The sequence below is a fragment of the Canis lupus genome, chromosome 2, assembly GCF_011100685.1.
Source record: "Canis lupus familiaris isolate Mischka breed German Shepherd chromosome 2, alternate assembly UU_Cfam_GSD_1.0, whole genome shotgun sequence".
NCBI classification, from domain to species: domain Eukaryota; kingdom Metazoa; phylum Chordata; class Mammalia; order Carnivora; family Canidae; genus Canis; species Canis lupus.
The window spans coordinates 16,657,178-16,729,266 of record NC_049223.1 but is presented as its reverse complement, the minus strand read 5'-3'; the positions used below and the strand labels follow the sequence as shown (position 1 = coordinate 16,729,266).

The window sequence follows — 72,089 nt, the reverse complement described above, 5'->3', positions numbered from 1 at the left end:
TCTGCAGCCCTGGATTCAGCCCCCGCAGTAGCTCTTGAGTTCTCCGTCTGCAGGGCCTGGAGGCTCCCGGGCGGGGCCGCTGATCTGCTCAGCTGGGGCAGGAGCGTCCTCGCTGTCCTGGGCCCTCCCGGCCTCTGCCTGTCCCGGGGGGAGGCCAGATCCTGGGCTGTGTCCCCGGCGCCCTGTGCCTCCAGGCCTGCGCTGTTGGATTCGTGCTCCCGCCTGGCAGCCCCCTCCGCGGAGCCGCTGCCCGAGCCCCCCCGAGCTGCTCCGGGTCCCGCCGTGCGCGCTGCAGCCCTTAGGGAGCTCGGCGCACTCTCCCGGGGCGCAGGTGTCTGTTAGTGTCCCCGGGAGCCCGAGGGCATCCCCGCCCTCCTGGGTCCTGCTCCAACTCCCCGCGAGCCCCTTTCCGCCCGGGAAGGTCGGTGCAGCTCCTGCTCCTCCGGGACGGGGCTCTCCTGTCCTGGGGACACTCGCCCCAGCCTCAGCCCGGCTCCTCGCGGGGCCCCTCCCCCTTGGAGGCCTTTGTTTCTTTATTTCTTTTTTCCCGTCTTCCTACCTTGATAGAAGCGCGAACTCTTCTCACTGTAGCATTCCAGCTGTTCTCTCTTTAAATCTCAGGCCGAATTCATAGATTTTCAGGATGATTTGAAGGTTATCTAGGTAATTTGGTGGGGACAGGTGACTTGGGGACCCTACTCTTCTGCCATCTTGCCCCTCCTCCTACTCAGCCATTAGAAATGACAAATACCCACCATTTGCTTCCACGTGGATGGACCTGGAGGGTATTATGCTGAGTGAAATAAGTCAATCGGAGAAGACAAACATTATATGGTCTCATTCATTTGGGGAATATAAAAATTAGTGAAAGAGAATAAAGGGAAAGGAGAGAAAATGAGTGAAAATATCAGTGAAGGGTGACAAAACATGACAGACTCCTAACTGGGAAATGAACAAGAGGTAGTGGAAGGGGAGGTGGGCAGGGGGTTGGGGTGACTGAGTGATGAGCACTGAGGGGGGCACTTGATGGGATGAGCACTGGGTGTTATGCTATATGTTGGCAAATTGAACTCCAATAAAAAAAAATTAAAAAAGAAAGAAAAAGAAAAAAAAAAGATAAAGGAACTTGTGGGTGGATGTGATAGTCTGGCAAGTTTTATATACAATAAGCTCGCTACAGACAACAAGATGATTGCAGATTGTAATAACTGCTATGACAAATAAGAAAACAATGTAATACAACAGAGAGTAATTAATATGTGTATACATGCTACTTTCATTAGGAAAGACCTGATGGAGGAGAAGAAGCCAGCCAGAGTAAATGCCAAAGAGTCTGAGAAATAAATTTCAAAGTAATAGAGGAAAGTGCAAAGATCTGAGATAAGAAATAGAAAAAAAATCAAATATGGCTATATATATAGTAGAAGATGAAATTGGAAACTAGATCGTACAGGGTGCTATGTAGACTATCTTTAAAAATTTGTATTTTAAATACAATAGGACGTCATTGAAAGATTTCAAGCAGTAGAGTGACATTATCTGAATTTATGTTTTCAAACTCTGCCTATTGGAACATAAGGAGACTAGAATGTAAATTAAAAGGCCACTTAGAAGGCAATTACAACTTTCCAGGGAAGGTATGTTGAAAGCTTGAACTAGAGTGGAAATAAGATATTTTTTGAGGCCTGAGTCAACTAGTCAGTACTAGGTTAGACTGGGAGGCCCAGGAGAGTGGGAATCAAGATGACTTACAGGGTTTGGCTTGAACAGCTGAGTATGTAATGGTATCGTTTGCTAAGATGGTGGCGAAGAGAAAGGAACATATTGGGATGGTGGGGGGAAGGAATGCTCCATTAAGGACATAATAATTTTGAAATGCTCGATAGACATCCAGGGGGAGGTGTTGAGTAGACAGTTTGGTTAATGAGACTGGAACCTGGATGAAAGTCTGACCTGGAAATATAAATCACTGTAAGTATATGGTCTTTAAACTATGTAGCTGGATGAAGTCACTCCCAGAGAGTTTATATAGGGAGGAGGACCAGAACTCAGCCCTGAGGCACTGCAACATTCATCATTTCAGCAATGGGGGAAGCCAGCCAGGGAGCCAGGGAGAAATTGTTGGAGAGGGAGGAGGAAACCAGGACTATGTGACAGCAGAAAGAAAGTGGAGCCAGTGTCAAATATGGCTGAGGGCCAGAAAGTACCCATTGGGACTGGTAACCAGGAGGGTAAAAGCAGTGGCTTGGTGAGAAAAGTTGAGGAAGGACGGGGAGAGGAGAGACAATATGGCCCAAAGCAGGCCCCTGACACTCTCTTCTCTTTCAAGATCCTTGCAGAAAAGGAAGTGCTGATTTACCCATACAGTGGAGGGAAGGGAATTTCAAATGATCACACCTCAACTGCTTTTCTTACTAGGTGATGGGAAGATGGCTCAGTTTTGTTATTTTGTTTTTTAATCCGTACAGTGATAAACATTGCCAAGTGTTGGTTCCAGGGATGGGGGCTGTGTCCTTGCATGTACTGGCATGTTTTTCATCATGTTAGGAGTTGATTTAGTTTGGTCAAATATTCTTTCAACTTTAAAATGTATTTTTTACAGACCTCACCATGACATGAAACATGTTTAATGCCCTGCTCAGATTTCTTCTAGTACAACCGATGTTCTAAATTGAAAATGGTCACAGCCCCATCTTGTGGACTTGTTTAGCTAAGTGTGGCATAGTCTCTATTCTCTACGACTCTCTGGAAGGCAGTCAAGGCTTTTCTGAACTTACAAGCTATCTGGTACATGGAGATAAAAACCAAATGTTTGGCCACTTTGCTTTATTTCTGTTTTGCTTCTAATTTAAGAGATTCTATGTTAAAGCCCATAACTTTATGGGAAGAATAGAGGCTGGTAGGCTAGCGGTGATACAACTGTGAGATCCAGACTCATTCCAAGGTCAGGAGGCTACAGCACTTTCTAGAAAGTGTCAGAATTATAACCATCCTGTGGCTTCTAGAGGTGAGAGCAGGAAGCGCGGCTCTTCCCTGATGTAGAGGCAGTCAGGCAGTTTTCTGATTGTAGAGATAACTGTAATTTTTAGAGAAAAAATTTGGACATTAAAATTAGAAAATAAAAGTCATTCATCGTCCCATCGCTTAAGGATAGTCATTATTACCATTTTTGTATATTCTGTTTCATATATCCTGTATATTCTGAGCTTCTTCTCAGAGCCTGTTTTGAAGTGTAGGATTTTTTTACCCTCCAAAAAAGCCATTGAGATCATTATGTAGAGAGAGCTTTGTATTTGGTTAAGGTTTGAGGGCTTTGGGATTATGTAGGAAGTTACAGCTAATCTATCCATTTCTGTTTATCAGAAACAAACTGATATTCAGTCTGTGGCTTTTATAGAGTCAGGCCACAAGGATTCATGTCCTTAGAAGTTTGCAGTGGCCTAATTTGTGCAGTATGATCATGGTAATTTTTTTTTTCTTTCTAACTTCTCACGACCCTTGGCAAACACAGTCTTAGGCAATGTGAGATTTTGACATTGATGAGTCACTGAAATTTATGGCCACTTTGACCACAGCGAAGTGTTTGTTTTTATGTAGCCAGTGTTACAGATGCTGGTCTTAAACTAATGTGGGATGGTCATGGTGCCTGGAAAGGGCTGGCTTTAGATTTTGGATTGCTACAGTTTTATTTTGAACGACACCTGTGTTTAATAGCCTTGCAGGGTCTCTACAGACAGTGGGCCATGGGGCCTCAGTAACAAGTACATCTGAGGCAAAGATTCACTCAAAAGGACAAGAGCATCTTGATTGAGGTTAATTATTTGCACTTTTGCTAATTTGATTTTTCAACCAGGTCTTCAGGCCAATAATTTAACGCAACTAAATTATATGTGTGAGTTTAAGAACTAGCAAGTAAGTGAACTTTAAGTTGAGAGCAGGTATGGGTTGGCTACTTCCTTTTTATGATGTTTTGAACTGAATTCAGAGCCAAGGGAGGAATCTATGGACACACACAGTTTATAAAGAGCATTTAAGAATCATTCCCCACTTTGGTATGCAGAGCCTGTAATATCCCAAACCCGAAGATGCAGTGTCTCTTGAGTAGAAATGATGCAGGGATTTGTTCCACGAGGACTCTAGAGGCACACTTCATCAAAAGTTTCTTTTAATTTCAGGAACTTGCTGAAAGTGATTCTCCAGCTGAAGCAGTTCTGGGGATGAACATTCCCTGGGAAGCTGGGTTCACAGCCCTAAGAAATTCCACAGCAAGTGGCAGCCGCCATTGTGGCTCAAGATAAAAAATAATAGTTTATGAGAGAGAGTGCAGGCCCTGGCGCCAAGTTGGAGCCTACAGCAATGCAGAAAGATGTGACTCAAGGGGAAATCCAAACTTGAGTGAAAATACTGAACGGGAAAAGCTTCTTTTCAGGATCTGATGCCTGGGACTGCTTCCATTGCAAATTTTAAGGGGAAAAAAAAGACAGGAATATCTCAAATGACAATCTCTGAGAAAGAAAATGAGTGAATCCCAGCTCCTACCACACCCTGGTCCCACAAAAGTGGTAAACCTCCTAGAGTCAAATTTAACCTCTTTTGAGAGGTTCTCCAGAGTGTTCTAAAAACTGAGAATGCTACGAACATTCTTGTGCAATCCTAACTGTTTTTTAGGGTCACAATCATGGGCCCCTGACAAGCATCATGAGCTGACTAGTAAAGTTGAAGCAAATATTTTTTTAGATACTTTTGAGTTTCTATGATGGCTTTTGACAACACTAAGTACTGGGATTTGGAACATAATTATGTTTGGGATAACTATACTAGGAGTTAGAGATCGCTTTATTTTTTAAAATGTGTAGGTGTGAAAAACAATTGCTATGTTAATTTTCTAAGCTTTGGATCCTTCAGAGTGAGGCTCCTGAGTGGTGCAGTAGTGAACAAACACAAGTTGAGGTCCTGAAATGCAGCCACTCTAAAGAAAGAGAGTCCAGGCTGCAGCTGCTTAAAGAATGCAGATATGGAAAATTCATCTAACTGAAATTGAGCAGAATGAGAAATTGGGGAGAATGATTTTAGACTTTAAACTGGGATTTGGGACTTTAATTTCTCAGATTTGTAATGCACATGGACAGCAGGATTTTTTTCACACATTAGCTCTTTAGGACTTTAACTAAAAGATTTTGGATTTTAATTTTTTAAGATTTAAATCTTTTAGTGTTATCCCTGGGAAATTAATAATGGAAGGGAGTTTTATTTAATTTTGGAGTATCACAATATGTGGACACACGATTTTTGGAATATTTTATTTAATTTTAATATTTCAATGTCTTTTTTTAAATCTCATTGCATAAACTCTAGAGGGTGTGTTGGGCAATATAGCTGGACAAAATTTGGAATGTGAAATAGAACAGAAGTGAATGTTCATCTATAAATTCAGAATGGCCATTGAGGTCATTCAATTAATACACCATTCTGTCCCATTTCAGAGCCTAGAGCAAAATCTAATTCTCTTAGCAGTAAGAAAAGTCTCAGAAAGTCCCAGAAAGATCCACAATAGAGTATGGAAGGGCAGTTATTTTCTTATAGCAAATATTTTCTTCACTATGGTAAATGTATTATTAGTTCTAAGCTAATAATCCCTCATGGAGTAATTTTTAGAAGCTGTCTTAAAAAATAATCAGAAACACACATTTAGAATAATTTTTTTTAAAAAAATGCAGCACAAGATAACTCTTCTATTCAAAGGCAAAGGAAAAGTACAGGGAAGGATAATTATATTCTCACTTACTCTTCCATCTGAGAGATGGAAAGTTTCTTTTGCTGTAGATTTTTTAAGCAGCTAGATTACAGAGACATTCAAATGTGAAAAAAATAGCTCTGGATTTTCCTCTCTTAGCTGAATCACTGCTACTGCTACTGCCAGGAAGTGTAAAAATGATGATTGGACTTTGGCTCTTCAGTGTTTTCTCCTTGAGCCAAAGTGAAAGATAAATTTGGTGGCTCTTCCAGTGTAGTTCTCAACTCTTTCCTGCCAGCATAGGAAAGAGGCTGGAAACCCGTTATGTTCCTCCTGCCCCTCAACTGTGGCATTGTGGGGTTTCCCAGAATTTCCCCACTTGCTGCTACTTTGCATACTCTTCTCTGGAAAGTGAGTCACTTTCCCATTCCTGGTGTTATATCTTAATTAGATAAGATTGGACGTTTGTTTCTTTGTTTGTTTCATCATGGAAGTTTCATCATGAAAGACCTGTTCCTCATTGTTTTTACTTGTTAAGTTCATGTCATTCACTTTGAAGACTGATTTCAAAAGCAATTTCAAGGAGAGTGCCTGGGTGACTCAATCGTTTTAAGCATCTGACTCTTGATTTTGGCTCAGGTTGTGAATCAAGCCCCATGTCAGGTCCATGCTTAGCACAGGAATCTGCTTGAGATTCTCTTTCTTCTCTCCCTCTCCCTCTGGCCCTCCTCTTGCTTGAATGCTTGTTCTCTCTCTCTAAAATAAATAAATAAATCTTAAAAAAAAGAAAGAGATTTCAAGAATTTGTGCTTATATGGCCATTTTATCCTGACTCTAGAACAGTTAAAAATGTTTCAGCCTCTTCTTTAAAAACAAGTCTGGCATATTTGTTTTGTTAATGCATGGTCACCGTGCTAGGTTCTGATGGAAAAAGTCATCTCTGGAATTTTGAACTTAGAGAAAAATTCTGCAAGAAATCCCATCCAGCCATCTAATTCTAGCAGTGTTAGGAAGCTCACCTATTTTTTTTCAAAGATGATTAAATAAAATATTGCATAGTCAGAGCTTCACATTCTACCTGACATATGGTGAGTGTTCAACAAATAAATGTTGGCTTTTATTGTTATTATTCTTTAATATACTCAGCCAACATAGATCATCACACATGATTTTGCCCTATGCTTATGCATTACCCTCTTGCTCTCCCCTCTCCCATCCCTGGCTCTTTATTAGCTTTTTTCTTTCTCTCCTTGCTGTGGCCAAATCCACAATCATCCTATAAGTCTGCTCCTGTTTCTATTCTCACTGTTTCTATCAATAATTCCACCAGGCAAATAGTGCAAATTTATATATTTACTTTCTTTTTTAAATTAATTATTTATTTATTTATGAGAGAGAGAGCACATAGGTGGTGAGTGAGGAGGGGGGCAGAGGGAGAGGGAGAAGCAGGCTTCTGGCTGAGCAGGGAGCCAGATGCAGGACTAGATCCCATGACCCTGAGATCATGACCTGAGCTGAAGTCAGATGCTTAACTGACTGAGCCACCCAGGCACCCTGTATATTTACTTTCTAGTCGTATAAAGCACAAATGTATTTCTTATTGAGGTATACTATTACATTGAAACATAAACTATTATAGATTACTGTAAACATAAGCTAAGCTAACTTACACTAGGAGGTCCTTTATGGTAGTATAAATGCATACCATCCAAATAGTATCACTTATGGGGAGATCCCTTTAGTCTCATGGACTGATGCACCCATGGACATACCAGATTGCATTTATAATACAGAGAAAGGCCTGCTTCTGCTTTCCATGGCACCATTTTGTATTCATAGTAAAGGATGCATGTGAATCAGCTCATGGCATTTTCTTTCAGTCTAGTCTATAAGATGTGAGGCATTTGGAATGACATTTTGGCTCATGCTCATCTTATTTCTTTGGTCAATCCAGACATTTCTGGGGAAAAAGTATTTTAACACTTCTTCTTATAATACTGTTTTCTGGAAGTCAATCTGTACTTTCATGGACTCTTAAAAATCAAGTCACATGCTATTTCTAGTGCTTGGAACCATCTCTCAAAGACATTTGCTGATTACCACGTTAATGTCTAAAAAATGTCTTAAAGCTTTTTTCCATGAATGCTTTACCTTAGCATTCAGAATTAAGATCTGTCTCTGATTCAAAAATCAAAGTATAATCATGGAAACTATTTTTTCAGGAAATTAGATTTTCCTGGCTGAGATAACAGTGAGTTAGATTGTCAAGGAAAACTCTGCACATTAACAGTATTCTAAAGAAGGGATAAAGAGGCTTTATCTGGGAATTTCAGAACACTGAGGGAAATGATTGTTTACGGTGGGACCTGGTTTTGACAATGATTCATATTGGAAAAAGTGAGATAAAATGCTTATTTTTACTTCCTTATAACCACAAGATGGCACTAGTTTTCCATTTTTAAAAATTTGACACTGCTGCTTTTCTTTCTTTTTTTTTTTTCAAGACTACACAAGCTGTCGGGTAACATTTGGTTATAACTTTCCCTCACATACAGGCTCACAGACTATAAGAGTAGAGTTACTGCATTAAATAAGGATTTGTAGGTGGAATAAGATTTATAATATGCATTGCTTATACTAAAGCTTCAATGTGGAGGAAGTAACTAATGAATAAGGTGGGATACTGTGGTAGCTTTGTTCACAAATGTTGAACTATAGAGTTTCAAACTCAAAGCCTCATATTGGCAGTTGTATGAGCATTTGCTGATACAAACTCATATATATGGGTACCAACCAGCAGTGAGTACTAGAAATCTATTTACATGTTTTAGGATCTGGCTATATGTATGTCTTGCTTTCGGGACCAGAATTCTAATGCATTTATGAGCTTGGATGACCAAGACCAATAATCAAAACTGATTGTATCTAATTGCTTCCTGCTTCTAGATTATCCTATAAACAGAATTTAGATTTCTCAAAATGACTACAAAATAGATTTTGCCTATACTTTCCATGATCACATTTTTTGTGATGTTGCCTTTAAAGCACCTCAGAGCTGTGACATACTTATGAGACTCTAAGCCCTTGCAACTTTGGGATAGGGCCCCAAAACGATGAGATGTCATTAATGTCTCTTATGAGTATTTTCCACATTAGTTTACAAGTGTTAGAACTGTTCCAAAGGACTTAAGGCAGAGGTGAAATTTTCTCATTGAGCTGAAAAGTCCACAGACAGCCTGGCTTCCAGAACAGTTGGATTCTGGCCTCAAAAATATCATTAGGGCTTGATATCTGCCTGACCACCACCCCCCCCACCCCCCCCACCCCCATTTCTCTTCTCTTCTCTTCTTGCACTGGGCTGGCTTTATATGCAAGCTTCCTGTCATAGCCCCTGGAACTTCCAGGCTCTCTCCTTGTGGCAAGATGACTGAAGCAGTTCTAGACTCAGATGAGTTCAAGATTCAAGTCTAGTGGCAACACAAGCCCCTTAACTGGGAAGTACTCACATGTCCACCCACAAACCAAACTCTGTGGATGGGGGATGTGATGTGCTGATTGGCGTGGGCCTGAGATACCGGTTCAACACTGGAGCAGTGGTAGAGCCCACCCAGCATATGTAGACTAGATTGAGGACAGAGTAACCTCCAGGTTACTCATAGGGGACTGCTATGAGAATGGTGTGGTGACAGGATCTTACTCTAGAAGACTCTTACACAGTTCCATGCCTAAGGAAAAACAGTACTGGGTGTAGTGGAGATCTCTATGCTTCTGAAAATATTTTTTGAATGAGTATTTTTGAAGCTTTGGGAAAAGCCAAAGCTAAAAAATATGTGGCTCATACACTTTGCATTCTTGGATTCTTAGTGCATGCATTGATAAAAATATCAAGACCCTGTAGGCAGGGTCTTCTTTGGTGCCCCTCACATATCTTTTTCTTATCTGCTCTCACTGTGAAGGTCTCAGTTCTGTAAGATTTCTGCATACCTGTATGTTCCAAAACTTTCTTACTTCCTGCCCAAAAAACTTACCTTTCCAGAATACCATTATGTGTTTGATATAAACTAAGGGCTAGATATTGCCTCTTGAACTTTTAGTGCTTTAATTAAAAGAATGACCAATAATATTAATTCTGTGACTTACTATGTTGTGAACTTTTAAATATGTGGAACGTGTTTTGTTCATCTTGGTGACTTATGCTTAGCTTTCAAAATACCTTGGTAAAATGAATGAAAGGATAATAAGGATTTGAAACTAAGGCATGGGATCCCTGGGTGGCGCAGCAGTTTAGCGCCTGCCTTTGGCTCAGGGCGCGATCCTGGAGACCCGGGATTGAATCCCACGTCGGGCTCCCGGTGCATGGAGCTTGCTTCTCCCTCTGCCTATGTCTCTGCCTCTCTCTCTCTCTCTCTCTCTCTGTGACTATCGTAAATAATAAATAAAAAAAAAAAAAAAAAGAAAAAGAAACTTAAGGCAGATGGCTAGCAGCAATCTGTGCCTCTCAGAGCTTGTAAACATGTGCCTCTTCTGACAAAGAATCCCTAACCTGCCTAATTAGCCTAATTATAGATTTTTTGTTTGTTTGTTTATGATAGTCACACACACAGAGAGAGAGAGAGAGGCAGAGACACAGGAGGAGGGAGAAGCAGGCTCCATGCACCGGCAGCCCGACGTGGGATTCGATCCGGGGTCTCCCGACGTGGGATTCGATCCGGGGTCTCCAGGATCGCGTCCTGGGCCAAAGGCAGGCGCTAAACCGCTGCGCCACCCAGGGTTCCCATAATTATAGATCTTCAAATGTGGTGAGTAAGGCTAATAAAAGTCACTGCTGAACTATTGCTTTGGTGGTGCTTATTAAGTTATACTTCCTGGGATCCCTGGATGGCGCAGCGGTTTGGCGCCTGCCTTTGGCCCAGGGCGCGATCCTGGAGACCCGGGATCGAATCCCACGTCAGGCTCCCTGCATGGAGCCTGCTTCTCCCTCTGCCTGTGTCTCTGCCTCTCTCTCTCTCTGTGACTATCATAAATAAATAAATAAATAAATACCTAAAAAAAAATTTAAAAAAAAATTATACTTCCTTATCTGACTCATGTTTTGCCTTCTTTAATTATTTTGTTCATTTTTTAGAGATGGGAACAATATTAACTGTTTACTACATTTTCAAAATAATTTGGCACAGAACAGTATGTGATCTCTGTTTGTTTGTTTGTTTGTTTGTTTGTTTCCGGATTAGAGTACTAACTAATAGCTCCTGCCAGAGAAAAAGAAATGTAATTAACTGGGATTACTATTAAATGTAATTAACTGGGATTTAGTGGTTCAGTCCTGGTAAAGACGGTAGAGGGCTACTCCAGTGAAGTTTGGTTGGTTCTAAAGTAAGTAGAATTGGATTAATGAGAAGGTATCTGAACATGTCCAATTGAGAATAATAAGTAATATAAGATATTGTCTATAATTTACTCCAAGGGTTTGGAGAGGGGAAATATTGCCCAAATAAACACAAGGGCCATATGATTTTTATTTTACATCAATTAATTGATTTTTTAAAAGATTTTATTTATTTATTCATAAGAGGCACACAAAGAAAGGCAGATACATAGGTAGAGGGAGAAGCAGGCTCCTTGTGGGACTTGATCATCAGGCAGCCTGATGTGGGACTTGATCCTGGAACTCTGGGATCAGGCGCTGAGCTGAAAGCAGACCCTCAACTACTGAGCCACCCAGGCATCCCCATATCATTTTTAAATTATATTTTCCTTAGCATGCAAATGTTTTGATCCACTTGAGTGTGTATGTAATGAGAATAAACAAATGCTGTAAAGCCAAATGCTACAGCATATGGAAGCCTCTTTGATACAGGGGCAGGATTTAAATAGTTGGAATCTGAAGGGGAGGGAAAGGAGTGTCTCTAGGGGTTTTGCAAGTGAAAAAAGCATTGGACAACCTAAATTGGGTTACACAAAGAGAAGTCAGATGTAAAGTGGTCTTGGCCGGGAGTTCCCTGTCTGCTCCAAAGCAACAAATTGGCAGAGAATTCATACAGGATATGAAGGATGATAAGAATGTCAGTTGTGCTGAGAGTGGAGAGCTCTCCTAGAAATGATATTTTGATGCGGGGGGACTACTGAGGGTATTTGAGGAAGGAGAAGGATGACATCAGAAGAGGAAAGCATACCTAAGGCAGAAGCAAAAAAGTAGAAGGCAGCTCTACCCACTTCTCAGCTCTGACCTAACTCTGTTAACATATTCTGGTTTAGCATACTGTCCTGAGCCTACAAAAGACAAAAGAAGGGAACCGATGGGGAACCAGCTATCTTCCTGTTATAAATGGTGTTGTAAGGTTGTCTTCTAGCTATAGTCATGAGACCTTCCTCTCCACACCCTCTCTTCGTCATGTTTTCCCTGTCTTCATAAGTCCAGTTTCTTTTGGTTGTAAGTAACATAACCCAGTGCAAACTAACTTAAGCAAAAGTTTTATCGACACATGAGACTTCGAAGTTCAGGGTTTGAATGATTTCAAACAGTGGCATATAGATGCTCCACTGTTGGCTCTGTTTTTTTTTTTTTTTTTCTGTGTTGTCTTCATTCACCCTCCCATCTGCATCCAGGATGCAGCACTAGACTTTCATGGTTTGCATAGCCATCCATCTCAGAAGCCATTATTCTCTCCCCCAGTATTCCTGTGAAGGACCCTCATTGATTGGTCTGGTTATGTGCCCACGTGACTGACAGCTGCATAAGAATCACATGGACCACTCAAGGTGCAATACTCAAAAAAAAAAAAAAAAAGGGTTTGTAGACAGATTTTAAATGTAACCTATGTCCATTATATCTTCCTAGGAAAGTGTCAGGACTGTAACATGGCTCCAGGCCAATGTTCCCAATGCAGTAAGAGCTACTCTACTAAATGCAGTGAAAATGCACAGCTTATAATTATGGATAAGGACTAGATCTAAGTTTGGAGATCTTCTAGTTAGGAGGAAAGTCCCATGGAAAGAATTACAGGCTTGACCTGTCGTTACCCTCCTATTATCTGTTCCTTTTAGCCATTTACTTTTATGGGTAAGCATAATGGTGGGCAGGTTGACTTAAGAAGAATTTCTGATCTCAGAGTCTCCGGTCCTAAGATTAATCACTCTCCTTCTCCCGTCTTCATCCTTCCCTCTGCACCTCCCCTACCTCATCACCAAATGTGACTGGATTTCCCTTGGCCCATCAAATGCAGGACTTGCTCAGAAGGCTGAAATGGGGACATTCAGCAGAAATCTTAGAACTAAAGTCTTTGTGTTCAAAGAGGAGGCTGAGGATGCTTCCTTATGCTGACATGTGGTTATATAACTGTGCCAGTAATGAAAGCTCTAGATGTAGCTACTTTCATTAACTTCCACCTCACAAAGGTAACGAGTGTTCTGTAGTGTATGCCTGGGAAGATGGCTCTCCTCAAATCTGGAGAAGAATATATGAAGAGTAGAGTTTTTTTGGGTAAAACATTCCTGGTGCCAGGTGTTGGAAGCTTCTGTAGAGCTCAACAGCATACTTCAAAGTTTAATTATACACTCATGTATTTTAGACTAAGTTTATTTGATAAATACTCAACCCATTATATTAACAAAATGACTATGCTTTTCCTCTGGAAAACTTGGAAACTAATAATAAATTTTCCCCTCTACTATGAAAACTAGATCTCTTTAGCTTCAGAAAATTGAATCTGGTTTATCACAGTCTCATACAGACAATTTCTAGACTATTCTGGACAGCACTCTCAGAGTATGTAACATATACTTTGATGGCAAAGCTGTGAAAAGAAAGGTTCTAATTGAGTGGTTATGAACCAAAGGTAAGAAGCCTGGCTTTTAGGCATAATTTCTACCTTGTTAATCCTCCTATGGATCTTAAGGAAATGAGATAGAGAATAATCCATTTTTAGTGGGCTGAAAAGGAGCAATGTCTGAAAAGTTAGCACTTACATTGGAAGTTAAATTTCCATTTCATACAATTAGAAAATAGGACGGACTATTACAAAAACAACTATGGACTTTAGGAAAAGGAATATTCCTTAAAGAATAGGCATCTGTAAATCAGAGATGTTATCCTAACATTATTTGAAGCTTCAACACTTCAACATTGGTACAATTGGTGATTGACACAGTTAGTGATTGGTACAATTAGTGATGGCAGCCCCTCAGGTGCTCCCTCACACAGATGTTCTGCACACCACACCAGTAGTCACTCTCAGGGTCATACCTTGCATCTTGCCATCACCCATCACCTCAACTCCAGAGTCAGAAATGAGAATTTTACCCTCTGAGCACAATCTCCCATTATTCTAGTTCACATGGTCATCACTTTCCACTATTTCAAACCTCCCTGGCACTGACAGATTCTGCATACTCTGCTTCTCCTGGTGCACTGGGCTTTGTTCTTACCACTCCCAGCTTAGATTTCTCTTTTGTCAATGGCTAGTCCTCCCACTTGTATTTCAAATTCCATCATCCTGTTTTTTCTCCAGTTCTTTTCAGTATTAATAACCCCTTCTTTACCTTGTAACTTCAGTTTACTTCTCACTTAATCCTCCTGTTAGCTTTTTAAAATATTAAAGACTCTCCCATTAAAATAACTATCCTTAGGGACACCTGGGTGGCTCAGTGGTTGAACATCTACCTTCAGCTCAGGTTGTGATCCCAGGGTCCTGGGATCAAGTCCTGCATCGGGCTCCATGCAGGGAGCCTGCTTCTCCCTCTGCCTATGTCTCTGCCTCTCTCTCTGTGTCTTTCATGAATAAATAAGTAGAATCTTTAAGAACAGATCAATGAAAACTAAAATAAAATAACTATACCTGGTCTCATTTACTGCTCCAGCTATGCTTCTATATCTCTCTCCTCCACACTCAGCCTCCTTAAGAGAAGATTTGGAGACACAGCATCCATTTCCTCACTTCCCACTAGCTGTCTAATCCATTCCCATTTAACCTCTGGCTCGACAGAGGTATTCTCAACACCTTTCACTGAAGTCACCAGTTTTTAGATTCCACATATAAGTGAGATCATGCAGTATTTGTCTTTCTCTGTCTGGCTTGTTTCACTTAGTACAGTGCCTTCGAGGTCTATCCATGTCATGGCAAGGGGAAAGATTTCCACTCCTTTTTATGGCTGAATAATTTTCCATGTTGTATGTGTGTGTGTGCGTGTGTGTGTGTATGTGTGTGTGTACCAATCACGTCTTCTTTATCCATTCATCCATTAGTGGACACTTAGGCTGAATCCATATCTCAACTACTGTAAATAATGCTTCAGTGAACAAGGCGATGCATCTATCTTTTCAAGTTACTGTTTCTGTTTTCTTTGGATAAGTAACCAGAAATGGAATTACTGGATCATACGGTAGTTCTATTTTTAATTTTTTGATGAAGCTGCATACTTTTTTCATAGTGGCTACACCAATGTACATTCCCACCAACAGTGCACGAGGATTCCCTTTTTTTCCATATCTTCACCAACACTTGTTGTCTCTTGTCTTCTTATTAATAGCCGTTCTAACAGATGTGAGGTGGTATCTCATTGTGGCTTTGATTTGCATTTCCCTGATGATTAGTGATGTCAAACATCTTTTCAAGTACCTGTTGGCCATCTGTATGTCTTCTTTGGAAAAATGTCTATTCTGAGTATCTGCTCATTTTTAAATCAGACTGTGTTTTGTTTTGTTTTGCTACTGAGTTGTAGGAGATCGTCATGTATTTTGGATGTCCTCTCCACCTCAAGTCCTATTTCTATGTCCCCTTTTCATTGACTGGCACCACCATTCATTTGGACATACTAGTTTATCTCTTATCCTATCTGCCACTGAATTGTAAAATTTTTACCTCTTGATTATCTTTTGAATTCTTCTATCAGCTTCCATAGTCTAAACATCATTTTTTAATGTGGTATATTGCATTATTAGTCTTAAAAGTGACCTTCCTGGATGCAATCTGACCTTCACCCTTGCAGAATAACCCTTTCAAATATAAATCTGATGACACCACCCCTTAGATAAAACAATTCAGATATTCCCCCTTTACATTTAGGATAAAGACTCCATTTCTAAACATAGCTTACCTCTGCCTATATGATCTGGCCCCCACTTTAGACCCTACCTTTCTCCTGTACCACCTCCCTCACTCATCTATGCTTCAACCTCTTTGTTGCCACAGAACCTTCTCACATGCTTCTCCTTCTTTCTGGATCACCCTTCTACCCCTCCACCACTTACCATGTTAGCTCCTATCTTCCCACAAGGTAGACTCAAACTTTATCTCCTCAAGTCTGCCTCATGGATCTTCCTCGCATCTCGTTTTTGGCACTTATCACTGATAATTTTACATTTGCTTCTATTATCATTGTTAATCAATAATACCTGTCTGACTCAAGCTCCACAAGGTCACGAATTATGTCTGTTTTTGCCAAATCATTGTTCCTGTAGTCCCAGGCAAGAGAACGTGATAGGAGCTCAGTAAATATTTGTTAGATGAAAGATTGCTTATATTGCTTTATGACATATTCTTCTATCTAAAAGAAAGCTAAAAACTGATTAATGTTAAGTTTGGGCTGTCTTGAGAGTGTTTGTGAAGTGGCCAGCAGAGACCTTGATGGCATACACAAAAGGGAGAGTAGAGAGAGTAGCAGGCTACTGTGTATGTTCTTTCAGAGGAGGTTGTGGATATAATAACTCATTTCCTCAGAAGAAATAGATTTTTGCTTCCATATTATTTCCTCTCTGGCCACATAAAAAGCAGACTAAATGGCATAAGTTAATTTAATACAGTTTCAGGTGAAGTCTCCCACTATTCCTGGGATAGAATAGCAGAATAGGATAGTCAAGATCATCTAAGATTGGCTGTGGACAATTGCAGTTGGTATTCTCCCCTACACATTGGGAACCATGTCAAAATTTCAAGAAGTGCTACCAGAAAAAATCTTGTTTGCCTACCTCAAAAGCTGCTCCTACCTTTTCTCCTGATGTAGAGCCTTAATTTGCATTCCAGGGGGTAGCCCCTACTCATGTGACTTGAGAAAGATACATTACCCATGCCCCAGCAAGAAATTCTAGTTGATTTAAGCCAGTCAGTCATTGTGATCCAGTTTGCTTGTCAGTTATCGTGTCTGAAGTGGGCATGCCACTGCATTTCTGCCCAGGGGGATATGAGAAACCTTCAGGTTCTTGGAGAAAAGGCTCTTCTCTTATTATCAGAGGCACATAGATGAACAGTCCTTCTCCTTCTGCTCAATTCTGTTGTGTCTAAATGGGGTCCAGAGAAGGCTGCAGCCAGCTTATGACATGAGAACTAATCTGCAGATGAGAGACATGCCGAGCATGGCAGAGAGGAAAGATAGAAAGCCCTGGACCACAGGCAGAGGCTTGTGTGGCGTGAACCCCAAAAGGGATTTTTAAAGAAGTCAGCTGGAAGGGTATCTGCATTGGGGGATATGGCTGGGTAGGCAAGCACAGTTTGCTGGACACGCACACATACAAGCACAAGTTTATATATGTGCAGCAAAGAATTTGGCAAAACATCATGTTCTTCAGTTTTCTTCTACTGTTGCATGTATGTATGTATGTATGTATAAATTATCTCCCTCATGGGACAGAATCTTGTAGTGCTGGGTTTCAGAAATAAAAGCGAAAATTAACCACTTTCATCACTTTCATTTACAAGTGAAAGAAAAATTGTGCAATGGCAAACACTGAAAAATTTCCCAGCCTGTCATGGTCGCTTCCACTTTTAAGAACTTGGAGATTACGTTGGGTCCACTTGGATAATCCTGGACACTCTGCCTGTTTCAAGCTGAGCTGATTAGCCATCTTAATTCCATCTGTGACCTTGATTCTCTTTCTGTATGTAACAAAGCGTAGTCAAAAGTTCCGGGTATTAGGGCATAGACTCGCATCCTTGCCATCCTAATCTTTCTTCCATTTTAGGTCGATTCAAAAATTTATCCATTTGGTAAACATTTGAGCACTTGCTATGGAAGTGTAAATGAGACATAGGCCCTGCACCTCAAGGAAGTAATGATTTAGTAATGTCTTCCTTACAAAATGTTATAATATGTAGCATTCTATTCAATAATAAGGGAGATGTCATTTGAAATAGTCTAAATAGACTGTTGCAGATATTCCAGATGTGTATGTGCGTGTTTTTCATTTTATAGCTGACTAACTGAAAGTTTACTGAGGCAAAGCTACTCTTACGCAGGTGCGCAGCTGGGAAAACTAGTGAATTGTGATTTTCTTGCTTGTCCAATGGTTTTTCCTCCATATCAGTGATGCTTTATGCATGAAGAATCCGGGTCTTGTTTTTGTTTTATAATGACTTACAGACATATAAAACAAAATACGAGCAGGGCATTTCCTGTTTTCACAGAGTTTCAGCTGAGAATGTGGGTGACAGATCCTCACTGAATTCTGTGAAGTTCAGTGACTGTCCTCGCCAACAGTCTAAAGATGATAAAGACTTATTGAAGTTTTCTTTGAAATGCATCGAGAATATATATGTATGTGAGTGCCTGTGAGTATATGAGTGGCTTTTCCTCCTTCCTCCTCCTGGTTGAGAGACACTTCCATGACTATTGCCTAAAGAATTCTAAAGGCTGGGCCTTGGCCGGAGTTATCCATTAGCACAGCAAGGAGAAAGGGTAGCAGAAAAACATGCCAGTTTGGGGGATGTTTGGATATGTGATTTCGTGGATCAGTGGCTATTGCACAGAGGAGCTATGCCTGAGTGAACAGACAGATCCCTCTCTGGAGGGTAGGGGACCTCAGCAGGGGCTTGTGTGGCATGAACCCCACAAGGGATTTTAAAAGAAGTCAGCTGGAAGAGTATCTGCATTGGGGGACGCAAAATCCTACCAGTGAGATCCAAGAGAAAGCCTGCCTTAACAGTGAACAACAGCTATTTCTCAGGAATGACAGTTACTGTGACCGTGCCCCTTCTCTGAGCTAGCAGCAGGATGGAGAGGAGGAGAGGAGGAAAGGAGGAGAGAGAAAGGAAAGAACACACACAGCCCTCCACCCCATTCCCCTCCCTGATTTCAGTGCCTGCATATTCTTCTGTCCTCGCCAACAACTTTGTGCTAAATGGCTCTCTAAAGGACAACTTTTAATTTTAAATGCAGTGTTTCTCCAATTTGGGTTTCTAAGTTTCTGTGAGTTTCTGAGTCTAAAGGCTCAAGTTATGTCTTGGAGATCAGGCTCCTGACTTGGTTATTGATGTTTTTCACAATGTTCCCTCAGTATAATAATTTGTATTTAGAAAGCTATATTCATTGACATTGAAAAATCTATAAGACCTCACGTTTTAGGGCAGCCCTGGTGGCTCAGCGGTTTAGCGCAGGCTTCAGCTCAGGGTGTGATCCTGGAAACCCAGGATAGTGTCCCGAGTCCCGCGTCGGGCTCCCAGCATGGAGCCTGCTTGTGTCTCTGCCACTCTCTCTCTCTATGTGTGTCTCTCCTGAATGAACAAATAAAATCTTAAAAAAAAAAAAAAAAAGGAAAGAGAGACATTAAAAAAAAAAAAAAGACCTCACGTTTTATAGTTTAAAATAAATAACCTTGGGGATCCCTGGGTGTCTCAGTGGTTTAGCGCCTGCCTTTGCCTCAGGACATGATCCTGGAGTCCTGGGATCGAGTCTCACGTCAGGCTCCCTGCATGGAGCCTGCTTCTCCCTCTGCCTGTGTCTCTGCCTCTCTCTCTCATTCTGTGTGTGTGTGTGTGTGTGTGTGTGTGTGTGTCTCATGAATAAATAAATAAAATCTTTAAAAAAATAAATAAATAACCTTGACTTGAGGAGACTCTTGTCAAAATAAATATCACATGCACAGGCAGGAGTATGTCAAGATTTGTGTCTCATAATTCTGAGTTAACGTAGTAAGAACCTTCACTTTGGGTTTTGCCATTTTGTCCTTGGGATTTGTTGCACAGGCCCAAAGTGGAGGTGGTCTCTGATCTTTAGGAAATGAAACGGGGTCACTGTGGCAGCAGATAAAACAATTTCTTGCTTTGGTGATGGGCACTGTCTCTGTATACAGTGGCTCTGGTCTGTGTGGGTCCATGGCTAGAGCTGGCCAGGACAGGAGGTGACTGAAAGGAAGGAAATCCCTTATGTTCCTCCTTATATAGGATAACTACCTCTGCTCTTTTCAAAAAGTACAGACAGGGTTATCATCTTTGCATTTCTGAACATGTACAGGGAAACCTAGGTACTTTCAAACTTGATTTGTAAGTACACCCAACTGCTTCCCAGGACAGCTGACCCTCAAATAAAGCTGGTAAAGTAATATACAGTACAATATAACCTAAATTGATCTTGGATCTTCATATATGCATCCTTTGGTGCTGGCAACCATCAGTGACTTGAAGATTCTTCCTTTGATCAGGTGAGGATCCCTTAGTCAAATTGAGGCAAGTAGCCATTGTTGATTAGAAACTTTCAAAATCACCTATTCCTTCTAACCAACGACAATGGGGACAAAGTGAAGAAAACACAGCATGTGATTAAATAGAGTTTCACCCCAGAAAAACAGTCTGCTGAAAAGTTTTTGGTCTCAAATGCTAATACAGGAGTGAATCAACTGGGAATGGAATTCATATGAAGAAAATAATGAAGCTTTTTCTCAGGGAATGGATAAAGTATTTCTCAACATTCCTGAAGTCACCTGAAACTGCAATGCATTTCACCACATTTCAGCAAGATAACAAAAGCATGCGGTGGGGACAATGGCTTGTCTTGTACATATTTGTCTGTGTGAGGATGAAATAAGCCATCAGTTGTGTGGAAAATCTGTAAATATTATTGCAAAAGTTATTGAAATTATATATTATGCTTATTCATTGCTTACTGGCAAAGGAATTGTGCAACACACTAGCTTTTATTCATTTTATTATTAACAAATTGTTGGCAAAAGGCCTCGATAATGTATTTCCTTTTAAACATCAGAGAAAGTATTGAAATAAAAGCAAGCTATTGTTTGTTTTTAAATTTACCAAATTTCTGTTCCAGAAATATTATGACCTTTACTTTTAAATCGTATAGATAATGTAGGAAATGAACTATATTTCTTGGTCAGCAATCTGAAAAATTCATAAAACCCTGTCCCCTCTTTGACTCTTGAACCTAGCAGCAGTAGTGTGTTCACAGAATTTCCATTAGACTTGATGAAAGTCACAGGTGTGCTTTTAGAGGGAACAATATCTGGTGGCCTGTTATTTGAATAAGATTGTAAAAGACTGCTTTAGAGATGTAACCAGTATGGGTAGAAGACAAAAACCAAGAAAAAAAAGGTCCGTGTTTGCTGACATGGGTGTATGTTTGTATGATTTCATTAGTTGCCTAGTTTGGAGAATACTTACTGAGAAAATAATTGTGGGGAAAATAACTCAGTAAAAAGAAAAATGGAAAGTAAAACCATAAAGGGTTAATATATTTGGGAATCTAGTTTGCAATTGTGTGTGTGTGTGTGTGAGAAAGAGAGAGAGAGAGAGAGGGAAAGAGAATGGTAGAGAGAGAGAGAGAGAGAGAGAGAAGGAGAAAGAAAGGTAGAGAGAGAGAGAGTAAGAGGGAATAATGACTGCTACTTCTATTGGTAACATCTATTCAAAAACTACGCATACCTACAAAGGGTGTTCTGGCTCAGCCATCTCTATGCCAAATATCTGTTTCTTCAATAAATGACTTTTTAAAAACTTCAATAGCTCTATCATGGCTTGCAATTGATTCTTGGCTCAAGATATAGTTGGCTTTGGGTTTTTATTGATGAGTTGTGTGTTTTTCCTATTAACATTTCTTTTATAATTTCCATAGCAGTTTAACACCTGGAATATAGTTTTTATTTTGGAGGAAGAAAACCTATTTATTTCATTTTATTAATTTTTTTCAAGGTCTTTTAACATCATGATCTTGCTGATTCTTCTCTTTGTGTTGTTGATGATAGTTATTATTTGAATGAATTGACTGTTATATGGGCTTAGTCAGCCTGAAGCCTGAAGTGTGCGAGTTTTATTTTGTTGAACCCACATTATAACAGAGAATGAAAAATATCGTACCATTCTGAATCCCTTAAGAAAGGCTCTGAACATCTGACATGCCTATACAAAACATAATCACTTATTTTGCCTGAAAGCATATGCCAATGCCTTTTGCTATAGTTTTCTGTTGCTAGATACTGGATTTTGTGTATCCCTAAAGTCACACTGCCTCCAAGTGCTTTATAGTGTCTGCTTTGCTGATTCCCCACAATTGTTTAGGGCACACATATCATGTTGGACTTGAGAAAAAATGTCCCTTTGGTGGAATTTTGTTGTGTTACATTATGAGATTCCTTTTTCTCTTCTACTTTCAAAGAGGTGGTCCCCCATAAAACAAATTTAATGATTCCGGCATTTTTAAGAGTATCCTTCCACACACCAGAATGTGCTGAAGATCTGGAGGGCTTGGCTGGAGTGTCCAGTGAGTGAAGACTTCTGTTATGGCAAAATAACGAGGTGTGGGCTTTTTATTATGAAGTCCCCCTGGAATGTCAGGTTTTAAAAAATGTTTTCTGCTTACTAAAAACTAAAAACCTTACAGTGAACCCTTAAATCTAATACATTCTGTTAAAATAAAGTACATACTTTATTATTCAAAATCAATTTCCACATTGGTACCCAGAAAGTTGATGCTGTTCCCAAGCCATTTTAGAAAAGAGAATAAAATAATAATCATGATTGATAATATGTAGGAGTATTGAACTTCCTTTACCTAAATTTATTTTCCAGGTTAATGTATGTTAACATACTTATAAGAATAAGCTTTCATTTCTTCCCAGTTCGGTCATATACCAAAGTGGCAATTTCCTGCCCTGCTTACTAACACACGTGTACACACACACAGACACTAACTTGTGTATACAGGTACACACACATTCCTATTTAGTGATGAGGTCTCACATTATCTTGCTGGACATCATAGTAATTGCTATTAGGTTGCTCCCTAACAGTTACAACCTCCTAATTTACTGTGTATTTAATTATTTCTCTTGTCTGTTTTCTTCCTCAGCCACTAGAGTGTAAATTCCATAGGGGCAGGGACTTCTGTTTATCTCGTTCATTGCTTTATGGTTTGTACCTAGAAGGGTGTCTACCACAATGCAAATATTTTTGAAAAAATATTTGTGAAATGATCAAATTGCATGCTTTTGACACTAGAAAAGAGGTTTAGATAGCTGTTGCCAAAAAGAAAGAAGTGTTAACAACTACCTCTCTTCTACCTTCTCTCTTGTAGTAGGATATTCTCCGAGTCTATTCTTCCTATCAGGACCTAAATGCCTAACAAGAAATGTGGTCATAATGGCTCTTCCTGGATTCTGATTCCATTTGCAATTCCTGCTCTACGTCTTGAAGAAAATCTGGGCAGAAGGATTATGTCTCAGGGCATCATCCGTGCAGACTAAAGATTATGAAGTCCACAGCAGTTCCACTGTATGATTCAGGTCAGATACCCTCTAACAAAATCTTGAACTTTAAAATTTGTAGAGCCTTTTCCTTTCAAAGAAAAGAATATATTCAATTATCTATGCAAAAATAGAAAATAAATGCTGATATTCTCTATTGACGCTAGAAAAACAGATCATTTTAAATGTACAATTGCTAGGAATATCAGTTTTACTCTGCACAGCATCAGATAATAAGTATTTTATTATGTATTATGTACAAAGTATGTGTGCATATATACATACATATATGCATATCTATATGTACACATATATACATATGTACGTACATATAATACAATAACAGATATCAGTTGTTGAATGAGTGTCAAATCAAAATGGTAATTATAAGTGCCTGTATATTCTTCTTTATAAGTATAGCCATGTTATAATTTGATTACCTTTTTCTTAAAGTTATTCTCAGCTGACCTTTTTAAATTTTTATTTATTTTTATTTTAAAATATTTTATTTGTTTATTCATGAGAGACACAGAAAGAGAGGCAGAGACACAGGCAGAGGAAGAAGCAGGCTCCCTGCAGGGAGCCTGATGTGGGACTTGATCCTGGAACTCTAGGATCATGCCCTGAGTGGAAGGCAGATGCTCAACCACTGAGCCACCCAGGCTGAGGCAAAACATAATTAGAGAAATAGATGCTAAAAAGTTACCCAAGCTCATACAGAGCTGGGGGATGTTTAAGTTTTGACCAGCCAGAATGCAGAGTCCTTACTGGGGCTTTCAGTAGAAACTCAGGAGAGTTTTGCCTCATACTGTGGCAAAACTAGCCCTGAACTAAATGAGATCATTTTTTTGTATTACATGGCTATTAACTTATTGAAAGAGAAAAGGGATTTTCCTTTCCTTTTCAGATATACTGAAATCCCCTATAATTAATTTACTTCAAAGCCTACTTCAAGGAGACGAACTAGAGTGAACCCAAACAGTAAACTCAGATAGCAAAATGAATGACATAAATAGGAAAAAAGGAGATTTCTGTTTCCAGCTCTGATAATTGAAAGACCACCCTCTTACTGTAAATAATGGGACAAAATGTATTCAACAACTGTTTTCAGAACTGGGCAACAAACAGTGGAGGACTACAATCCCTAGAAAAAAGGAAATAAATGAGGTGAACCATAGAATCTCTCTGACCTCCTTAGAGACATTTTCCAGACTGCAGCCCAGGAAGGAGAATCTAGGCAAAACACAGCATTTTCTCTAAGTTGAGGAGAACAAGCAGAGTTTAGGGGGAATGCGGTGGCTGGAATATGGGAGGCTGAGTGCCAGGGAGGAGGCAACTCTAAAGATAAAATGCCTCAGAAATGTGCAAAGGGTTCCCTTGAAGTTTGTCTTCACATCCTCAGTTATGGATATGGACGACGAATTTCTTTGAAGTCAGGCAAAGCATGGCCAGAGTCTGTCACTAAATACTTAACCACACATGCATGGGATAAAACCCCATGGGCTGAGGCAAAACATAATTAGAGAAATAGATGCTAAAAAGTTGCCCAAGCTCATACAGAGCTGGGGGATGTTTAAGTTTTGACCAGCCAGAATGCAGAGTCCTCACTGGGGCTTTCAGTAGAAACTCGGGAGAGTTTTGCCTCATACTGTGGCAAAACTAGCCCTGAACTAAAGACTATGCTAGACTTGACCTAACAAGGCTTAAAAACAAGTATTATGTATTGACCTCATATATAAATAACTTCCTATCAAATCAAAGTCCAATAGCATTTAAGGGAAGCAAAGAAATCTAGTATTAAATATGCATACTCTACAAGGTCCAGCATCCAATACAAAATCACTAGGTATGCAAAGAAGAAAAATCTGACCCATAGCTATGGTAGAAAACAACAAACAGTAAATAGTAGCCGGACTTGATGATGGCTCTCAATTGTCATCATCTCCTGATATTTATACCCATTAGTCTCCTTGCATATTGAGTTGGAAATTAGTTGGTATGACCAGTAGAGTTAGCATTAGAGGTGCTCCTGAGTGACATTCTAGGCTGGGACATAAAGGACAATTGGATTCCTTGTTCTGGGAGAAGCCAGCAGCTACATGATGAACAGCCCTTTGATGAGGCCCAGATGGAGAGGAATGGAGGCCTTCAAAAAAATAGGCAACTCAGCTTGCCAGTCCCGTGAGTTAACCACCTTTTAAGTGGATCTTCTTCCCTCTCAAGCCTTCAGATAGATGCATCCCCAGCTGATGTCTAAATCTCACAATACTACAAGATAGCACATCCCATCAAAACCCCAATTCCTTAACCACAGAAAATATGAAAGACAATAAATTTGATGATTGTTTTCTGCTGCTGAGTTTTGAGATAATCTTTTGGAGAAAAATAGAGAATTAACATAGACTTTGGTACTGCTACTATAACAAAATCCAAAACATGCAGGAGTAGCTTTGGGACTGAGTAAGTAGAGAAAAGCTAGAACATCTTGAGATTTTTAGAGAAAGGCAAAAAGCCTTGAAGTTGCTATTAACAACCTTGTGGCCGTTGAGGAGGCTGCCATGGAGGCTGTCAGGTAGGTGAGAATATGACTGGAGACTGGTAAAAAGAGAATCCCTCGTATATGGTGGCAAAAAATTGAGAGGCACTGTTTCATGTGGTGTCATAGGAACTAGAAAAGGCACTGAATCAATGGGATGGTTAAACTAAAGAATCTTTTGGGGCAGGATATGGAATGTGCAATCTAGCTTCTTTTTGCAGTTTATTGCATGATGGAAAGGAGAGAGGGAGAGAGAGAAGTTAAAGAAAAAGTTGAACATGAGGAACTTCTAGGTTTGAAAGTTCCCAGCCTCTTCAAACAATGCTTTAGAAATGGCTCTAGGAAAAAATCAAATGTCAGGAACTGTTGGGAAAGCATGGTCTAAAGATGAAACCAGGCGTGGAGGGGATTGATGTCATCAAGATGGCAATGCAGGTGGTTCCCAACATCAGTCCTCTTCACAAGGACAGCTAGCAACTACCATTGGCAAGACACCATTTGAAAATCCTAGAATAGGATTAGGGCTGAAAAAAACCCCTCGAACACAGAGACTAAAAAGGATTGCATTAGAAGGGCAAGAGGAGCAGTTATACTGATTGCATCACACTCCCCAGACCAGCACAACGATGCACTGAGAGGTCCCCCCTCCCCGCTCCAGGCCTATGGTTTCTCCAGTGGGAAAAAGGAGAGAACTCAGGGTGAACATCTAGCTCATCGAGCATTGTGGGATGCTTCCTGGGAGACCCACTTGGGTCTTGCCTCACAAGGATCATAGGGGAAATCTGGGGGTTTCAATCCCTGGGAATCAGATTGAGGAGTTGGGGTAGGGTTTATAGCAACTAGTGCCCAGATCTTGGCTGACAGCATTCTTCCTTGCAGGAGCAACCAAGTAGATACTAGAGCCAGTGGCTCTGCCCATCTGCAGAGCTGAGTTGGTGGCTCTGTGTGGCCAGGGAGCAGCTCAGCTTGATTTAAGTCCACAGCAAATGAGCCATACACACCTTGGAGCTTGTTCAGTCCTTCTGCCCTGGCAGGGAAGCAAGCTCAAAGCCCTGGCGAATGCTGCCTGTAGCCCTCTGTCCTGCCAGGACAGAAGGCCTAACTAGAGTGCCTGGGGAGCTGCACAGACAATTCTACAGCCCCATCTATGGGATCAGCTGCACAGAGAGCCCAGTCAGTGCTCTGCCGATCTACAGAGCCGAGCCAGTGGCCTGTTGGGCCAAGGAGCCTGTTGGGAAGTTTTGCCAGATTCACATACCCATCCAGATCGTCATACCAGCTTGGAGCCTCTTCTCCCACTACATCCAGGCAGGAAAGTGAATTCACAGCCAGTGTAATGCAGAAGAGAACCCATAGTGCCCCCGTCCCAGCCCAGAAGCCCGATCAGGGAACCCGAGGAGCTGTGTAGCCCATGCGCTACATGCGCTAACCCAGGAGCCAGCTTAGCTCACTGGAGATGAGAAGGATATGTGATTGGAGAGGGCTAGACATTTTTTAAATGTTTTATTCCACTAATTTTGCAACACAATTCTTTCATTCCTCCTTCTCCCCTTCCTTTTTTTTTTTTTTTTTTTTTTTTTTTTTTTTTAATTTTTTATTTATTTATGATAGTCACAGAGAGAGAGAGGCAGAGACACAGGCAGAGGGAGAAGCAGGCTCCATGCACCGAGAGCCCGACGTGGGATTCGATCCCGGGTCTCCAGGATCGCGCCCTGGGCCAAAGGCAGGCGCCAAACCACTGCGCCACCCAGGGATCCCTCCCCTTCCTTTTTGTTTAAGAGATGTGGTTTGGCCTCCAGAATAATGGAATTAAGAGATAATTTATTAGAGTTACTCACTCATTAGTATTCAAGTCCCTTTACCTCCTGGGGTCATCTTTCTCCTCTTCCAATCTATGCCCAGGTCTAATAGTCTCAAGGAACGGGGCTGACTCCCTGCTTGGCTCTTGTGTTCAGCCTGTGCCCTGACACCCAGAGCACTTCCAGAAACTGCCCTGATGCTGGTCTCCACTTGGTTTGGGACCCCTGATCTGATGTCCAGAATACTTGTGAACTAGGTCCGGATGTTTGGTTTGGATCTGGCCCCGGCCTCCATACTACCTTTTCTTCTGGAGCTCATCCAACCCTTCCCTTGAGGATCCCAGCTGCTCTGACCCCAGTGCTGACTGATTACTGCTGACAACCCCTCCCAAGTTGACAAGCAGTCCTGCCCTCGCCTCCGACTCCCCTTCTGGCTCCAGTATGGCTCCCAATTCCAGCCTGGTTCTTGGTTCCAGGCTTCAACCTGGGTAGTGATCACATTCTTCTCAGGAGCAACCTTAGAGAGAATAAGGCTCATTTCCCAGAAGGTAAGGATGTTCTCAAATTCAAGCATAGGTTAGAAAGCAGATACTTGTAGGAGTGCCCATCTCCACCCCACCTGACAGTTTCCTGGAGAAATTCTAAGGGTCAATTTGAGCTCAGCTTGCTCATGACTGGATCCTAGCAGCTTCTGTGGAGATCCGGTGGTTTGAGCAAAATTTGTTTGTGGTGTGCCTGTCCTTTCAGGAGTTCAGTTAATACAATAAATGCTTCTTAAGGGTGCATAAAATACATATGTATTCTACAGGACTCACAGGTTTTTTAAAATAAGATTTTACTTATTCATGATAGACAGAGAGAAAGAGAGAGAAAGAGACACAGGCAGAGGGAGAAGCAGGCTTCATGCAGGGAACGCAACATGGGACTCAATCCCGGATTGATGGGATCATGCCCTGGGCCAAAGGCAGGTGCTAAACCGCTGAGCCACCCAGGGATCCCCCAGGACTCACAGTTTGCTGGCAGAATTTGGCTTGTTCACAGACATGCACAAGTTCTAACTGGCAGTTTTTGCCTTTCAGGGGACCATCCAGTAGCACAGTTCTCACATAAGGCTGTTGTGAACCTGGTACACCTTATTTATTTTTATTCTCTAATTACAAAAGTAATTGGTGCATTCATTCTCCTTGGAAAAAGTTAGAGGGTGTTCATCCTTACAAACCCTTTCTATGCATTTACACATTTCAAAATATGTGCAAGTGTATGGTTTTCATAACTGTTATATACTATTTGTGCATGTAAATTACATTTTTTCATCTAATACATCAAAGGATCTTAACATGTCCGTGCATATAGATATCTTAGTACTTTGAACTGCTCTATAATTTTCCAGTGTATGAGTGAAACATAAATTAATCATAACCTTATTGATAGTTCTGTGGGTTGTTTTGAGTCTTTTCTGTTATAAAGAATGCTAAGTGAATGAATTTTTTTATTCAGAGTGCAAGAACTGTATCAGTGAGATAATTTTTTAGAAGTAGATTTACTGAGCCAAAGGATAGCTCCTTTTAAATCTCTAGAGCTGTTGATAAATAATCTTAGAATTTTATCAATTTACACCCTCAAAAGGAGAGTATGAGGTTTTGTTTTGCCCTAGCCTATCCCAGAATGTTAGAAAATCATTTGATTTGTGCCAGTGGTATCTTATTTTGGTTTTATACTTAAATTATTGCTTAGAATCATATTTCTTCTTTGGGTGAACCATCATCTTATGTGTTTTTCTGGTTTACCTTTTGGACTGTTGGGATTTTTTTCCCTTTATTTAAAAGCACCATTCATATATTAAGGAAATGATTACCTTTACCTATGTTTTGAGTCATGAGCTCTTCCCTCCACCCACTCACCCCTGCCACCTTTGCTGGTCACCATGGCACATGTTTGTAGGTGAATTAAATAATGCTATAATGGTTTGCTTTTATGAGTTCTTGTGTCATAATAGACAGACTTTTCCCTTTCTGTGATTATAATTATCTACTTCATAGAAAAATTAAATAATCATCTGGAGTTTATTTTTGTGTAGTATAAGAGGTTAAGAATCAATGACACTGAGTGCTTGCTGTCAACAAAAATGGTGCTATTTTTCCATAACATGGTATGGCAATTGAAACATGGCTGTCCACTCAAGGACTACATTTTCTAGTCCCTTTGCCCTACATGCATAGTCATGTGGCCTGTAATCAAGTACAGAATATAACAAGACGTGATGTGTGTTATCTTATTGGCCAAGACCTTAAGAAGTTCTCTGTTCTGTCTGCCATCAAGACATATGCAACAGAGGAACCCATTTAACACTATAAGTTGCCAGGAATCTGGGTCCTTGAACTATTGTAGTCAAGATGCCTAACACTGACCAGGAACATCTACTGTGATTCTTACATGAATGAGAAATATACTTGCATTGGAATAAGCCATTAAAATGTTGGGATTTATTATTAAAGTGGTTAGTAAGGCTTTACCAATAAAGCATCCAATGAAGAGATAGCTGTCCCTAACCACTCATGTCTGAGCACACTTCATTTTATTCAGTGAGCAATATGCCAACTGTCAGTAAAAATGAAGTGTTAGTTCCATAGTGTCTGTAGAGGATCTGGAAGGGAGGTGGTTTATCAGTGGGTGACTTTCAGAGTTAAACACACATTAAAGTGAGTATTCTATTCGGTGCACCTGTGTCATCCACATCACTAGACCAGACCGTGGCAGAATCTGAAAGTAAAAAGCAGAGGTATATCAAACCAATCCAGGCTTATTTTAATTCAACTGTTAATAATAATATTTCATTTAAAATAAGACATCCAAATTAAAATTACGTGGTATACCAGGACAACAGTGGAAAATGAGTTTTGGCTGCTGGAGATAGAGTTAACAGTCACATAGAAAACTTAATGACCTATACTAAGCAAAATAGGCTTAATTTCTAAATATTAATGGGTGATCAAAGATTATATCTGAGGAATACCTGCAGAAGGAACAGATGAGCTAATAAAATACCTAACGTAAGTGAACAACAAATATTTGGTGATTAAACTGAAGTTCAATTTAAAAATATTCAAGGATGACAGTATGTGCTGTCCAACATCAGCCAGATTTTTCAAATGCTTGACTCTTTGAAAAACTACTTTGAAAATCAATCTAGGTCCTACAATGGTATTGGACTAGTTTGTGAATGAATCCTCTATTTGTTTTTATTGCAATTTATTCAAAATCAGATGTGAATCCTTAATCAAGTGTTCAGTGAAGGAAAGACCACAGAAACTTCAAGTTTTGAAACCTTCAGTAAATTGGAATTCTTGAAAAGAAACTGTGTGAATAGGGAGCCATTGAATTTGTCACTACAAAGGTGAGGAAGGAAATGGACAAATCAAACAAGGAGAGCTCAGACAGTGTACCTGATTTAATTTTGCGATTTTACAATTGTGGTTTGTTGTTTCTTAACCTGAGAGAATTTTTTAATGAGCTTCCATTTTAGGGATAAACTTACATTCTGTAATGAATGGAATGAAAGTGAAAAGACCTATTATTTTGCAGCATCTCCAGTTGTTTGCCAAATATTCAAGATAATCAGATACAGTGAGAACTTATTTGAAGAATTGTGTGTTATAAAATATTTGTCTAAGGGAGGAGGGGCAAGATGGCAGAAGAGTAGGGTCCCCAAGTCACCTGTCCCCACCAACTTACCTAGATAACTTTCAAATCATCCTGAAAACCTACGAATTCGGCCTGAGATTTAAAGAGAGAACAGCCTGAAATGCTAGGGGGAGGGGCCCGGCAAGGAACCGGGCAAAGGCCTTGCAGCGAGTGACCCCCAGGACAGGAAAGCCCAGTCCCAAGAAGCAGGAGCTTCACCAATCTTCCCGGAGGGAAAGGTGCTAGCAGGGAGCTCGGGCAGGATCCCAGGAGGGGAGGGGGTGCCCTCAGGCTCCCGGGGGTACAGACAGAGCAACTGCACTCTGGGGGAGACCCCTCCACACACTGTGGGCCAAGCTCCCTAAAGGGCTGCAGCGTGCACCCGGCGGGGCCCCGGGAGAAGCTCGGGTGGCGGCTCCACGCGGAGGGGGCTGCGCAGCCCGGGAGGGCGGTTCTAGCAGCGCAGGCCCAGAGCCCAGGGCGCCGGGGACACAGCCCAGGATCCGGCGCTCCTCCCGGGACAGGCGGAGGCCGGGAGGACTCAGGGCAGCAAGGACGCTCCTGCCGCCAGGGGGCCTGAGCTGTGCAGATCGGCGCTCCCGTCCCGGAGCATCCAGGCCCCTGCGGACTGGAAGCTGCGGTAGTTACTGCGGGAGCTGACTCCAGGGCTGGAGAGCCGGCCCTGCCACTGTTGTTGTTCCTCCTGCTGTCACCTTGTACCTGGGATTGAGCAGGGGCCTCACAGGATAAACAGCTCTCACTGAGCCCTGCACCAGGCAGGGGGCAAGGGAGCTTCCCCAGGTTCACACACCTGAGAATCAGCACAGCAGGCCCCTCCCCCAGAAGACCAGCTAGAAGGACAGGGGAAAAGCAAGTTATTGACCAAAGAGCACTGGCAAGTTCCAGGGAAAGCCCAGGTATTTACAGTATATAGAATCAGAGGATACTCTCCCCTTGTTTTTTTGCTTTCTGTTTGCTTCCGCTCCCCCCTTTTTTTTCCTTCTTTTTTTTCTTTTTCTTTTCTTTTGCTCTTCTTTTTCTCCTTTTCCCAGTAAACTTGTTTTTGGCCACTCTGCACTGAGCAAAATGACTAGAAGGAAAAACTCACCTCAAAAGAAAGAAACAGTCCTCTCTCCCACAGAGTTACAAAATTTGGATTACAATTCAATGTCAGAAACCCAATTCAGAAGCACTATTAGAAAGCTACTGGTGGCTCTAGAGAAAAGCATAAAGGACTCAAGAGACTTCATGACTGCAGAATTTAGATCTAATCAGGCAGAAATTAAAAATATTTGTCTAAGAATGATAATCTCGGGCAGCCCAGGTGGCTCAGTGGTTTAGCACCGCCTTCAGGCAGGGCATGTTCCTAGAGACCGGGATCCAGTCCCACCTCAGGCTCCCTGCATGGAGCCTCCTTCTTCCTCTGCCTGTCTCTCTCCCTCTCTCTCTCTCTCTCTGTGTCTCTCATGAATAAATAAATAAAATCTTAAGAAAAAATAAGAATGATAATCTCAATGAAATAAAAAGGGATAGTAATGATTAACATATATTGACTGAAATGCTTAAATCCATACACAAAAGCATAATTAATAATCTCCCATGGTATAATATTCCTGAGCTTAACAGGAATCTCACCATATGTAGAAAGACTGTTTTTTCAATAATATATGGGCTATAGAGAAGAGTCTATTGAAGGCGTCAACAAATTAATGTTAAAATGCAAACTTGAAGAATATTACAACTTTATCCACTAACTAAAAATAGCAAGAACATATTTCTAATCTCCAGAAGGAGAGGGTAGAGACAATATGGAGAAAAACATTTGAAGAAATAAAGGCTAAAATATTTCCAAATATAATGGAAAATATCAAGCAACAGGTCCTAAAAGCTTAAGATACCCAAGAAAGTTGAATAGAGATACTAGCCAATAGGATCCAACAGAATATTAAGAAGATTATTCATCATGACCAAGTGGGATTTATCCCCGGGATGCAAGAGTGGTTCAATACTCATAAACAATCAACATGATAGATCACATCAACGAGAGAAAAAACAAGAACCATATGATCCTCTCAATAGTTGCAGGGAAAGTATTTGACAAAATACAGCATCCACTCCTGATCAAAACTCTTCAGAGTGTAGGGATACAAGGAACATTCCTGAGCATCTTAAAAGCCATCTACAAAAAGCCCACAGCAAGCACTGGGAGCCTTTGCCCTAAGATCAGGAACACAACAGGGATGTCCACTCTCACCACTGCTCTTCAACATAGTACTAGAAGTCCTAGTCTCAGCAATCAGGCAACAAAAAAGAAATAAAAGGCATTCAAATTGGCAAAGAAGAAGTCAAACTCTCCCTCTTTGCAGATGACATGATACTGTACTTAGAAAATCCCAAACTCTCCAACCCAAGATTGCTAGAACTCACACAGCAGTTCAGCAATGTGGCAGGATGCAAAATCAATGCCCCAAAATCAGTGGCATTTCTATACACTAACAAGGAGACTGAAGAAAGAGAAATTAAGGAGCCAGTCCCATTTACAATTGCACCCAAAAGCATAAGATACCTAGGAATAAACCTAACCAAAGAGGTAAAGGATATATACCCTCAAAACTACAGAACACTTCTGAAAGAAATTGAGGAAGCCACAAAGAGATGGAAAAATATTCCATGCTCATGGATTGGAAGAATGAATATTATGAAAATGTCTAAGCTAACCCAGGGCAATTTACACATTCAATGCAAGCCCTATACAAATACCACAGACTTTCTTCAGAGAGTTGGGACAAATCATCTTCAGATTTGTGTGGAATCAAAAAAAGACCCTGAATAGCCAGGGGAATTTTGAAAAAGAAAACCAGAGCCGGGGGCACTACAATATTGGATTTCAGGTTGTACTACAAAGCTGTAGTCATCAAGATAGTGTAGTACTGGTATAAAAGCAGACACATAGATCAATGGAATGGAATAGAGAACCCAGAAATGGGCCCTCAACTCTATGGTCAACTAATATTCGACAAAGCAGGAAAGACTATCCGCGGGAAAAAGGACAGTCTCTTCAGTAAATGGTGCTGGAAAAACTGGACAGCCACGTACAGAAGAATGAAACTAGATCATTCTCTTATACCATACACAAAGATAGACTCAAAATGGATGAGAGATCTAAATGTGAGACAGGAATCCATCAGAATCCTAGAGGAGAACACAGGCAACACCCTTTAGAACTTGGCCACAGCAACTTCTTGCAAGATACATCTATGAAGGCAAGTGAAACAAAAGCAAAAATGAACTATTGGGCCTTCATCAAGATAAAAAGCTTCTGCACAGCAAAAGAAACAGTCAACAAAACTAAAGGACAAAACTACAGAATGGGAGAAGATATTTGCAAATGACCTATCAGATAAAGGGCTAGTATCCAAGATGTGTAAAGAACTTATTAAACCCAACACCCAAGACACAAACAATCCAATCATGAAATGGGCAAATGGCATGTACAGAAATCTCACAGAGGAAGACACAGACATGGCCAACAAGCACATGAGAAAATGCTCTGCATCACTTGCCATCAGGGAAATACAAATCAAAACCACAATGAGATACCACCTCACACCAGTGAGAATGGGGAAAATTAACAAGACAGGAATCCACAAATGTTGGAGAGGATGTGGAGAAAGGGGAACCCTCTTGCACTGTTGGTGGGAATGTGAACTGGTGCAGCCACTCTGGAAAACTGTGTGGAGGTTCCTCAAAGAGTTAAAAATAGATCTGCCCTACGACCCAGCAATTGCACTGCTGGGGATTTACCCCAAAGATACAGATGCAGTGAAACGCAGGACACCTGCACTCCGATATTTATCGCAGCAATGTCCACAATAGCCAAACTGTGGAAGGAGTCTCGGTGTCCATTAACAGATGAATGGATAAAGAGGATGCAGTCTATGTATACAATGGAATATCCCTCAGCCTTTAGAAACGACAAATACCCACCATTTACTTCCACGTGGATAGAACTGGAGGGTATTATGCTGAGTGAAGTAAGTCGATCAGAGAAGAACAAACATTATATGGTCTCATTCATTTGGGGAATATAAAAATTAGTGAAAGGGAATAAAAGGGAAAGGAGAGAAAATAAGTGGGAAATATCAGTGAGGATGACAGAACGTGAGAGACTCCTAACTCTTGGAAACGAACAAGGGGTGTTGTTGGAAAGGAAGGTGGGTGGGGGGTGGGGTGACTGGGTGATGGGCACTGAGGGGGCACTTGACAGGATGAGCACTGGGTGTTTTGCTCTATGTTGGCAAATCGAACTCAAATAAAAAATATACACAAAAAAAAAGCCTTTAAAAACTTCAATTTATCAAAATACACCATGCATATGAACCTCCAGTCTTGGAGAATAAATCATAAGTTGTACTTATACATAGTAATGAAATAGGAAGTACAACGAAAATAATATTCCATTTATATTATAATATATAAAATACTTGAACTCCAGGCAAAAACATCTACCAATGAAACAAAAGGAAAAAAATAATTGGAAAGTCATACCTTATGCTTGATCATACAGACTATAATAAAGATGACAACACTTCCTAATTTAGTAAAGATATTTTAATGTAAGACTAACTTTTCTCAGGATCTTTTATTTTTTTTTTTTTTTTTTTTTTTTTTTTTTTTTTTATGATAGTTGCACAGAGAGAGAGAGGCAGAGACACAGGCAGAGGGAGAAGCAGGCTCCATGCACCGGGAGCCTGACGTGGGACTCGATCCCAGGTCTCCAGGACCGCGCCCTGGGCCAAAGGCAGGCGCCAAACCGCTGCGCCACCCAGGGATCCCTCTCAGGATCTTTTAAATAAAATTTTAAAATGGGATTTCTAAGCAAAGGAAACATGTCTTTATTTTTTTAGTTTATTGACTATTTCTAATAGTGCATTTTTATCAGATTGGATTGTGGCAATCAGGAATTTTATAATTGGTGTTTGATTTGTTAGTGTATATTCAAACAAACCTTCAAAAAAAGGTTAAGAATACTGGGATAAAAATTAGGCCATGAGCAGCCCCAAATAGCATAACAAGAAACGTAATCTTAAAAAATGTCCTGAAGATGTATGCTTTAGCTACAGATAAAACACACACCCCTATTACTGTTGAAAGTGCACTTTGTAACACTGGGTAGCCTAGCAGATACAATGCCTCAATTGTTTTTTGGTTTACTGAGGGCTTAGAACTGGAAACAAATGCATAAGAAATGTGTGCAGAAAAATCAAAAGAAAACCCTATACACATAGCAAGATTAATCATGGATATGGAATCAAGATTGACATTCCAGAATGCCATGAAACCTGTTACTCCCACAATCACAGAAGCAATAGCAAAAGTTACCTACAAGGAACACAGTGGATGAGGAATTAACAAAAAGGAAACAATGAACATAGCAGCTGATGCAACAATGACATTTCGAAGAGTGTTTTCTAATATTGCAGTGTACTGATCAAAATATATGAATGCCTGGTTATACACCACTAGTGGAATTTCGCATTTTTCAGCTCTGCTTCGTAATTGGAATAACATCTTCTTTTTATTGGTTGAAGAAGAAACATCCACAGTCTGAATGAAGCCCCGGGAAGAAATGATTTCATTTGATGATGAGATATTAATATCATACATAAAAAGTGGAAAATTTGTTTAAAAAGTAGGCAAACTGTTCATAAATGTATACTTATCATTTACATTTTGTCTGCTGTTTTCCATATATTGCACATACTCTCGTAACCAAAATTCTGTAAGATTTTTATCTACATAGTCACTGTTTTCCAAATCTGCCAGTCATTTTTCCAGCTTTTGCCTAGCATCTTCATCCCAGTAGTCAAAAGTTTCAGTAACAATAACCATAACCCTTGGACCAAACTCTGAAAAATAGTCTTCTTCTACATTAAAATGTGGTGTGTTGTAGGAACCATCACTTGCCAAATTTCGAAGGTCTAAACCTTCCTGTAGTTGGAAACAACCATAAATACTAAATATGATGTACAAAATGTATATAAGCACTACAAAAAATTTGGACTCCGTGCGTGTGAGAAAAGGGCCAAAATAGTCTCAAAAGAACAAATTCATTGGATGGGTATCAGTTTCTTGTTCATGTGGGAGAGAATCACATGGGAGACAGCAGGATCTTAATGAAAAACATTTTTGGTTAGGAGTTTTTGGCTTTTTCAACCAGCGCAGACAGACTATTTCTCTTTTACCATCCAGGGCCATAAATGCTCCAAAACAGGTGATGTTATAAAAATAACAAAAGAGCAAGGTTGTTCCTGTATAGATGCAAAAGTACTGTACAGACCTGAAAGAGGTCATAATCCCTGTATAGAAGAGGCCAGAACATTGGAAATGGTGGTAAATGTTATAGACACCGCCACCTTGGAATAGACGGTGGAAAGCCTCTGGCTCATGCTGTCCTTGGCGCTGGTCTTCTGCCAGACAGAAATCATTATCAACATATCATCAACCCCAACACCTGTTAAAACAACAACAACAATCTTTATATGTATTAATATCTGTTAAAAATTAGACACATAAGCTCAAACCTTCCTCTCTGTCCATCTCTTAAGGTCTTATGTATCTTGCCCAGTCTGTGCTTTGGTACTACTTTCTCCATTGCTTTCTCTGATTGCCTCTGAATCCACAACAGAATTCATCCCTTCCTCTGTGATAACTCTGCGCTTTGAACACACTCCCATTATCTGTACATAGCCCGGATACTCTACTCTGAGTCTTCATTTAGGGTGTTTTATTTTAGTTTTTTAAAAAGATTTTATTTTACTGATTTGACAGAGAGAGAGAGATTGAGAGAGAGAGAGAGAGCCAGCCACAAGCAGCGGGAGCACAAGCAGAGGGAGTGGCAGACAGAGCAAAGCGGGATTAGCAATGGATTTTGATTCCACCTGGATTACTTGAGGGACCATTTTCTCTCATAAACCGTTTTACACAAATGCACAAACACATCAAGCCAACATTCTGTTGCTTGAAATAGAAGCTGGACTCAACTGTTCTACAGTTAGCATCTAACTATCAATATGGAATGATTTGAGAGACGCCACGTAGTTCACACACACACACACACACACACACACACACACATCATTTTCCCACTAGCCTGTTTTTGATACCCAGAATGTTATCATTCAAACTTACTTTCCCAGGTTAAGGCATTGTTATTAAAATGCAAGTACTCTTGGGATCAGACATATGCACCAAAAGTACATCCTAAGAATCCTTTACATACTAATGCTTACTAGGTAATTCTTTTCCACAAGGATGTTTCATGACTGGCTTGGAATAGAGGACAGAACATTTGAGGACTTTGAAATCAGCACTGAAAACCAGGAAAGGAAAACTAGAAAGAAGGAAGGGGATTAGCAAGGACAGCATGAGATGTCACAGATAAATTTCACCTCCTCAAGCTTTCTACTGGAGTTGACACTACTTTCACTCATGTATATTGATACAAACTCAATAAAATAGACAAGTAAATATATAAAGTGGAGTAAAATGCCCGGGTGGCTCAGCGGTTTAGCGCCGCCTTCAGCTCAGGGCGTGATCCTGGAGACCCGGGATCGAGTCCCACGTCGGGCTCCCTGCATGGAGCCTGCTTCTCCCTCCCCTGTGTCTCTGCCTCTCTCTCTGTGTCTCTCATGAATAAATAAATAAAATCTTAAAAAAAAAAAAGAAAAGCAAAAGCCAAATCCTATCTCTGGGCCTTTGGGGAAAAGCATGCCCTCTTTCTTCCAGGGGCCTGAGTTCTGGTATGAGAACATTGACTCTTGAACAATATACTGCAGGGGTTAGGGGCACCAATCCCCTATTCAGTTGAAAATCCATGTATAAGTTTAAAAATGTTTTTTTTGTTTTGATCTTCTGAACAATTTTATTGAGCAAAATAAGATAAAAGATTACATGTTTATCTTCAGGAATGTAAAGGTCTAATTATTCAAACAGTTTTTATTATAAAACTAAACTCTAAAGGTGTCTATAGAGTTGGCTTTTTTTTTTTTTCTCTCTTTAAATCAGTAGTCTAACAAGGATTAGAAAAGACAAAACTCTGTTCAGTGTTTCTGACAAAGTAGAAAGGGTAAAAACATAAATAAGGCTTTAATTTGGCAAAATATAATACAATGCCTTCTGTTATCCTTGAATGAACAGTTTCCCAGTTACTTCACTCTAATACCTGGTAGTGTTCTTTCTCCTTTGTGAGCTGTTGGTTTACTGCCTGAAGCAACTGCTGTAACTGTGTGACAGTCTGATTTAGACTTACAGACATTGTCTCCTTCTCAGAAGACTCCGCTTCTGGGGAAACATCACTATTCTCAATAACAGTAGTGTCTCCAGCAGCTTTTACGATTTTTGACTGGATAAGATCCAGCGACTGTTGAGCCTTATGCAAGTCACCAGCTACCTTCTGTCTTTCACTTTGTTCAGTTCTAAGCTTTGTGAGTGTTTCATTTAACTGTGTCTTTAACTCTCTGACTTCTGTAACATAGATAGATCGTTCAATTTCTGCCTTCTCTAGTTCCATTTCCAAATGCTCTCATTCTCTTCTCAGATTTTCAAGATCTTTATTTTCTCTTCTTAATCGCTCTAGCTCTTGTTCTGAAGATGTGAATGACAACTGCATCTGTTTAATAGTCTTCTGTGATTCATCGACCTTAACTTCCACTCCTGTGCCCAAGGCTGAGCCTGCCATCATCCCAGCTACCCGGAATGAGCCCATCGGGCTAAAGGCATCTGACTTCCTGCCCGCCGTGAAGATCCCCCAGCAGGCGGAGCTGGTCGACGAGGACACCATGTCACAGACCCGCAAAGGCCATGACACCATGTGTGTGGTACTTACCAGCCGCCACAAGAACCTGGACACCGTGCGGGCTCTGTGGACCACGGGTGACATCAAGACGTCAGTGGACTCGGCTGTGGCCATCAATGACCTGTCCGTGGTCGTGGACCTCCTTAACATTGTCAACCAGAAAGCCTCCCTGTGGAAGCTGGATCTGTGCACCACGGTCTTGCCGCAGATCGAGAAACTTCTGCAGAGCAAGTATGAGAGCTATGTCCAGACCGGCTGCACCTCCCTGAAGCTGATCCTGCAGCGGTTTCTGCCCCTGATCACTGACATCCTAGCAGCAGCCCCCTCTGTGGGTGTAGACATCAGCCGGGAGGAGAGGCTACACAAGTGCCGGCTCTGCTACAAGCAGCTCAAGAGCATCAGTGGCCTCGTCAAGAGCAAGTCAAGTTTGAGTGGCCGTCATGGCAGCGCCTTCCGAGAGCTGCACCTACTCATGGCCAGTTTGGACTGAGGAGCTCTCGGCCTGGCCTCAGCCCCTAATCCTGTCCCCTGTGCGCTCCTGGGCCCAGGAGCCTCTGCAGGCCCCCGCTGCAGCCCTGCGGCCACCCTGGAGGCGGCAGCGCGGGCCCACCAGCCACCTGCACAGCCCCCGAGCTCTCAGACGACTTCTCCCCAGCAGCGGCTGCCCAGCTTTGCCAACTCCCGCTTCTTGGGGCAGCAAAGAGCGCCCTGGGGCTGCTGCTGTAATTTATAAGGTCAATTTTATTAAATTTGTAACTATTAAAAAAAATTAAAAAGCAGCTCACCGTGAGGGGCAGCGTCCTGGCGGGTCCGCTGGAGAGCTACGAACCCCCGTCTCCTCCGAATCTCCATCATCAATCTTCTGGACCAGCTTTCCCTGGTGATGCGGACCATGCAGCGCTTCGGGCCTCCCGCCACCCGCTGAGCCCGCGCGGGGCCGGGGCCGGGGCCGGGGCCGGGGCCTCACCTGCTACCCTTTCCTGGGGCAGCCATTGCCAGAGCAGCCCCCCCACCCCGCCTTCTGTTGGTCCCGCCCCCGCGGCCCCCGGGGTCCCTTTGTTTCGTTGGGCGCCCCAGTGTTTGTGACTGCAGAAAATAAATGTGATATTTGCTAAGAAAAAAAAAAAAAGAAAAAGAAAAAAAATCCTTTTTTTTTTAAGGATTTTACTTTTAAGTAATCTCTACACCCAACATGGGGCTCGAACTCCCAACTCTGAGATCAAGACTCGAATGCTCCATCAGCTGAGCCAGCTAGGTGCCCCAACAATGCCATTTTTAAATAAGACTATAATCATTTCAAAGGCCAAATAACTTAGTTTTCTTCATTTATACATTAAATATAAAGCTATTTTCTTAATAGTTTTCTATTTACATTCATATCAAACATTAAATACAAGGCATATTCTTAAGTACAATGCCAGTTTATAGTAAGCTATGGTCTAAAACAGTGAGGCCCAGCCTATTACTTTAGGGTGTATATTGAAATTTGTTTAAAAGATTCCATAATATTCTGGGATGTCAAATTAGAGTTCAGCCACTGTTCTTAATTTCAGTTTGGGGGGATCTTCTCTCCATGGGAGGGTACTAGGAATTGCAACTTTGCCTTTGATCAGATGTTCTATAGGTATGATCAAGAAAGTAGAAGGATCTAAATTAACACAAGTCTATATAGTCTGTCATAAACTGCATCCTGACATTCCACAGCTACTGGCTTTGAGGATTTCATTTGTACTTAGCTGGACCAAAGGGAAAAATCAGAAGTACTAAGGACCAAGAATGAACTCATGGTATTTATTAGGTATTTAAAAATTAGTTTTATTATAGAACCTTATTCAGAAATTGTCCTCGCACATTCCTTGCTTGAGTTGCTTAAATCACACACACATACACACAGAGTCATTCACACTCCTATGAATACACAGACTATAGGATACTGGTTTACATTAAATCAATTATATACACTTTAACAATAGTTTTTAATGGCTGTGGGGAATAGTGAGTGACCAAAAATCCCCCAAAATCATATTTTGGATTTTTGGTGTGTGTGTGTGTGTGTGTGTGTGAACTGCCTGTTCATGTCCCTTGTCTGTATATTCCCATTTGGGGTACTAGATTTTGCCACCTCTAAAGATACATAATTCAATTTGATTTTCTTCTTTCCTGTCACCTCATTTTGAATCCATAGAGCCACCTAAATGTAATTATTTTGCTTAATCTAACATTAACTCCTTCCCTTATCTACCCCACACCCTCACATACACAATGTGTAGCGTCATGTTTTGTTTTACTCACTTAGAATAAGAAATGGTGAATTTGCAACTATGGTCACAAATGGCACCCCAATATACAACATCAGGCCAAAGCCACTCACCACTGCCAAGGCAACAGAAATCACCCCAAAGGCTGCAGCCCATATTTTGTTTTGTACACAGTCATACCTGTAAATTTGGAGGGAAAAATCATGGGATTTGTGGTGGTAGCTTCCATACTGAAATTCCATCAGTTTATAACATTCTCGACTTGGACACCTCTTCATAAAGCCCTTGGGCAATAATTCTCATAATTGTCTAGTGGAGACCTTTAATTCCTGGGCACTATCCCAGACCACGTGGGAAAAAGCAGAGAGGGAACAGAAAAGTTGTCTATACTTTTACCAAACTTCCTGGGTGATTCTTCTGCGACTGAGCAAGCACTACTCCACTGATTGGCAGTGCAGAACCACAAAGATATATGAAATCACTTCAGATGGTTAATTCCTCACTGTTCTTCAAAAGGTGTAAATGGAACACAACAGCAAAGAGAGGACAAGCAAAGCAGAGAGGGTACCCCAAAACCACAACATTACATATTAAAATATTGACAACAATCTCTGCTTTTATATTTCACTTGTTTCTTAACTGCTTTAAAATAAATTACTGATCCTTGTCTCTAGACATTGTTAGGAAGAGAGAGAAACTACTAAGTTTGGGTTGAAAACTAGGAGAGTCAACTATGGAAATGGAAGCACTGATTCTAATACAGCAAGAACATGACCAAAGACCTTTTACTATAGGAACAGTAAAATAATGAAACTTTCTTATTATGAAAAGATTTTCTACATCATAATCATGGTTCACCTTTTTTCAACACACTAGTGCTAGGAGTTAAATTCAGGGCTCCAAATCAACCATACATACAAAATTCCAGCAAAAGTAAATTGTTTTTGGGGTGCCTGGGTGGCTCAGTCAGTTGGGTGTCTACCTGAATTCAGTTCAGGTCATGATCTTGGGGTCCTGGGATTGAGCCCCACATTGGGCTCCCAGCTTTGTGGGGAACTTCCTTCTCCCTTTGACCCTACTCCCTGCTTTGCTCTCTGTCAAATAAATAAAATCTTCAAAAAGTAAATTGCTTTGTTAGAATAAAATTTGATAATGAATACTTTTTTAAAAAAATACTGGTTTATAGCAGTTTAAAATATGAAATAACAAAGATGAACTTCGAAATCAGAAAGATTAATGAGGATAAATGTTACATATAACACATTTATTTCCATTCACTCTTTCAAGTTTCTGGGTTTTTTGGTGTAAATTTTTCAGGTAGGGAAGTATGACTTTACTTTGATTAGTTGCTGAGTTGACTTTCTCTCAGTGACCTTTATTTTAATGTTCAATAGACAATGGAAGAAAAGATTTGGAAGTGGAACACTGTATTCCAGTCCCCAAGAAGGATTTTGTTTTAAGCAGTTTATCAAAATTACTTGGAAGAGTTTTAGAACTTTAGAATTCCTGGAATCCAGCCATGCAGATCCTGATTCAGTAGGTTTATAGTGAAGCTGCAGAATCTATATGTCTAAAACTTTCCTCATATGATTCCAGTGCTCAGGCCAATTTGGGGATTACTGGCAGCAAAATGGCCAATCTTCTGAAATTTTTATTCATTTAGCAGGGAAGGGGTAAATTAGAAATTATTGCTCTTAGAAAACAACCTGTATGTTTGGTGAGAGATCCACATCTTCCTTGAAAGGTAATGATGTCTCCCATGAGTAAACAATAGTTTACAGTGTATTTGAGAAGGGAAAGATTTTCCAGATTGTTTCAGAAATATTTGGTATAAGTTTTGTCATTTCCAAAATGCTAGACAATTTTGAAACAGTCTAGAAGCTCAATAGACCACTACTTACTATAGAATGAGGTTCACATTAGAGCATAAATTTGATAAAGTCTTACTATTGTTCATATAACTTCATTATGAAGACAATAAGTATAAACCCTAAAAATGGGCAGCCCCGGTGGCTCAGTGGTGTAGGGCCACCTTCGGCCCAGCGCCTGATCCTGGAGACCCAGGATCGAGTCCCATATCAGGCTCCCTGCATGGGGCCTGCTTCTCCCTCTGCCTGTGTCTCTGCCTGTGTGTGTGTGTGTGTGTGTGTGTGTGTGTGTGTGTCTGTCATGAATAAATAAAATCTTAAAAAAAATAAACCCTAAAATGTGTTCAAATAAAGGCTCTATGGGAGGCAAATGAGTGTATGCAAGGAATAACCTTCATATACAGGTATATGAGACAAGCAGAATGGCCAGTGTCTTTGGGACTGTCTAGGAGGTCCTGCCCAGAACATAGACAAGAGATTTTCAGTGATAACAGAGAGGTAGGTAGGAGTGCGAGATGTCCAAGAAACTTAACACACTCACAGAAGAATCAGTTTTATTTTTGAGCCCAGAGAAGGCACATATTGAACCATCATGGCAGCATCTGTGCCTTAAGAAATTTCCCGCTCCCTTTCCTCTTCTCCTTGGGCATGCTCCAACCCAGAAGTCAGCTTAGCAAGACAGGAAGTAGGAAGAGAAATGATAGAAGAGGGCTGGGGAGTCCCTTTTTTTCTCCATGAAGGACTACCCTAAGCAGCATGCTCCAGCTAAGAGTGCTGGGGTGGGGGTGGGGTGGGGGGGGGAATCCTTAGCTTCAAATCAAGTTATCACTTTTGTTTATTACATGGACATGGATATGGACATTTTAATTCTGACTGGAGGATTTAGTCTTACCTAAGAATGATCACAAAAGTCACAGGGCGTACCTGAGTTTTCATGGGGCAGAGGAAGAGCTTGCTTTACCTACAAGACTCAACGGGAACAAAGGGAGACAAAAATAAAGTTGCGGGATCCCTGGGTGGCAGCGGTTTAGCGCCTGCCTTTGGCCCAGGGCGCGATCCTGGAGACCTGGGATTGAATCCCACGTCGGGCTCCCGGTGCATGGAGCCTGCTTCTCCCTCTGCCTATGTCTCTGCCTCTCTCTCTCTCTCTCTGTGTGACTATCATAAATAAATAAAAATTAAAAAAAAATAAAGTTGCTTTATGCTTATACTTCATGAGTTCTAGTGTTCAGTATGTTGGTTAGATAAACATAAAGCCTTCAAAGAGAAAGAAATATAAATCATTTTATAATTGCCTTTGGTACAAGATTTTCTGTATTACTGTCCATAATCATGTGTAAAGATAAGCAGGAATTGATAGAAATTTGTATCTTCAGAACCAACTAGCTAGTAGAAAAATTTTTGACAAACCAGTTGTTGGTGCCTTATAGATTTCATGCTAGGTTAACTTTTTTGTTCTACTGACTTTAACAAGATTGAGTTTTGTCTTTTCCCCTCCCCATAGTTCTTTCCTCCTTCCCTCTTACCCTTACTTCTAGTTTTTTAGTTTGTTTGTTTTCTACAGGATGTGGGCTTTTGTTCCAGAAAAACAAAGTTGTGAGGTAGTTGACTCTAAAGAGGTACCCATTGTGTTTAACCCCCTTCACCTACCTAAGCCTCATTTGTCTCTTAAAATCTAGAGTTGAATGACTTCATTTGTTCCTAAACCAACCTACACATGATAATGAACTAGAGAAGTTTTTGAAATGTTAATTTTCAAATTAAACCCCCAGAGACTTGATTCAATAGGTCAGGGCCTTGGAATATGTGGGTTTAGAGTGACTTTCCTGTGAGAATCACTGGAGTGGTACAATATGTGGGACTCTTTCTACACCTAAGTTCTTTTCTTTGCTGATATTTTTCATATTCTAGCTTTCTGATCACAAGAACCCGAAATAACCCTAATGCTTAGATAACAATTTTTAAGTGCTTGCAAGGTAAACCCCACTCCAGAACAATGGAGATACTTAAATAAATTAGAGATTAATTTTTTTTTATATAGTTAAAAGTGCCAGTTCAAACTTATGATAGAAATAAGGACTTCTTGCTTAGTTCTATCTGGATATACTGATATAGGACAAAATAGACTTTATTCTTAAAATGTGTAAGAGAGACAAAGAAGGGGGTGCCTGGGTGGCTCAGTCAGTTAAGCACCTGGGATTGACTCAGGTCAGGATCCTGGGGTCCTGGGATTGAACCCCATGTCAGACTCCCTGCTGAGTCTTCCTCTGCCTCTCCCCTTCCCCTGGGCTTGTGCTGTTCTCTCAAATAAATAAATAAATAAAACCTTTTTAAAAAAAGAGACAAGTAAGGATATTATATATTGATATAATATATCAATAAGACTAATTCATCAAGAATATATAAAAACCACAAACACACATGCACTGCCAATAGAGACCCAAAATACATGAAGCAAATATTGACACACTTGTAGAGAGAAATAGATAGCTCTACAATATTGGCTGGAGAATTCAATATACCACTTTCAATAATGGATAAAATATTTAGGCAGATAATCTATAAAGAAAGAGAAGAAATGGACAACACTATAAATCAGTTAGACCTTGCAGAGTTATATAGAACACTCAACCCAACAATAGCAGAATATACATTATTCTCAAGTGCACATGAAACATTCTGTTGAATAGATCATGTGTTAGGTTACAAAACAAGTCTGAAAATGTAAAAATATTGGAATTACAAGTATCTTTTCGACCAACAATGGAATGAAGCTTCAAATTAATAATAGAGGGAAAACTGGATAATTCAAAATATATGGAAATTAAACAACTCACTATTAATAACTAATGGGCCAAAGAATAAATCACATAGGGAATTAGAAAATACTTAGCTACAGATGAAAATAAATACACAGCATACCCTAACTTATGGGATGTAGCAACACCAGTGCTCACAGATAAATTCATATATTAAAAAAGAAAAAAGTTCTTAAATCATCTTATGCCACTAGACATCTTGTAGAAATAGAAACAAAACAAAACAAAACCCAAAGCTAACAGAAGGAAGGAAATGAAAAGATCAGAATAGAGAAAAATAAAATTGAGAATAAAAAACAATGGAGAACCAGTAAAACTAAAAGTTGGTTATTTTAAAAAATCAGCAAATTGACAAACCTTCATCTAGAGTGACAAAGAAAAAAAAGATACAAATAACTAAATCAGATATGAAAGTAAAGACATTACTACTGACCTTAGAGAACTTGAAAGGATGATAAAAAATACTATAGGGCAGCCCCAGTGGTGCAACGGTTTGGCGCCGCCTGCAGCCTGGGGTGTGATCCTGGGGTACCAGGATCGAGTCCCACATCAAGCTCCCTGCATAGAGCCTGCTTCTCCTTCTGCCTGTGTCTCTGTCTCTTTCTCTCTGTGTCTATGAATAAATAAATAAAATCTTTTAAAAAAAATACTATAGACAACCAACAAATTAGATAACCTAGATGAAATGCACAAATTTCTAGAAACATACAAATGACCTAAACTGACTCAAGATAAAACTGAAAATCTTGACACGTAACAAGTGAAAAGATTGAATCAGTAATCAGAAACCTCCCAACAAAGAAAAGTCCAAGACCAGATGGCTTCACTGATTTTACTAAACACAAAAGGAGAATTATCACCAATCCTTCCAAAAAATGAAAAGGAAGGAATACTTCCTAACTCATTCTATGAGGCCAGCATTACAGTAATACCAATTCCAGACAAACACTAAAAGAAGAAAACTACAAATCAATATCTCTTTTGAATATGGATGCAAATATCCTTAATAAAATTCTAGCAAAGCCAATTCAATAGCACATCGAAGGGATCATGAACAAGTGGGATTTATTCCAGGAATGCGAGAATGAGTCAACATGGGAAAATCAATCAATGTAATATAGCACCCTAATAGAACAAAAGTTTAAAAACCACACGATCATCTCCGTAGATGCAGAAAAGGCATTTGATAAGATCCAATACCCATATGATGAAAACACCAAAAAAACAAGGAATAGAAGGTAACTTCCTCAAAATGATAGGGGCATTTATGAAAACTGCATGGCTAATGTTATACTCAATAGTGAAAGACAAAGATTTCCCTCTAAAATTGGGAACAAGATAAAGATGCCCACCTTCACCAATGGCATTCAACACTGAAGTAGAAGTGCTAGCCAGATAAATTAGATAAGAAATAGAAATAAAAGGAATTCTATTCCTTTTTACAGATTACATGATTCTATCCATGAATGTTCCAAAGAATCCACAAGAAAACTAATAGAGTTAATCAACAAATTGAGCAAAGCTGCTCAAGATCAACACAGAAAAATCAGTTGTGTTTCTATCTATGTGCAATGAACAATTAAAAAATGAAAGAAAGCAATTCCACTTAAATAGTGTCTAAAAGAATAAAATACTTAGAAATAAATTTAATAAACCAAAGAGGTGAAAGACTTTTTTTTTTTTTTTTAAAAAAAAGGTTTATTTCTCTATTTGAGAGAGAGAGAGAAGAGAGCGTAGGGGGCGGGGAGAGAGAAAGAGGGAGAGAGAGAATCTTAAGTACGTGCCATGCCTAGCACTGAGCCCAATTTGGTGCTTGATCTACGACCCTGAGGATAACTGTGACCTGAGCTGAAACTAAGTGCTGGACACTCAACCAACTGATCCACCCAGGCACCCCTACAAATCATATATTTGATAAGGGTTTAATTTCCAAAACACACAAGCTACTCATCAATAACAGGACTCAACAACAAAAAGACAAACGACCCAATTAAAAATGGGCAAAGGACTTACATAGACTTCTCTCCAAAGAAGATGGGCAAATGGCCAATAAGCACAGGAAGACCCACAACATTATTAGTTGAGTACTTTGCCACTACTTTGCCATTGCTAAGATGGCTTTAATCAATAAAACAAAAAGTAACAAGTGTTGGTGAGGATGTGGAGAAACTGGAACCCTTATACATTGCTTGGTAAGATATAAAATGAGGTAGCCTTCATGGAAAGCAGTGTGGCGGTTCTTCAAAGAACTAAAAACAGAATTATCGTATAACTCACCAATTCAACTCCTATGTATATATTAAAAATAATTGAAAATAGGAGCTCAAACAAATATTTGTACACCAGTATTCATTACAACATTATTCACAATAGCCAACAGGAGGAAACATTCCAAGTGCCCATCAACAGATAAGTGGATAAACAGTGCTATATGTATATATATGTATATATATATATATATATGATGAATTATTAGTCATAAAAAGGAATGTTTTTATACATGCTACATCATAGTTGAATCTTGAAAACATTAGGCTAAGTGAAATAAGCCAGTCACTAAAGAACAAATATTGTACGATTCCATTTATAGAAATCTCTAGAATAGGCAAATTCATAGGGATAACAGGTAGAGAAAGGTTAACTGGGACTGGGAGGTGGATGGCATGGAGGGTTACTGCCTAATGCTTATACAAATTCTGTTTGGGATGATGGAAAATATTTAGAAACAGATAGTTGTGATGGCTGCACAACAGCGTTAATGTAATTGATACCACTGAATCGTACACTTAAAAATTATTGAAATGGCATATTCTATATCTTTTTTATGTATTTTCCCACACACAAAGATTTTTTAAAAAGAGTTAAAAACCAATAATAAAACTGTTTTACCTGTAGCATGATGTGATTGCAAATAATATGATTAGAAGGTATGCCACATGAAACAAGGGGATCACTGTCATAGAGGTTGCTTCAAACTCCAGTTGTCTAGAAAGTGATGTAAAGTAGACCATCAGGATCCCTGCGTGGCTCAGCAGTTTAGCGCCTGCCTTCAGCCCTTTAGCATGATCCTGGAGACCTCGGATCGAGTCCCACATCAGGCTCCCTACATGGAGCCTGCTTCTTCTCCCTCTGCCTATGTCTCTGCCTCTGTCTCTGTGTCTCTCATGAATAAATAAAATCTTTAAAAAAATAAAAAAATAAAGTAGACCATCTGCCAAAAAAATATACTCCAATAAATAACTTTTAATTCCAATATGTGTGTGTGAGTTACAAACACTATTGAAATGCTATCGCTTATTGATTGAAATGTTAAAATTTAGTAAAAGATCAAAGTAAGTGAATTATGACTTTAGAATAAAGAAGACAATATGGATTTGCTTCTTCCCACAAATCTGGCCTGCTTTCCAGTTTCTTGCAAAAACCCAAAGTTGAAAACTCCTGAGTTCTCAGTTCCTCAGAACTCAAAATATGAGTTCTATATAAGACTATGAATCATTAATAACTACAGAAATTGTCACTTTTTCTAAGTTTTTATTAGGCTGTTGTCTATTTAATTGCATTGATATTTCAGAAACATATGGTATTCAAGGGCTTTTTAAATTGCATTGATATTTCAGAAAGATCTGGTCTTCAAGGGCTTTTTTTCTAGTAGTTGTCTCACTTTGACCAGGCTTACTCACAAGTATTAGCAGGCTTGCTGGCCCAACAATTACAGAGTAGCTAGCATGTGCCTGGCACTATGCTATAACTTACTTGGAAAATGCTGAGCTAGTTATCTTTTCAAAGACACCATGGAGCTTCTGCTTAAAGGTTTGTTTCTGCATTTAAAAAAATTTATTGATTGATTTATTCATGAAAGACACAGGGAGAGAGGCAGAGACATAAGCAGAGGGAGAAGCAGGCTCCCTGCGGGGAGCCTGGTGCGGACTCCATCCAGGGACCCTGGGATCATGATCTGAGCCAAAGGCAGATGCTCAAACCACTGAGCCACTCAGGTGTCTATGTTTTTGCATCTTAGTGAACTTCAAACTAGTTTTAGGAGGCTCCCCCAAACAGCAAAGACTTTAACAAAGAGTAGGAATTTCAACATAATTTGACTAGAAAACCTGATAGTCGATGCCTGTACCGAACATACCGGCCTTGAGGATGTGGGATTTGTGTTTTCCACCAGATTGTTACTAAGGAGTTAAGATTTGTGGCATCCTTTGATGTGTGAGATTAAGGAAGTTGGATTAAGTACCGAATGGAGTAGAGCACTCCGTGCTTCAGGTCAAGGGCTCCACCAAATTATCAGGAAGTGCCACTGCTATGGTCCTCAGAAAAAGTGTTATCATCCCTCCCACGTTTCCCTGGCCTCCCTATAAAACCCAGCCACCAGGTACATCTTCTTCGAGGCCAAACTCTTTTCAATGTTGGTAGATTGGTTCAGGAAATGGATCAACCACATCTTGCTAAGCTCATTGTCCTTCACATCCTCAGTTTTCAGGTAGTACAGTAGCCGCATGGCTTTGGCTTTCACGAGTAATTGGTTCCTTCCCATCCTCTTGCCTAAAAACGTTCCTCCAATGGTGCCGGCCGGGTAGATGGGCTGACCCGATAGGTTGAAGACGGGAAAGTGATGTTTGTCAGGTCGAGGTCCTTGTTCATGCGCCAGGCGGACAGGAGCGGGGTGGAGGGCACGCAGGCGCCCTGGTGTTCAGCGCACACCCCATCGTAGCCAATCTGGGTCCCGTTTTCCTCGGCCACATACAGATCCTGCACCACAGTGTCCAATGTACTAATTTCTTCCAAGATTTCTTGTTGCAGCAGCGAGGCAGTGCCGGAAACCACTAGGGTGGAGACAAAATTGACCCCGGTGCTCTTCCAGGAGTTGGAGAATCCGTGAGAGTGGTTGGCGGTGAAACGCCCCTGCACAAAGCGCCGCTCGGCCTTGGCCGGGCTCCCCATGGGGGTGCACTGCTCCTCGAGGTTTCCTTCGGTATCGCTGGGCAAGTAACGCAAGCCTGTGCCCAGAGCGGCCGTCAGCAGCACGGGCACCGGCAGGGAGACGCAGGGCTGCGAGCCCACCTCCCGCCCCAGCCCTCCGAGGGCGCGGCTGACGGGCGCCTCCGGGCAGTCGGTGTGGCAGGGGGTCTCGCGGACGGCTGCCCAGCTGCCTTTCCGACCGGGAGGCCGCAGACTTGGCCGCTCCGCACTGTCCCCGACTGCGGAGGAGACGCCTCGAGGGGCCCTGTGCTGTCCCGAAGCCCAGTCAAGCTTGGGTTCCTGTCCCTGACTTGGCTTGGAGGCGGGGAGCGGCTCTACCCGGGACCCCGCGCCCACGTCCCGCGGCGGCCCGGTGTCGGCCGGGATGGGCCTCGGCTTCCCGCCTGGCCTCAGGCTGCGGCTCCGGCTCCGGCTGCGGCTCCGGCTTCTCGGCCCTGGCCTCGGGCTCCCCCTTCGCCCCCATCTCCCGCCAGGCGTCGGGCGCAACCTTGGAGAGACTGAGGCGCATTTCCGGGAGGGAAAGGCAAGGTGTTCAAACTGGGCAGCAGGTCGGGAAGCAGCCACTGGCCGCAGCGCCCAACTCCTCCCCCGACCCTTGGCTGGAGAATTCCAAGGCTGCGGCTGCTCGCGCCAGGCCAGGGGGCCGTCGGGGAGCGCGCGTTTTGACTTGTCTGTGGCGTGCCTTTCCTCTCCGGAGTTTAGTTTCAAACAGAAACACTTTTTTTTTTTTTTTTTAAGATTTTATTTATTTATTCATGATAGACAGAGAGAGAGAGGGAGGCAGAGACACAGGCAGAGGGAGAAGCAGGCTCCATGCAGGGAGCCCGATGCGGGACTCGATCCCGGGACTCCAGGATCACACCCTGGGACAGAGGCGGGCGCTGAACCGCTGAGCCACCCAGGGATCCCCAGAAACACTTCTTAATGCTGCGTGAGATGCGTGCCCGTTCTACAAGACCCACATATTTTATTGGGGGAATTTGACTTGTCACCCCACCCCTCACCCCCCGCCCCCGACACACACATGCCAATCTTTCCGGAGACCATCCAGTAACACACTTCTTGGGTAAGGTGAACCTGGTACACTTTATTATATTTTATTAACTACAAACGTAACAGATACATTCTCCTTGTAGAAAGTCAGAAGTAAGTGTGTAGAATGAAAAGTGAGGATAAGTTTATCTTTGGTCTGTTCCACAGCTCCCAGGATGGAGGGACCCCTGGGTTCATGTCACCATTTTAATGGAAATCCTCACCTACCTTTTTTTTTTTTTTTTTACTTTATGATAGTCGAGAGAGAGAGAGAGAGAGAGAGAGGCAGAGACATAGGCAGAGGGAGAAGCAGGCTCCATGCACCGGGAGCCCGATGTGGGATTCGATCCCGGGTCTCCAGGATCGCGTCCTGGGCCAAAGGCAGGCGCCAAACCGCTGCGCCACCCAGGGATCCCCCTCACCTACCTTTAAACATGCAGGTAACTGAAAGGCAGGTGGAGAGAGGTTCCCAGAGTTATGAAAATTGTTTGCCATGTTTGCCACGGTTGGCAGTTACTTAGCATGAATAGTGATTGTGTTTTTATGTGGGTAGATAGAGGATGTTAATGAAATCTCCAGACTGCAAGAGTACCAAGTCCAAGAGTATAAGGGAGGTATCTTCAACAGCATTTTAGAGGAGAAACAAATAGGTGATTTCGTTAAGTTGGCTTTCCAGAAAGTCATTGTTTAAGAGTGGCCTTAATAACCACAAGGTGGCACCTGTTTTCTATCTTAAAAGTTATGGTCAGTGGGCCTGAGGATTCCTTTTCTCCTTTATCTGCATGTTGCAAGTCCTAGTTACACGCTGCGTTTATTGTTGGTGTGCTATAAATCTAGTGGCATCTGTAGCACATTTAAATGGAGGAACTGATTTGGGATTTCCATTTGTCAAACTGTATCTACCTTATGAAGAGAAGGGCTCAGCTGGCCTCCTAAAGATTTTAGAATGAAATGTTAGAGGGAGGGTGATCACAAGTACTCTGTAATGTTCAAAACCAAACACAGGACCTCTTAGTGCCCATCTTTATGGTATTTCTTTAGCACAGCATCAACGTATTTTTTTTAAATCTCAAAATACAGGGGGATCCCTGGGTGGCGCAGCGGTTTGGCGCCTGCCTTTGGCCCAGGGCGTGATCCTGGAGTCCCGGGATCGAGTCCCACGTCGGGCTCCCGGCATGGAGCCTGCTTCTCCCTCCTCCTGTGTCTCTGCCTCTCTCTCTCTCTCTCTCTCTCTCTCTCTCTCTGTATATCATAAATAAATAAATAAATCTTTAAAAAAATAAATAAATCTCAAAATACAACCACTAAATTTCTACAATTGCTCATAAATCAGCCACTGTGAAGTACTAAATTCTATAGAAAAATATGTGCCTCGGGATTTGATTTTATCTAGTTTCTTCATTCTAGATGATTGATTCTAGATTATTTTATTTTACTATTCTAGTTATCTAGATTACTAATGTTTGTATGGGTTTAGAATGTCAATAAAAAATGCCACTATTAAATATTTTCCACCAGTTTCCATAAAAGGAATTTGGCATTTTTAATATGAGCTCATCTGCTATTTTTGAGTTGTGAAACCCTTTCATATTTGTTTCAGAACTCCAGACTACTCCTTGCAGCTGTAACATGGCCGAGAAGTGACTTGTCTGTCCTAAGTGATATGTCTCTTAAATCATTTCAATGCAGACAACCCTCTGGCCTTTAATCTGAGAATGGTGTCTACTTTGTCAGGATAGGATTCTCTATACTCTAGAAAATGCCTTCTGGATGAGAAGGGGGTGGTGGGTATTGGGAATTCAAGAATATAGTGTAAAACTTAAAATTTTATCTAGTCTGCTTCTTATCCACCTTCAGTCTAGATAAAATGAATCAGACAAAATGTTACCTTTTCTTCATCTCTCATCACTATATAGATTCCATTTCCTTCTATTCCCCAGCTCTTCTTTGGCAGCCCCCATGACCGATTTTTTTCTCTTGTCCCCGTTTCTTCTTTTCTAAGTCCCATTCTCTCAGGTTAGCCAAAGTCAGTTTGGCATAAATTAAGGGCAATTGCCCATTATTTTAAATGTTTTATTAATTTTTTTTGCCCATTTTTATTTACAAGATGTTTCTCTTTTAGCTGTTAGTTACATGATAGTCTGTTTCCAATACTTGACTGTGTGCTTCTTAGGGACAAGGACTGCATCTTATTCATCCCTGCATTTGATACTCAGAGGACACTCTAATGCTAGTCATAATTTAGGTGGTCCTGATTGTCTTGCCACAGCTCTAGGAATTATATCACTCAAATATGGCAGATATAATGGCTGAAATATATTCTATGCATCTTGTAGGGTCTGCTCAGATGCCTGTATTCTGAGATACCAGGTACCAACCTGGTAACCATCAGTTTGTTCTTATAGTTAAAAGTCTGTTTCTTGATTACTCTCTCTCTCTCTCTCTCTCTCTTTTTATTCCTTTGCTGGTCTGTTTTCTTTCTAAAATTCTACATATAAGTGAAGTCATAGGGTATTTGTCTTTCTCTGACTGACTTATTTTGCTTTGCCTAGCATTGTACTCTCTAGATCCATCCATGTCATTGCAAATGGCAAGATTTCATTCTTTTTACAACTGAATCATATTCCATTATAAATAATATTCCATTATATATAATATTTCATTTCATGTATATATGGACACTTGGTCTGCTTCTGTATTTTCGCTATTGTAAATAATACTGCAATAAGCATAGGGGTGCATGTATCCGTTTGAATTAGTGCTTTTGTATTTTTTGGGTGAATATTCAGTAGTGTAATTACTAGATCATAGTAATGAATTTGGATGTTTTCCTTCCCTTTCTATTTTTGGGAATAGTTTGAGAAGAATAGGCATTAAGTCTTCCTTAAATGTTTGGTAGAATTTGCCTGTGAAGCTGTCTGGTCCTGGGCTTTTGTTTTTTGGGAGTTCTCTCCTGTGACTTATCTGGGTCTAGTTCCTTTAAGAGATGGAAATTTTTACCAACCAATTAAATTTCTTTGGTAGTATAAGGTGAATCAGGTGTTAAATTTCTTCTTAAGCCAACTTGATAATTTTTCTAAAAATGTGTTTATGTCACTAATTTTTAAACTGCCAGAACATTTTCATGTATTTTTTAAAATTAAAAAAAAAACTATTTTTTATCTGTACTTATGACCCCTTTTCCATTCCTATTATTAATTTGTGTTTACTCTCTTTTTTCCTTAGGAAGACTTTTAAAGCACTTTAAAAAAAATTTAATATTTTAAGAGAAGCAGGTTTTGATTTTGCAGTTTAACTCTATCTTAAAATTCTTTGATCATTGTTTTTTTAAATTTCTATCTTTGCCTTTATTTCCTTCTTCCAACTTTTTAAATTCTTTTTCTAACTTGACAGCTTCCTATTTTATAATAAGTGCATTTAAAACTATGAATTTTCACTTATGTACTGGATTAATGACTGCAGGTTTTGATGGATAGTGTTCTAAAGAGAAATTTTCAAGAATTTATTAATTTCCTTAGAATGTACCCTATTTTATGCCAAGCTTTTATTCCCACTTGCTTTTTCTACTTTTATTCCTGCTTTTATTGTTGGAGTACTACATTTTTTCTTAATTCTCATAGCTTGTTTTAAAAATTACTCTTAAATGTTCTTTATTTTTTTTATTTTTTTTACTCTTAAATTTTCAACATGTATCTTAGTTTTATTTCTCCAACAAATTCTTTTCTTTTTTTAAGATTTATTTATTTATTTTAGAGAGAGTGAGAGTGAGTGCACATACAGGGGGAGGGGTAGAAGGAGAGGAAGAGGGAGAGAGGCAGACTCCCTGATGAGTGGGGAACCTGACTCGGAGCTCAGTTTCACAAGCCTGAGATGATGACCTGAGTGAAAATCAAGAGTTAGGCTCTTAACCAATAGAGCCACTCAGGCACCCCTTTCCAACAAGTTCTAAGGGTATTAACTATTCTTTTCCAAAAGCAACAAAAATATTTTTAATTTTTTATTTCAATTTAAACTACCCTGCCATCAGCTTTCTGAGTATTGTTATCTAGAATTTTCCAATTTTTAAACATCTGTGAAAATTACTATTGTTATTTTTTTCTTTTAAGATGTATTTATTTTTATTTAAGAGAGAGAGAGAGAATGGAGGAAGGGGCAGAGGGAGAAGGAGAGAAAAATCCTCAAGCAGACTACTCACTGAGTGTGGAGCCTGATCCCAGGACCCTGAGATAATGACCTGAGCCAAAAGAAAGAGTCAGACACTTAACTAACTGGGCCACCAGACACCTCATACTGTGATTATTTTTTTCACACTCAATACTTCATTTAGTTTAGCTATGGTTTTCAAATGAATTTGCTCACCTGTTGAATTTCCTCTTTCCTTCTCTGACTCAGTTTTATGGCTGATGCATATTCTTTAGTAGTTTCTTCACAAATGCCAGTGAGGAGTAAACTCTTGGTTTTTCAAACTTTTAAAAAAATATTTATTTATTTGAGAGAGAAAGTGAGTGAGAGAGAGAGAGAGAGAGAGAGAGAATAAAAGAGATCACACACCATCTGGGTGAGGAAGGGGAAGAAGCAGGCTCCCTGCTCAGGATCCCAGGACCCTAGGATCATGACCTGAGCTGAAGACAGACACGTAACCTACTGAGCCACCCAGGTGCCCCTTTCATACTTGAATATATATTGACTTATCTTCCTTTTGAATGATAATTTATTATATATTGAATTCTATGTTATGAGTTCTTTACCTTAGGTATATAAAAGATATTTTCCTACTACCTTTCAGCATTTATTCTTGCTGATAAGAGCTCTGCTACCAACCTGATTGCTACTTTTTTTCTGGTAATCTGTCATTTAAAAAAAGAACAGAGTGTCACCTGGTTGGCTTAGTCAGTGGGAAATACAACGCTTGATTTCGAGGTTGTGAGTTCAGGTCCCCTGTTGGGTGTAGAGATTGCTTAAGAATAAAATCTTCTGAGTGCCTGGGTAGACCAGTCAGTTAAGCATCTGACTCCTGATTTTGGCTTAGGTAATGATCTCAGGGTCATGAGGTTGAGGCATGGAGCCTGCTTAAGATTCTCTTTCTCCTGCTCCCTCTGCTTCTCGCCCCACCCCCCACGCTTGTGCACACTCTTTCTAAAAAATCAATAAATAAAAATTAAAAAGGAATACCCGAATGGCTCAGTCAGTTAAGTGTCTGCTTTTGCCTCAGGTCATGATCCCAGAGCCCCAGGATTGAGCCCCACATTGGGCTCCCTGTACCATGGGGAGTCTGTTTCTCCTTCTGCTCCTCACCCTGCTTATGCACACATGCTCTTCTCTCTCACTCTGTCTCAAATAAATAAATAATATCTTTAAAAAAATAAAATAAAATAAAAATAAAAAAATAAAATCTTAGAAAAAGAATAGAAATTAATTCTTAGAGTAATTTTAGAGTCACAGAAAAAGTAGACCAAAGGCTCGGCACTTTCTTATTTACCTCCTGCCCCTGCACATCCATGTCTGCCTCATTATCAGCATCCCCAACCAGAACTATAAAGAGTAAAAGGTGAATCTCCTCTTTGCTCTACACCACTTTACTTTTCAACTTGCCAATTTTTACTCCGTCTTATTGTTATCAAGTTGATGTGCATCCTTCCTGAACTCTCTGTCTACATACACACATACACACATGCACACACCGTGCAGCAGTGCATCTGTATCATAATACAAATGTGTATGTAAAGTCACATGCATGATGGTTGGTTTTATGTGTCAACTTGGCGAGGTTATATGCTTCCTAATAATTCCATCAAACACCTATCTAGGTGTTGCTTTGAAGGTACTTTGAAGATGTGATTAAAGTCCATAACCAGTTGATTTAGGAAGGGATATTATCCCAGATAACCCAATTTGAAAGGTCTTAACAGAACTGAGTCTTTTCTTAAGAAAAAATTCTGTCTGGGGGCATGAGTTTCAGCTTGCAACTGACAGATGTAGATTACTCCCTTCCTGATGCCCTGTGATTTTCCAGCTTGCCTAGCCAGTCTTGATAATTGCATGAGACAAGTTTTTGTGATCCATCTCTTATTACATATTTCTTACTAATTCTGTTTCTCTGGTTGAACCATGATTGACATATATCTTTCTGCAACTTACTTTTTCACTAACAATATGTCTTAGAGATGGCGTTATGATTAACTGCTGAATCATAGCTCATAATATGAATGTACTGCATCTCATCTAATCATCCTGTTACTGGTGAATATTTTGTTGTTTAGATTCAAATTTGTATTTTCATTTGCTACTTTGAAAATTTAATTTATCGACTTCTTGTATCCAGCATTGCTATAGTAAAATTTAATACCAATTGGATCCATTCCTCTTTGCAGATAATTATATTTCTTCTTTGAAAGCTTTTAAGATATTATTCTTTTTTTTTTTCATCTCATAAGAACATATTATTGGGGAGAAAAAAATTTTTTCTACTCTTCAAGGTTATTTGACTGGTCTCATAATTGAATTAACATATGATAGATTAATAGGAGAAAACAAATTTGATTACATATGTATGAGAGGGGCTGTAAGAATATGAGACATAAGGTCAAGCTGGGCAGTTCCTGTTTATATGCTAAGAAATGGGACAGGGACCTGGGGCTTCAAAGGGAGGAGGATGATTCACAGGACAATAAGGAAAAAAGATGTTTGGCAGTTAGATGTTTGCCCTGCCATACAGATCTGTCACTCAGATAAAAATTATTCCTAAAGGAGAAAAAATGAGTGGGAAATATCAGAAAGGGAGACAGAACATGAGAGACTCCCAACTCTGGGAAACGAACAAGGGGTGGTGGAAAGGGAGGTGGGTGGGGGGTAGGGGTGACTGGGTGATGAGTACTGAGGGGGGCACTTGATGGGATGAGCACTGGGTGTTATGCTATATGTTGGCAAATTGAACTCCAATAATAATAATAATAAATTATTCCTGATAATAGTTGTCTTTCTGGGCTAGGCCTCTGTCTAAATTCTTTCAGGTAGTTAAGGGAGCAGTAAAAATTTTTCCTGAGTTTTCTGGGTCTTGATTGTTTTCAGTTTAAGATAGTCCATGTGCCCAAATGACACATTTTGGGGAGACTTGTTTTGAACCTCTTTAATATCTATGGTTGTTTTTCATCCTGCTTAATTTTTAATGATCCCTTTAAATCTGGAGACTCACTTTTGATGTTTTCCTGTCATTACTTTCATTACTTTTTTTTTCAGTCCTCTTTCTCTTTTTAACTTGGAACTCATATTTGATAGATGCAGGATTTTCTGGGACTTTCTCTCAAGCCTCAATTTTTTTTTTAAGATGTATTTATTTGAGAGACAGAGTAGGGGGAGGGGCAGAGGGAGAGAGAAAGAGAGAGAGACAGAGAATCTCAGGCAGACTGTGCTGAGCACTGGTGCCACATGTGGGCTCGTGACCCTGAGATCATGATCTGAGCTGAAACCAAGAGTCGGACATTTAACCAGCTGAATCACCCAGGCACCCCCTTCTCAAGCTTCAACTTTTGTCATCCTTCCTATCCATTCATTCTGAGCTGGGTAATCAGCTTATGTGGAGGCCGAGAAAAATTAAGACCGTTGCCTTTGTCAACAGGGGCCCAGGACCCATGATTGGGTCCTGCAAAGGATCCTCTGAAAAAGGGGGGAATGTGGGACCCAGGAAATCTAACAAAAATCCCCTACCCCTGGACAAGCAGAGCAGGACTAACTCCATTTTGTGCTACACCTGCCATCTCATGTAAAACCCCCCACACGACCTGCCTATTGTTTAAGGCACTCCCTCACCCTAGTTTAGCTATTAAGCACACCCTTATCAGAAACCAGCACACTTAGGAATGCAGGACCTCTGACCTTTAACCAGCCAAGGAATGAAAACCCCTCTTTTGCCTGCCAAACCTGCGCGCCAATTCTAACCAGAATAATAGGCTAGTTCAGATGGTCACTATAGGGTGAATCATGATTCAATTGGACACCTGCGTGTGGACCGACATGACTGTACAATCTGCGTTGCACAATTTCTGCGTTGTTACAATCTCAAGCCAATGGCCCCTATAACACTGCTGTGCTTCTTAGTGTTGGGGTCCAAGCCCCTGTTCTATTGTATGGAGTATACTTGGACCCAAGCTCGAGCTTATAAATAAACCCTCATGTACTTGCATCGGTGTCGGCTCCTTGGCGGTTTCTCGGATTCACAATCTTGGGCACAACACTTATTAACTTGCTCTTCAGTTGTGTTAATTCTATCATTCAGTCAATATACTGAGTTTTATTGTAATAATAACATTTTTTTATTTTTAAGATCTAAAATTGTATTTTTATAAGAACTGTTCTTTTTTCATAGTTATGATGTTCTTCTGAGGATATTAATTTCACTTCTATTAGGCCTTCTACTGAGCATTTTTTCCCTCTGGTATTAGGTTCTGTTCATGAAGTTTGGAACATCTCTTTTATGATACTTATTTTCCTCATATATTTGGCAGTTCTGGGTTTAGCTACTGTATTTGTTGAGATCTGTCTCCAGTGATGGGGAGAAGGAATAGGATGTGTTACCAGATGAGGAATGGTAGGTATTCATAGCCTTAGGAAGGATTGCTTTGTTCTGCTTGACTGACACTGTTTGCAAGGGGCAGCTGAATTGTCCACACTCACTCCTCCAGCCTAGAGCAAATGCTTCAGATACTTGCTCCTTGTCTTTGCAGGAGGAGGAAGGGGCTCCAACCATCTCGCATCCATCTTGCACCCATCTCCTCTGAGTTTAGAAACTTGCAGAGCATCCAGTTTCACAGCAGTTTTTTTCCTCTGTGTTTTTCCCATGGCTGTTTCCTCCACCAGTTCTATCTCCTTTCTGTCTCTTAGAAATGCCTCAAAAGTTTTTCTTCTCTCTTGCTTTCCAGCACTGTTATAGATTTTAATCTTTTCCCTGTCATTTCTAGGAATTTGGGGTAAGAGGGAAGGTAGAAGAGTGTTCATAATCTTGATTTTACCTCTGCACTGGATTACCATTAAATATTTTGGGGAGGATTTAAGTTAATTTGCCAATAACTTTGGAAAAAAACATACCTTCGTCTTAAATAATAATAATGAGAATTAAAATAAATGACTTGATTAATAATCTAGAACTTGAAAAAAACAACAAAAAATCATTTTAACAATACCCTATACCTTTTTTGTCAACCACATTCACACATGGTGCCATTAAATTGCTAAAAGTTACAAAGGAAAGAATAGCAGGTGTCTTGTTATGGACGATGTAATAAAAGGAAGCTCTAAGGAAATGTTTAAAAAATTGTGGGCTCAGAGGTTGAGAGAAAAGCTAAGAAGAATAAGATGTGTGTTCATGTATATGTGTTCGTACATTTTTATTAGGATGCTTAATTAGGAGAAGTAGAGTTTCTGGAGAAGTGATTAAGAATGCAAAATCACTATCAGAGAAAATGGGCTGTAAAATTTCAAAACAGGATCCCTGGGTGGCGCAGCGGTTTGGCGCCTGCCTTTGGCCCAGGGCACGATCCTGGAGGCCCGGGATCGAATCCCACGTCGGGCTCCCGGTGCATGGAGCCTGCTTCTCCCTCTGCCTGTGTCTCTGCCTCTCTCTCTCTCTGTGACTATCATGAATAAATAAATAAAATCTTTAAAAAAAATAAAATAAAATAAAATAAAATAAAATTTCAAAACATTTATCAATCTAGTTTGGGGATTAAGAGGACAGCTGGTAGATTTCTGCTGTGAGTTCCACTGATAATAAGAGCTGTATTCAAAGATTGCATATACCCCCTCGACTTAAATTCTTAAAAGTAGATGTGTGATGGTGTTTTCTTATTCAAGTGAGCCCTAATTCAAATGTCTGTTTCTACAATAAGGATAAAAGCAATTCTTTGGCTGCTTTATCATGAATCTCAATTGACTCTTGGACCAAAATTTAATTGGCTCTGGGTTCCTATTGATACACTGTATGTTTTTCCCATCAACCACTTTTGTTTGTGGATTAGATTCCCCTCCCCCATGTTCTTTGTCTTTGCTTCTGGAATAAGTTTCCAAAGCAAGGTCACCAGTGATGTCTCAGGGATACATTGTAAGTATTTTTATGTATAATTCAATCTCTTTCTATGCTGAATGTTCAACGAATATTAAATGTATTTTCAGGACCAAATATTGTAGTCTAGTTTGGAAAAAAAACTTTTCTTGTCTACATTGCTGCAAAGTTCCTTTCTTTATTGCCTTCTATCCATTATTAAGATTAAAGCACACTTGGAGCTTTCCTGGGTGGCTCAGTCTGTTGAACATCTGACTCTTGGGTTGTGATTTGAGCCAATGAGCATGGAGCCTTCTTGAGATTCTTTTTCTCCCTCTCTTTCTGCCTTCCCCGCCCCCATTCTCTCTCTCTCTCTCTCTCTCTCATAAATCTAAAAACAAAACAGGGACGCTTGGGTGGCTCAGTGGTTGAGCATCTGCCTTTGGGTCAGGGCATGATCCCAGAATACTGGGATCGAGTCTCGCATCGGGCTCCCTGGATGGAGCCTGCTTCTCCTTCTGCCTGTGTCTCTGCCACTCTCTCTCTCGCTCTCTCTCGCTCCCTCTTGAATAAATAAATAAATAAAATCTTAAAAAAAAACAACAAACAAAAGTAAGCACAGCAATTCCTGGATACCACATGAATGTCATTCAACTTACTGGGGTGTATTGACAGGCTTAGGTTCAAACACTTCAATTATATAGTGATAATATAACAAGAATGTGAATTCTGTTTTGTTTCTTGCAACTTGAAGGATGGAATCCTTGTATTTGTTAACTCTTAAAACACATTAAATCCCTGGGGTGCCTGAGTGCCTCAGTCAATTAGGAGTTGGACTCTCAATTTTGCCTAGGATCATGGTCACAAAGTCATGATCTCAGGGTTGTGAGATTGAGTCCCACATTGGGATCAGAGCTCAGTGTGAGATCTACTTAACATTCTTTCCCTCTGCTGTGACCCTTCCCCTCCCCCTTGCTAGCAAGTACATGCCCATGCCTGCGAGCACTATCTCTCACACAAAAAATTTAAAAAAGAGAACAGATTAAATTCCTAACTCTGTCACATAAAAATCAGTAAAAGCACATGTTGTACAGTTCAAAAGAAATTTCCTTATTACACTATAAAATGATGTATCCTTATCTGCTGCATAAAGAGAAAAGATATCAAGTTTGGGTAAAATTATTATATTGCTTTGCTGTAATGTGTTTGTGTACTAACAGGGGAGTATGTGATGTGGGTAAGCTTTAATTCAGTTCTCTTCTTTTTCACATTCCCTGCTCCAATATGCAAAATAGTATTGAGGATACAGGTCATTCATGGTTGCATTTCTAAAAAATCTTTTTTTTTTTTTTAAGATTTTATTCATTCATTTGAGAGAAAGCAAGAGAAAACACAAACAGGGAGAGTGACAGAGAGAGGGAGAAGCAGGCCCCCCGCTGAGCAGGGAACCTGATGCGGGGCTGGATCCCAGGACTCCAAGATCGATTGTGACCTGAGCTGAAGGCAGATGCTTAACTGACAGAGCCATCCAGGTGCCTCAAAAATATCTGGTTTTCAGTAACAAATACACATTAAGTGCTTTTTATCTAAGATTTCAAGTGATTGCATTATATTGTCAATAAAAGTTGATGTTTTTAATTCCTGTTGTAACAATACATTTGAACTCAAATGTGGGGATCCCTGGGTGGTTCAGTGGTTTAGCACTTGCCTTTGACCCAGGGCATGATCCTGGAGTCCCGGGATCGAGTCCCACATTGGGCTCCCTGCATGGAGCCTGCTTCTCCCTCTGCCTGTGTCTCTGCCTCTCTCTCTCTCTTTTTATTTCTCATGAATAAATAAATAAAATCTTAAAAAAAAAAAAGAACTCAAATGTGGAAGCTACAGAAAGATAATCTCTAAAATGTTAATTCAGTGCTGTCACTCTTATAGGGAGGTATCGTAAACTGAACAGAGCCATTTGTTCTTTTCCCTTCAGGGATAAGTGAAGAAAAGATAACTCAGTCTAGCCCACATATTGATGAAACAGTTAACACTGTACCACTTAATGTTGCTTCTTCTTTCAACATAGTTGTTCACTGTAAACCTTACTGCAGAAATTTTCAATTTTTCTCTAACTTTGCTTTTGAATAAATCACAATACCAACTTTTTACATTACCATGAAAAATATATCACAGCCAAGGTTTTTATGGATTAACATTCTTCCTATATAATAAAGTTATATGGGCAGTCACAGTTTTACATTTTAAGAGATTTTAGTGTAGTGGTTCTTCATGTTTTAAGGTGAGAGTATTTGATAAAAGCCATGTGACCTTTTCTCAGGGAAACTGTGTATGTGCACATATGTTCATGGTTTTGCCTGCTTTGGGGAGCTCATGACTCTATGGGTTCATGTTTGACTTAGCATTTTGAGAGCAGAGCAGATTCTTTGATACTCATTTTGCTAGTACTACAAATGGGACAGCTTTGTGATTTAAGTCCTATTTTAAAAATTTTTTACTATGTGGAATTTCCACATGAAATAGTACTTGTGATAAACCAGAGCCTGTAAACATTGATATAAGACTCAAAAAATATAAAGCTAGAAAAGTTGTTAAGTCCTTAATAATATAACCTACGGAAAGAAGACACAAAGTTGTGTTTGTGTCATTTGTACCAATAAATCTAGCCCTTCACATTCAATTATTCGGAGGTAGCATTGTGCACCAGTTAGTGTTATGAGCTCTGTAGTCAGGTGCCTGTGTTCACCTCCCAACTGGGCACCATCTTGAGTGTGTAACCTTGGACAAGTTAAATGGGAACCAACCAGTGTACCTGCTTCTAAGGAGCATAAAACAGTGCTAGCACTTTGTGCAAACTCAATAAATACCCAATACACAACAAAATATCTATGCCAATATTTATAATGTATAGAACAATTGTTTTGGTTATGCCTTTCTAATCTCAATTTTTGTGGCAGTTCGGTGACATAGACTCATCTGGGAAGTTTCTTAGACTTTCCAATGTTGTCCTGATTGAGGTGTTTTCCCTCAGCACAATCTTTGGGAAGGATAGGGACCGATAGGTCCCTACACCCTGCAGCAAGCTCCTACAACACTGATGATCTGCAGTGCTTTCCAGGGCTGCAGACTGAAGGTATGAGCAGTCTGCCTTCTCCTTCTGCAGTCTATAGTCTGAATTTGAGGTCATTAGATATAGTTCTTGGTTTTCTCTCTTGGTAGGACTTGAGTCTACCAAACAAACAAAATATATTGCAACAGCACCACTAAAACTGTTATAAGGAAGAGATCTCAGAGCTCTTTAATTTTAGAAATTAGATATTTAGAAATGAAGGATTTTACAGAAATAAGGATTTTACATTTTACAGAAATAAATTAAAATGATTATAATTTTAAAACGGTTTCCAGAGTGAAGCTCTGGAAGTGACAATGTTCTGGCACTAATTTTATTAACAGGTAATTTAAACAACATATGGTAACTTTTATAAAAATGTGTAAGCAAATATTAAAATAAATTCATTAGACATTCATATTTCTGTCATGTACTTTGTGTAGGTGGTTCCTTATTCTGCAGAATCAATGGTTGTTTTGGTGACATACCTTGTAGCAGATGCAAAACATTAACTACTATTTTCTGTACTTGTCAAAATGTTTGGTAATCATTACTCTAATTGCATATACATATTATACTAAGTCACAGTGAAGAAAATATTGATAATAAAGTGAACCACTGGTGTGAAATTAAAAACAAACCAGACTTTAAAATGAAAATAGGGATCCCTGGGTGGCGCAGCGGTTTGGCACCTGCCTTTGGCCCAGGGCGCGATCCTGGAGACCCAGGATCAAATCCCACGTCGGGCTCCCGGTGCATGGAGCCTGCTTCTCCCTCTGCCTGTGTCTCTCTCTCTCTCTCTCTCTCTCTGACTATCATAAATAAATAAATAAATAAATAAATAAATAAATAAATAAATAATTTAAAATGAAAATAAATGTGAGTTGGATCTTGAGCTGAGTAACAATCTTAAATTAAAAGCCATACAGAAATAAAGTGATAGGGACTTAACTTTGCCTTCTTGGATCTGTATGCAACATTTCTATGTATTTTTAGTATCTAAAATGCATAGACCATAACTTATATTTCACAAATAACATCTGAGAAGTAGTAACAATTTGTCACTAACACAAATTTCTGAATTAACCCATAAAGAATATTCTGAAGTTGTTGGTCTGATTTTACTGTTGGAACTAAATCAGCTAAGACCTCCATTTTTGACAGTTGTGTTCAATATGAAAATCATGTTTTTAGGACTTTCAAAAATTTATGCATTACTGTTGATGTTTTTAACATCAGAGCTAAGGAATTTTAGAACTAATGAGGGAGGCGCCTAGGTGGCTCAGTGGCTTAAGCATCTGATTCTTGATTTCGGCTCTGGTTATGATCTCAGGGTTGTGAGATCAAGTCCTGCTCCACTGCTGAGTGTGGATCCTACTTAAGATTCTCTCCTTTTCCCTCTGACCCTCTCTCTCTGTCTCAAAAGAAAAAAAAAACAACTAATGAGCTTGGCAGTTATCTGGTCTACCGTTTTTATTTTACATAAGACAGGAAGTTACGTGAGGAAGAGTTTAAACAGTTTATTCCTGTTGATTCCTACGTTGCTTCTCAGTTTTTTTCCCCTCTTTATTTTTAGCAAAGGAAGTTCTACAATCCTGGTGACTTTACTTTTGTCTGTTTACTAAATAGATTATATGTCTTGGTTTGCTAACTGTGCTTTCTTTTGACTGTTCAGTAGAAATACTTGTCCTGGGTCTGTAACCTATTAAGCTTTCAGTGGCCATCAGAGAAACAGTCCTCACTATCTTGATAGCTGCCTTGTAACTTTTTAAAGATATTTTATTTATTTATTTATTTATTTATTTATTTATTTATTTATTTATTTATTTATGAGCATGAGGAGGAGGAGGGGCAGAGGGAGAGAAAGAGAGAATCTCCAGCAGACTCTGCACTGAGCATGGAGTCTGCTGTGGGGCCCAGCCCTGAGATCATGACCTGAGCCAAAATCCAGAGTCAGATGCTCAACCAACTTAGCTACCCAGGTGCCCCTTAGCTGCCTTGTAATTATTTACAGCATTGCCTGCTGATTCATTGACAAAGAAATTAGAACTTTGTCAGGTAAAAATGAAAGAAACTTATTTTTAAAAGTATGTTGAAAATAATTTGTTAAATGTAGGCTGTGGATTCTTACAAGCCAACTGAGTTTCTATAAGGTCTGGGGTGTTGTTGGGCCTTAGGAACATCTGAAACCAAGCCTCAAATGCCATCAAGACTCTTGTGATTCATCTGTTTTTCTTTCTGCTTTGGCTTCCTTTTTTTTAAATTTTTTTGTTTATTTTTTTAATACAAGTGGATTTTTCTCTAAAAGTCTAGTAGCAAGAATAAGTTTAAATCTTAATAGATTGCCAGTTCTAGTTCTAAGATTTTGGAGAAAGGACACTAATTGTCTTAGCCTGAGTCATGTTCTTGCTTAGCCTGAGTCAAGTGCTTACTTACAGAGTAATTAGCTGAGGCCAGGAAATGAATTGCCACCAGAGCAATGTCTTGACTCAGGTAACCACTCTTGGCCCAACCAACTGTGTCCCAAAAGCCGGGTCATATTGCCTCCCACCGTAACCATGAGTTTGGGGAAAAGGACAATTTGTAGAAAAGGAGTGCTGGATAAATGATTGTCATGCAGGTCACTACATGACAAAACTTGAGATTTGCTTCCCATGGGTTCCCAGAAACCATTCCAATCTCTCCTTTACCCAGCCATGTTGGAATAGGTCAAAAATTTTAAAGCAACCTAAAAAATGTGTCTTTAGATTTTACCCACTCATCTTTATACTGGTATCAGGATTTTTTTATAGTTTTAATTGGGCAGTGGATGATACATATGAAAGGTCATATGTAACACCAATGTAAATTAAGAAGCACAAAAATAAACACCTAGGAAGCCACGAGCTAAACTGAGGAAAGAGTACATTACAAACACTACCCAAGCCCCTGGTGTGCAAACTCTGCAGCACTCCTCCAACATCTAACTTAATCTATTAAATAAAGATTAGTATATTTCCCCTTTTTGGTAGGAAGACAACAAAAAGTAGTCAAGAAATATAAGCTGTGGATTAGAATTTTGTGTTTTCCACTTACTACATGAACTTATTAGCTAGTTACTTCATTTACCTGTGCCTCTCTATTCATATGTAAAATGGGATTAAAAAAAGTTCCCATCTCACAGAATTTGACAATTACATGAGAAAAGCAGCATTTTTTTTTGTAATAGTGAAAACCTGGAGCCTTGGAAACAGCATAATATAAATATTCATTAACAAAGGACATTTAAACAAATTGGTAGACTCAAACAATTGACCATGAGGAAGCAATGAACATCATATAGCTATAGCTTATAGCTATATAGAAGGCAGAGTACCTTCTGCAACATATTTGGCTGTTTCCCTGGTTCTGCTTTAGTTTGCAACAGCAAGGCCAGAGCTTAGTCGGGAGCTACGAGGCTCCAAGTGGAATTGTGTCATAACGGAATGGAAAGAGTGTTACTGAGTTTTGGCTTTCTCCTGTGGAGGAAAAATGAATAAAAACAGGGAGCTCGGGACTTGAAAAGTGAAGTGCAGGGAACCTTTGATATGAATAGTCATTGGTATGACAGAGTCAAGGTGTGAAGCAGCCAGTAAGGGATAACCTATGGTGGTGATGATGGAGGATGGTGGGGCAGGTAAAGGCAGATTGTTGGCAGACATCAGCCTGTAAGGCCAAATCCAGCCCATCACCTAGTTTTGTATAGCCTGGAGCTAAGGATGTTTCATTTGTTTGTTTGTTTCTAAGGATGGTTTTTAACACAAAAATGATTGAGAAATCAATTTTTAAAAATAATATTTCATGACACGTGAAGATTATGTGAAGTTTTAGTTTCGGTGTCCACAGATCACGTTCTGTTGGAATATCCCATGCCCATTCCTTTGCCTAGTGCCTCTGATTGCTTTCCCCCATGGCAGAGCTGAGTAGTTGCAACAGCCCCGGTGGCGCAGCGGTTTGGCGCCGCCTGCAGTCCAGGGCGTGATCCTGGAGACCCTGGATGGAGTCCCGCGTCGGGCTCTCTGCATGGAGCCTGCTTCTCCCTCTGCCTGTGTCTCTGCCTCTCTCTCTCTGTGTCTCTATGAATAAATAAATAAAATCTTAAAAAAAAAAAAAAGAAAGAAACCATATGGCTCCCAAAGCCAAAAATATTTACTACATGAGTTTTTACTGAAACAATTTGCTGATTCCTGCCTTATGGCATAACCCGTGGATTTTAGGAAGAGATGCTAAAACTTAATTCATGCTGAGCACTCACTGTTGTCCAGTGTGGCTCTAAACTCTTCACAAATATTTAATATAATCCTGTAACACTAAAGATGGGTGGTAGTGTTACTATCCCCATTTCACCCATGAGAAGTCCAGACACCCAGGTGATTTGTTCAGTGCTGTACCATTAGTGAGTTGAAAAGCTAGAGTATGAACCTGGGCTGTCTAATCCCAGAGCAGTAATGTGTAATTTCCAGTTTTGTTTTATGTCTTGCCTGTTAAGTAATTCCTGCCAGTTCCCCTCTGAGTGTCAGTACTGCTATGTGATCAGTTGCCCCCTGGGTCTCTGTCTTTCTGTAGAGACTTGTAGGATTGCCTGTGCTTACACTTGAGGCACAGCATCAGTGGAGGAAGATTTCAACCTGGAGGAGTGGTTCCAGTGTAAGCCTGAGTTTTACATTTGATGGCATCCTAGAATGGAGGAGATAGTGGTGTGTGTGTGTGTGTGTGTGTGTGTGTGTATGTGTGTGCATGTCTGTGTGATATACATAGAACATGTCCAGGATTCGTGCCACACAGCAGATAGTTGCCCTTGAAGAATGAATAGGTAGTGTAGAATTGGCAGATTTCTACATTTTAATTCTATGTAGTTTGAAAATTTTAAGCTAGTAGTCTTTGTATTGTCATTAACAGCAACAACAACAGCAACAACAACCCTATGGAATGTGGTGGAAAGAACTCTCTGAACTGGTTTTTCCTTTTGTGAGGTAAATTAGCCTAAGTCTCCTGTGGTTATCTTAGATACTGAGAAGAGACAAATTGTTTAATAATTCAATTCCCCAGGATATGGCCTAGATGGAAGAGAGATTCTCCAGCCACCAAAAAATGTCCTGTTTTTCCAATTGGAATATACCCAACTTAATCATGAGTGGGGGACATCCTTTCTTCTTTTCAAAGATACACAATGGCACTAGGCTTCCTCTTTATTACTTTATTTTAAAATATGGTATAGTTAACATACAGTGTTATATTAGTTTCAGGTGTACTACATAGTGATTCGACAATTCTATACATTACTCAGTGCTCATCATGGTGAGTGTACTTTTAATCCCCATCACCTATTTCACCCATCCCCCCACTCACCTCCCCTCTGGTAACCATCAGTTTGTTCTCCATAGTGAAGAGCCTGGTTTTTTTTTTTTGGTGGGGGGGCACCTGGTTGGCTCAGTCGGTAGAACATGCAACTTTTAATGTGGAGTCATGAGTTATAGCCCCACATTGGGTGTAGAGTTTACTTAATAAAAATATTTTTAAAAAAGAATCTGGGGTTTTTGGTAAAGTGTCTGTCTGCCTTTGGCTCAGGCTGCGATCTTGGAGTCCTGGGATCAAGCCCCACAACAGGCTCCCTGCTTAGCCCCACTGCCTTTTTTTTTTTTTTTTATAATGCCCACGGATTCTGTTATAGGTGGCCGTGGTGAAGTCAGAGGACATGGAAGCAGAGTTAGCATGCCCTGGTGGGCAGCCTTCCCCAGCAGGTGCCATTCCACAAGTGGTAACCCTCCACGTGGCAGAGCCAGGGGGCAGCATGGCAGCAGGGAGCCAGCTAGGCACCCCTGACCTGCAGCAGATCACCCTGGCACCGGGTCCGTTTGGTGGGACTGGCTACAGCGTCATCACAGCACCCCCTATGGAGGA

At 40.3% G+C, this 72,089-nt stretch overlaps 1 protein-coding gene across 1 annotated transcript; it reads right to left on the bottom strand.

Annotated features, from left to right (window-relative positions):
* Nucleotides 1–36,103: 36,103 nt before the first annotated feature.
* Nucleotides 36,104–61,771, bottom strand: PTCHD3 (patched domain containing 3). Its single transcript, XM_038532068.1, is given in 7 exon segments — nt 36,104–37,577; nt 37,580–37,722; nt 42,358–42,503; nt 49,900–50,037; nt 51,393–51,618; nt 51,621–52,685; nt 61,699–61,771. Coding segments are annotated over 7 exon segments (2,778 nt in total). The 3' UTR covers nt 36,104–36,590.
* Nucleotides 61,772–72,089: the final 10,318 nt, after the last annotated feature.